This window comes from Marmota flaviventris, chromosome 5 (assembly GCF_047511675.1).
Source record: "Marmota flaviventris isolate mMarFla1 chromosome 5, mMarFla1.hap1, whole genome shotgun sequence".
NCBI classification, from domain to species: domain Eukaryota; kingdom Metazoa; phylum Chordata; class Mammalia; order Rodentia; family Sciuridae; genus Marmota; species Marmota flaviventris.
Window position 1 is genome coordinate 5,313,340 of NC_092502.1, and position 72,089 is coordinate 5,385,428.

The 72,089-nt window shown below is 39.7% G+C and overlaps 2 protein-coding genes and 2 pseudogenes across 2 annotated transcripts; 3 read left to right on the forward strand and 1 right to left on the reverse strand.

Annotated features, from left to right (window-relative positions):
* The first annotated feature begins 16,169 nt into the window (after positions 1–16,169).
* On the forward strand, positions 16,170–17,105 carry LOC139705850 (olfactory receptor 2T33-like). Its single transcript, XM_071612753.1, has one exon. The coding sequence runs from the start codon at positions 16,170–16,172 to the stop codon at positions 17,103–17,105; it is 936 nt and encodes a 311-aa protein (XP_071468854.1).
* Positions 17,106–19,463: 2,358 nt separating this feature from the next.
* Positions 19,464–20,106, forward strand: LOC114078757 (olfactory receptor 2T33-like; annotated as a pseudogene).
* An 18,522-nt stretch (positions 20,107–38,628) lies between these two features.
* LOC114078760 (olfactory receptor 2T27-like) lies at positions 38,629–39,573 on the forward strand. Its single transcript, XM_027919824.2, has one exon. It carries the CDS (start codon positions 38,629–38,631, stop codon positions 39,571–39,573), a length of 945 nt encoding a protein of 314 aa, XP_027775625.1.
* Positions 39,574–62,970: 23,397 nt separating this feature from the next.
* Positions 62,971–63,904, reverse strand: LOC139705851 (olfactory receptor 2T33-like; annotated as a pseudogene).
* Between the last annotated feature and the right edge of the window lie 8,185 nt (positions 63,905–72,089).

Below are 72,089 nucleotides of genomic sequence, written 5' to 3' on the forward strand. Positions count from 1 at the left end.
GTTCAACACAATAGTGGACAGAAAGCAGAGCCCTGCAGGACAGCCATCTCGTGGAGCCCGCAGCTGCCCTGCTGCCCCAGGAGAACTTAAATCAACTGTGTCTCCCACCTTGGGAAAGTAATATAGAGCCCTGTAGCTGGACTATCAGTGATTCAACTATGAGGAACTTGTTGCTGCATCCCCCTCCCCACGATAACAAGAGGAGCTGGAAGGAGCATCCCCGCTCAGGAAGTGCTGACCTAACCTGCCCTGCCCGCAGAGTCCCAGAGCTGGGCAGAGAGGAGTGGAGACAGTGATTCACAGTGGGGGGAAGGGAACTCAGATCCAGGAAGGCAGCCTTGGTCCTGGGCAGTTATGGTTGGGGGCGGGGACTGAAGCATGCACCCTTGACCTTGACCACAACCAAGGCTGTTTGGATCCTGACAGGTGCTGCTTCAGTCTCAGGGAGCAGTGCTCATGGTTCAGGACCTTGGGCAGTGGAAGCTAGAGCCCAAGTAAACCAGCTGAATCTGTATCTGGTAGCATGGACGGTCCCTAAGGCCATCTGTGTTGGTTGGAGGACCTGTTTCTGCACGACAGTCCACCAACGGAGAATTCACCACCACAGGCCCAGGACTTGCAGACATTCACCAGACACTCTGAAAAGACTCCATGGAGGTGAGCAGGTTCACAGTGACCCTCCCTACTCCCAGCAACAGCCAGGAGCCCTGCAACCTGAGCTCCCACACACCACAGAAATAGCAACACACACCATCTGCACCTTCTGAGCAGCCAGCCTCAGGTCTGAGTGACAAATGACAAGCAGCTGGTGGGAAGTTCCTGGCAACCAGGGGAGTGGCTCCTGTGTTCCAACACTTTCAGGGGTGGGGAGGGGAACCCAAAGCCAAAAAATGATGGACATCTCCTGAAGGTCCCGAATTCTGAAGAAAGCCCAAACAAAGCTCAAGAATTTTCTTCATTTTGGCATAGTTTACTATAAATAGCTCTAATGTTTATTGTGAAGAGCTCAACTTTGATTATGTATATATCACTTTCCATCCTGACTTGGTTGTTGTTACCCTAATAGCCAAGTTGATTTGGTAGTTGTTACCCTAATAGCCAAGACTGTGTCCCAAATCCTTTTCATTTTGTTTCTTCTATTTTTTTTTTTTTTTAAAATTGGTGTTAGGGTTTGAATCTTGGGGTGCTTAACCACTGAGCCACATCCTCACATCCCCAGCAATACTAATACTAATACTAATTATTATTATTATTATTTTGAGACAATGTTTTTCTAAGTTGCACAGGCTTCACTAATTTGCTGAGGCTGGCTTTGAACTTGCAGTTCTCCTGCTTCAGCCTCCCAAGCCACTGGGATTAGAGTTATACACCACTACACCTGGCTCTCTTCTAATGTTTTAATGTATTAATTGGTATCATCCTCTCTCTCTCTCTCTGTTTTTCTAGATCAGGTTCACATAGGTTCCTCTTACTTCTCTTTTCCCTCTTACTTTACCTGCTACTGTCAAAAATCTCCTTAATTATCTTTTCCTTCTTTTTGCCTTGAAATATTATTCTTAAATATCTTTTGTTTTCTTTTTTAACTAGTTTTTTCCTCCACCCATTTTCAGTCCCTAGATAAAGTTATATCAATTTCACTATGCCTAACAACTAATTTTTCAACATATTCCATAACTACATAATTATACATTCCATAACTATATATAATTACATATTCCATAACTATGTATAATTACAAGTTCCACATGAATTGGAGAAACTATGAATAACTGTAAAACTTTTTCATTTTTCATACATTTGAATAGTATGTGGCTATGCTCTGAAGGGATTGTAGTAAATAGCATTTTGTGGCTTCTGTCAAACAGATGCTGATACAGAGAAGATTTGAAATATGAATACTTAGATATTTACCCAGCCCAGGGCATTTGAGAGAAAGAAGCTCATGAAATAGTCCCATGCATAAAAAGATGTGATAATCATTCCAACAGATGGGTAGATGCACAACCCATTTGAAAAAGCAAGGGGTAAACCATGCCCTAACAGCCCACAAAACTTCACCAACAGACTACCTTGATACCTTGATACCATAGTGGATGAAATATTTGAGAAAGAATTTAGAAAATTCACAGTTAAAATGTGCAATGTGCTTAAATAAGATATAAGAAATAAAATTAGAGAGAAAACACTGGAAATGAAGACCATTTCAATAAAGTGATAGAGATTCTGAAAAAGAGCCAAAGGAAAATCATGGAAATAAGACATAATCAAATTAAAATTTTATAATGGGAAGCATCACCAGTACATTATAATATTAATGGATGATTTTCAAACTTTAAAGACAAAATTTAAAATCTAAAAGTAAAGTCAAAAATAAAGAGCAGATATTAAGTGATCATGAACAAAACCTGGGATTACATCAAGAGACTAAATATAAGAATAATTGGAGTGGATCAGGCTCTGAAATAAACTAAAGGAATAAACAACCTTTTCAATAAAATTCCATTAGAAAAACTTCCAAATCTAAGGCTAGGTTTGTAGCTTAGTGGCAGAGTGCTTGCCTCGCATGTGTGAGGCCCTGGGTTTGATCCCCAGCACCACATAAAAATAAACAAATAAAACTAAAGCTATTGTGTCCATCTACAACTAAAACAATCAAGCAAACAATAAAAAAACACACAAAAACAACAACAACAACAACAAAAAATAAAAAACAAACTTCCAAATCTTAGGAATGAGATGGAAATCCAAATACCAAATCACATAGAATTCCAAATAGGTAAGATCAAAATCAATCCTCTCAAATACATATCATGATAAAAAATACCCAAGATGCAGAGCAAGAACAAAATTTTAAAAGCTGAAAGAAAAACAGCAGGTCACATATTAACTGATCTCTCAACTCAAATAGCCAGGAGGGGTTGGAAATATATAAAAAGCCCTAAAAAAATCAGTGCCAACAAAGATTACTACATTCAGCTAAATTATCCTTCAGAATATGAGACAAAACAAAAACCCTCCATGACAAGAAGAAACTGAGTTATAAGCACTAAGCTTGTATGACAAAAAATGTTCAAAGAAATATTTCATAAAGAAGATTATAAAAAGTGGAAAATTAAAACCAGCATGGGGATAAATTGTAGAAGATGAATAGACAATTAAAGAAGAATAAAGTTTGAATTATGCATTAGGATATAAATGGTCTAAAATATTCAATGAAAAGACAGACACAGATTGGATTAAAAAAAAGATCTGACCATATGCTTTTTGCAAGAGACAGTTACAAAGACATCAACAAATTCAGGTGAAAAAATGAGAAAACATGTAACATGGAAACGGTAGCTGAAAACAAGTAGAGGTACCTACTGTCATCTCAGACAAAGTAGACCTCAGGTCGAATTAATTAGAAGACACAACGAAGTTACTTTATACTGGTTATAGGAATCATTCAAAAAGATATTGTGATTGTACACATTTATGACACAAACAATGGTGCATCTACTTACACAAAACAAATGCTTCTCAACATAAAGAAACAAGTAGACTGTGATAAAGCAATATTTAGTGATTTGAAAACACCCCTCACCACTACATAGTTTATCCAGACATTAACTAAGCAAGGATTCTTTAGAACTTAAAAAAAGCTATTAATCAAATGAACCTAACAGACATCTATACAATATTTCATCCATTGATAAGTAAATTCACCTACTTCTCAGCAGTCCTTGGAACATTCTCTCAAACAAATCGTATTTTAAGGCACAAAGCAAATCTTAGCAAATGCAATAAAAAAGAGAGAAGTCCTAGCATCCTATCAGATCAAAATGGAATATAATTAAAAGTGATAGGAAAAAAACCAAACCATTGTAACACATGACATTTATATAATACACTTTAGCTTAAGGAATAGGTCACAGAAGAAATCAGGATAGACATTTAGAAAAAATAGAAAAAAAATAAAAATAGAAACATAACAGATAAAAAGATCTGGGATCTTATAAAGGCAATTCTAAGAGGAAAGTTTACAGTACTGAATTCCTACATTAAAAACAAATAGAAAGATACCAAATAAATAATCTAATATTACACATCAAGGCTCTAGAAAAAGTAGAACAAAGTAACATCACAATTAGTAGAAGACAGGAAATAATTAAAATCATAGACAAACTCAAATAAATTGAGACTAAGAAAAACAATACAAAGAGTCAATGAGACACGGAGTTGTTCTTTTTTCTTTTTTATTTTATTTATTTTTATGTGATGCTAAGGATCAAACCCAGTGCCTCACACATGCAAGGCAAGTGCTGTACCATTGAGCCCCAGCCCCAGCCCTAGGGTTGTTTTTTTAAAAAAATAAAGAAGATTGGTAAATGTTCAGTCAAATGAACCCAAAGAAAGGAATAAAAAAAAACAGATTAACATTAGAGGTACAAAAATAAATATCACCACAGATACTACTGAAATCTAGACTATCATGAGAAACTATTTGGAGTTTTATGCTCTAATTAGCTAGAAAATCTCAAAGATTTTGAGAAATTTTTAAAGATACATGACCTACCCAAATTGAGCCATGAAGATGTAGAAAATTTAACAAGAGCAATATAAAGAAATGGAATAGAAGCAATTTTTAAAAGGTTTCTAACAAAAACCTAGATCCAAGCTCTACCAGGCCTTTAAAAAAAAAGCTAACACCAATCCTCCTGAAATTATTCCATGAAATAGAAAGGGAGCAAAGACAGCAAAATTTATTCCATAAAGTCAGTGTCACCCAGATACCAAACAAAGTCAACAACAAGGGAAACAAAAATCAGGCCAATATCCTTGATGGATACAGATATAAAATTTCTTAATGGAATATTCACAAACTCTATTCAAATACACTATAACAAGATAGTATGCCATGAACAAGTGGGTTTTATTCCAAGGATGAAACATTAGTTTAACATCCACAAATCAAAAATGTAATTTAGCACATAAATAAAGTTAAGGACAAGAATCACTTGACTACCCCATTAGAAGCGAGAAAGCCTGTGACAACGTCCAGCAGCCATTCATGTTTAAACCCCTGGAGAACGTAAGGATACAAGGCACTTGCTTCAGCATTGTGAAGGTTATCTATGTCAAACCCAAGAGCAATTCCACACTGAATGGAGAACACTGAGAGCATTTCCCCTAAAAACAGGAACAAGGCAAGAGAGTTCACACTCACCACTCCTATTCAACATAGTTCTTGAAACTGTAACCAGAGCCATCAGGTAAGAGGAGGAAATGAAAGGGAAATAGGAAAAGAAGAAGTCTAGTTAACTCTGTTGGCAACAACATGGTCCTATAATTAGAATATTAAAAAGAAATCCAGCAGAAGACTGCTAGAGCTGATAATCAATTTTAGTAAAGTGCAGGATACAAGATTAATATCCATAAATCAATCACTTTCTTGTACTCCATTAATAACTCCACTGAAAAAGGAAATTGGTAAAATGATTCCATTCACAATAAACCTCAAAACACAATTGAAAGTTTGTCAAATGAAGGATATGAAAGACATCTACAATAAAAATAAAGACCACTAAATAAAGAAATTGAAGTCTTTAGCATATAAAAATAACTCTCATGCTTTTGGATAGGCAGAATTAATATTGTCAATTGGCCATACTACCAAAAGTCTCATACAAAGTCAATGCAATCCCCATGAAAATACCAATAACATTCTTCACAGGACTGGAATAAGAGTTGTAAAATTCATTTGAAAGAAAAAGAGATTCAGAACAGACAAAGCAATCCTGAGCAAGAAGAGCTCTAATGGAGGTATCACAACACCAGACCTCAAGTTATATGATAAAATTCTACTAACCAAACTTCCATGGTATTGGCATTGAAGCAGACATGAAGACCAACTGAATAGAATAGAAGTCACAGAGACCAACCCACATGATTACAGTCATCTGATACTCAACAAAGGTGTCAAAACAACTATTAGAGAAAAGATAACCTTTTTTTTTTAAAAAAGTATAAACCCCCAGAATATCCATATAGAGAAGAATGAAAATTGAACCCCATATCTCACTCTGCACAAAAGTCAACTCAAAGTGGATCCAGGACTAAGGAATTAGACCAGAAACCCTGCTACTGGTAGAAAATTGTTTAGGCTCAGGTCTCCAACACACGGCCACAGGCATTAACTTCCTTAACAAAACTCATAAGCATTAGAGTCTGTAAACAAGTCTGGATGGAGACTGGAAAAAATGCCAGAGGGAGTGGTTTGTGAATAACACCAGCGAGCCATTAAGTGTGGAGATTTCTTATTGGTTGACTGATGTATCTAGTTTATGCTAATTAGATAAGCTGTGTGGAATGTATAAATACTGCTCCTGTCCTGCAATAAAGAGCTCCCACTCCTGCTGTATCAATGTACACACGTTGTTCATCATCCCCCCGGTTATTTTGCTGCAGCCATACTGCGGCAGATGGTGGCCCGTACGGGGAGTCCCGGGACACTTGGGGGTAAGTGACGAAAAAAAAGCTGCCCTTCCATAGATAGGACGGGAGCAAATCTGCTCTTCCCTAGGCAGATAGGGCGAGAAGAAAAATGGCCACTTTGAGAAAATGGAGAAGATTGATACAGTAGGTTTGTGTCTTGTTTTGTCTCAGTGTATTGTATTGTCTTTGTGATGAAAATATGGAAGGGGTGAGAAGTAAATTACTAAGGGAAGGAGGCACCCCAGTGGAACCAAGAGCAGTTAGGGCATGTGTTGATGGAAGCCCAGGAACTCTAGTCAGAAAGAAAAAGAAAGTTCAGAAGAAAAAGGATTATCAGGAAAAAAGTTGCAGCAAAAGGTTTTTACTGAATACTTTTCGTTACCAGAGGGTGCGTAAAGCTGCGAGCCGCTCATGGCACAGCAAGGATTTTTCAAGCAGCAGCAACCGGCTCTTCCTCGCCACTGCGAGAGCCCAAATCCAAACCTGACCTGGAGGCACAGTCTCGCAGGCTCTTGACCCTGTGCCCGGAAGCAGTTTGAGTCCAAGACACTCCCCAGGGCCATCTGGGGCTGCCTGGGACACTACAGCCGGCAGAAGACGGCCTGTGTCCCTGATGTTTGGTCATTTTCAATGCCAATAACTAAGCTACAATGGTTCTCCCACACCTGGAAGCTGATGAGTAATGAGCACTATTAATGCTTATTTCAAATGCAAAAAAACCTTGAGATAATGTACTAAATTGTTCAGAAGGTTGTTTTCTTAGTAGAATGCTACAGGATTTTCTTTAGCCATCCGGAGTTCCTGCCTTCGTCCCAGTGCCGGTGAAGATGAAGGTGGAAGAATTTCCAGTGTTGCTGAAAACCAGACGAGACTTCAGCTGAAAAATGGACGAGACTTCGGATCAAGCTAGTTGCCTGCAGAACTTACCTGGACTGTGATTTAAGCTAGCTGCCTGCAGAACTTACCTGGACTGTGATTTACCTGGACTGTGAGTTAATCTATTGAGACACTGCTTTACCTGGACTGAGACAACAAACTGTAATCTACAACAAATTGTAACTCGGTATCTTTGTTAAAGCTGTCATTGCTGGTATAATTTTTCCAAGGGCTTCTTGCATGGAGCAATCAATTGGCTTGGTATTGTGACATTTTGTACCCTCCCCTTCTGCTCATAGCAGATTATTTGTGGTGTTTATGTAAAAACCACTATGGTCATTATTTAAATTAAACAAAAGGGGGAAATGTTAGAGTCTGTAAACAAGTCTGGATGGCGCCTGGCAAAATGCCAGAGGGAGTGGTTTGTGAAGTAACACCAGCGAGCCACTAAGTGTGGAGATTTCTTATTGGTTGACTGATGTATCTAGTTTATGCTAATTAGATAAGTTGTGTGGAATGTATAAATACTGCTCCTGTCCTGCAATAAAGGGCTCCCACTCCTGCTGTATCAATGTACACAAGTTGTTCGCCACCCCCCAGTTATTTTGCTGCAGCCGTACTGCGGCACATAAGCACAAGAAATAAAACCAACAATCAGTAAGTACTTCTGCTGTGTGTTGATGCTCCTGGTGCCTGTCTGAATCATCCTGACCTCCTACAGTCTCATCCTGGCTGCTGTCCTCCACATGCGCTCCCCAGAAGCCTGCAAGAAGGCCTTTGCCACCTGCTCCTCACACGTGGCTGTGGTGGGGCTCTTTTATGGAGCAGCCATTTTTATCTACATGAGACCCAAATCCTACAGGTCAGCTCACTACGATAAGGTGGTGTCAGACTTCTATAGCATCCTCACTCCTATGCTGAACCCCTTCATCTACAGCCTGAGGAACAGCAAGGTCAAGGGGACCCTGAGAAAGTGTGTGGCCAGTGTGTGGCCTTGACACTTTATTAATAATACACTAAGTTGTCCCAGCTTTTTGTTATTGGGCAGAGTGACTGGTGGGATTTTTAGAGTGGTAGTTACAGGGACCCCTCCTTATGAATGGGAGACAGCATCCACATTGCCCAGGAGAAACCTGGAACCACTGATGCTCTCTCTGAAAACATTGTTGACCTTAGCTGAACACTGAGTGCTGTGGCCATAACTTTTGCAACTTGAGGTTCAAGAGCAAAAGTAGCACGCTTTTCTTTTTCCTTCTTTGCAGTTTCACATGTATATTTACTCTTAGCAAAGATCTCTGCAACCTCTGCCTACAATTCTTTTCTTTTCTCATTAAGTGGAGAGGTTCATCTTTTCAGGTCAGACTGGAGCATTGCTGTGCCAGATTCTATACTTATGGAATATGTATTTCTGGATTTTTTAATTTTAAGTTTTCAGTTTGTAGTTGATTGCAGGTAACTGAGTCTCTGGTGCACAAAACCAGAGATAAGGGAGAACTACTGGATTCCCTTGGATCTGTATATCTGTCCCCCACATTTTATTTTATCATTAAACCTGCATGTTTTAATGAGCTTTTACTCAAAAAGTGAATTCACTATTCCAGCAATTTTGGGATTATTATCTATGTTTCAACTGAGGTATACTTTTTAAGAAGTGCGATGCTCACAACCCAGCCTTTTCTTTCAAGCAATTTCAATAAACGCTAGCCTAATAGTCTACACTGTAATCAACAAAAGTTACTTGCACCAGCCTCCCAAGTCCCTCCACCACCAGTGAAGCACCCTCAAGAACAACCATGGATCTGCTGTTTATCCCATTGTTTAGTTTGGCCTGTTCTATTCTTGTCCTTGGAACCCCACGATGAACAGTCCTACATCCTGTGTTTTTCTCTCAGTTCAAAGACTCCCCTGCAACTCTGCTCTCACCAGTTCTTCACCCTGTTTAATTCCTACAGGTCTTCTATTGTCTAAAATGCCACAATGTGTTACCCCATGTGTTTTGGAGGATGTCTGGACTATGTTCAGTTTGGATCTGTAGTAATTAAAGCTCCTTTGTGGGATCAAAAGTTGTTGTTGTTGTTTTAATTACTATTATTTTGGTAGATGGATGGTGAACTTTTTCCTGACTTGTTCTCTGAAAGAGGCTATTAATTTTACATTTCCACCACCACAGTGCTCAAGATTCTCTTGCTTCCATTGTTATCACACATTAAAAAAAATTTTTAGAACATCTAGTGAGTGTGTTTATAACTTTTTTTGTTTTTAGCTTGGCTTTCCCTGATGGCTGCTAGAGTTCTATATTTTTTTTTATTAGTTTACTGTCTGATTTTGTTTTTTTATTTTGTTAACTGGATGTTATTTTCTTGGAAAGAAATAATAAAACATGTAGTCTGCCCAACGAACCCAACGTGGTAGTTCATTCATATACCATATATGACATTTTAAATGCTATATAAAATTTAGTATAAAAGAAAAAACTGAAATTACATATTCAGTTGTTTGTTATATATTTTCAAATACTCACTTTAATTCAATGGCTGAAGATGAACTGTTTTTACTATTTGTGTATTTGTGTAATATATCTTCAGCCTCTTTCATTTTATTTGAAACAATAAAATTTACATGTTGGTTATACTATGCATTTTGTTTTGTTTAATATTTTTATATTGTGCTAGGGATAGAAGCCAGTGCCTCATGAATCTTAGGCAATCACTCTACAACTGATCCACAACCTGAGTCCTAGAGTATGCCCTTTAACACAGTCTTCCAATTTCATTAGAAGAATGATGACATTGAGAATCTGAATTTTTTATAGAAAGAGTTTTTATGCTAAAATATAAAATATTAGATGAAAAATGATAAATAGATTATCAAAAATGAGGTTTCAGGTGATCAGATGATATGTTTTATCTTTAACTGGTGAATTTTTATAAACCTATAATAATTTTCAGACAAGACATGTGGCAAGCTTGCAAAGCTATAATTTTACAAATAAAATAATTGTACCTAAAATATTTATGTATTGTAAAACTGTCTAGATATTATTTGTATAAAAGCCAAGGAAAAATCTAATTAAGTACAAATTCAATTCCAAGATAATGGTTCAAAATAAAATATTTAGAGATTAATTATTTTGGTTTTTACTTTGACTTATTTTGTTATCAGAAGAATTACTTCTTTCACAACTTTTTATTTTCTTGAGCAGAATTTAGTCCAAATTTTCCACTTTAAAATAATATCGTTAAATATATTAAATATTAATATATTTAAATATTAATACATTTAAATAATAATTAAATATTAATATATTTAAAAGAATATATTTTAGAGAAAGGTATCTCTAAAACACTCTATCCTCTGTAACTTTCAGATCACATGGGTATTGCTAAAGTACCAGCCAACAGAGTGGATTGCATTCCCAGGAAAGAGAGAATTCATTTACAAGTACCATCTCATTTACTGTTGAAAATCTGCCTCCTTTCAATGAATCATATCCTGGTAATAACAGTGCACTAGCCCTGCAGGAAGTTTGCTTCAGGGATCCAATATCCTGGGATTTGAGAATCATCTGCATTGAGCTAATAAGAAGAGAAAATGTCTTGTCACCCTATCCTACTGAACATGCTCCTGTTGAGACTTCCCAAGCCTGATGGTAAGGTGCTCTAGGATTTAGATGGGTACCTCTCATTTTACACAAGCAGCAGAGCCTTTTATACAAGCACACAGTTGTCCAGGGCCAGAGCCTGGGAGCTCCGGGCCCTGCACAGTGGCTGCTCAGGAGGCAGGTCAGTGCCAAGACTTAGCCTGAGTGCTGGAAAGAGGTAGTGTTCTCTAAAGCTGCCGTCTCTGTCACTTTTTTTTTTTTTTTATATTTTTAAGGCCTGTATCATAATTTTAAAATCAAGAATTAAAATATCTTGATCTCATCCAATAACCTCTTATCTTTCCTTTACTCTCTGCCAACACATTTTGTAAAATTTGCAATGGGTTAGGTCAGCATTCCTATACTCAAAGAGTTTTCATATGTGGTAAATTAATAAAGTATTTCTCACCTACTTCCTTTGTGCAATAAGGGTGTTTGGGGCACTGCATCTGCTGAGAATGACTATCACAGTGGTGTGCCCTACTTGAATTAACTTGTCAGTTACCAAAAAGCTTATCCTTGGATGCAGCCTAAGCCTTGGAAAGTCCATTATTTATTTTATGTTATTTGATTGATTCAGTACATGAGTCTTGACACTGTTGTAATTGCAGGTGCAATGAAACCTGGGAATAGGGAAACCTAAGAGGACTCTCTCAGGCCTGCATTCTGGAGTCATGTTCTCTAATAATGTGTTGTGAAAATGTCTAGATATTATTTGTATAAAAGCCAAAGGAAAAAGTAATTAGTTCTGTTTGAGAAAAGACATTTCCCTTTGATTTTCCAGGAATAAAAAAAAATCCATTCATCTAAGCACTCTGTTTCTACATCTACCATTCTAAAATGTAAGCACAATCGGCCTCATTTATCTGTTGTGACATTAGATAAGACGATCCTTGATGAAGTGGGGCTTAGGGTGATATTTCCACAGCTGTTATCATCTGTGTTGGAACGGAGCTACCACTCTGTCCCTGGGAGACATAGTGAAGGGTGCTTTATGGTAAATTCTGTGATTGATTCAAGAAAACTACCCTATTCAGGACAAATCTAAGTATTGGTCAGCAAGATATGTGACATGCACCTTCAGTGGAAAGATTGCAGCTTTTCTCATTCTGGGGAGCCACACTGAAGTGGGTGGACATACTCTGTAGATGGAAGAAGTGAGCTCTCCATAATCAAAAAGCTTATGTAATTGGGAAATAAGCAACAGCAGGATGTTATTGTTTTCAATATAGAGAGGAAAAGGGCAGCAAACTGATAATTCTTTGTCCCCACAAATGTTGCTTGAGATTAATTGTATGGAGGCACACATAATTGTATTCATTTGGCCACAATATTTTTTTGTCATGAACACATTATAGGATTTTATCATTTGATTTATTGCTTCCAAATTTGAAAAAAAATGTGATAATTATTGTGTACATGAAAATATCCATGATATATTAATTCAAAATAATCCTTTAAGCATATTAATTTTACTAATTCAATTCTTTAAGTATATTAACTTTACTAATTAAAGTTAATTTGGTAATTTATGAAGAATTTCAAGACTAATAAAGGGCATTAAATTAGTGGTGCTCCTGTGGGACTGTTGTATATTCAAAGAATTTATGAAAGACACACAAAGTTCAGAGTCCAAAGTGGTGTTGAAAGTATTGTCTTTTAAACTTATATATGTGTGTGTGTGTGTGTGTGTGTGTGTGTGTGTGTATACACATATATACTCACACAATATTATAATCCTAAAGTATTCATTTATTTTCCCAAAATATTTGGGTAGGCAGTATCTATTCATGACCAATTGTAATAATATTCTAAACCTAATAATTATGGGTAATATTTGTGGAACAGAAGGGTCATGCATGCTACAATGTTTTTGCATGAATTTTCTTTTGTAATCATCAAACAATGAAAGAAGTGCATACTATCCTAATACATATTGTTAGGCCATCCAGTCTGTGCAGAATAAAGTTGAGGTTTACATTGATTTAAGTTGCCTAATTTTATCCAACTACTGGTAAGATATATAGATTTTTAAGGTTAAGTCCCCAGACCACAAAACTGTATTTCTGTATGCACATAATTAAAGAAATGATTCTATTGAGATAAGGAAAGGAAGACAAATACATATTAGTGCTTTAATTTTTAGAATTTCTCTTAACAATTCACATAAATTTCTGGATTTTTGGTGTCTACTTTTTAATATGCAGACATTCCACAGGATACTTCATGTGGAAATTTAAATAGAAAGGCATGTTCAGTGAGTGAAAAGTTGATCAGATCACAAAAATGTTTTGAAATACTTTTAGTGTCAAATGATTTTCTTCTTCACATATGAATAGAGAGTGCAAATTACATTGAAATGTTTTATGCTCTGCAGATTTCGCGGGAAGCTGGTGTCGGCACAGCTGTTGCTGTTTTCATAAAACATGGGTCAGAGAGAGAACCCACAGCAGCAGGAAGCCAGGGCTGGAAGCTTCCAGGGCAGTGTGAGGTTCTCCCAAGTCTGGGACCTGCCAGGGTATGTCTCAGGGGGCTGGTGATCTGCCCCACATCTCACACAGCTTTTCTGAGTAGATTTGTGCAGGACTTGGATGCTTTCCTTCCACTCTCAGGCTAACTCAGACACCCATAATCACATCTCTGTCCATGGTGCACTGTGCTGCCTGGCTTAGCCACAGCAAGCCCTCCTTCATCTGTGGTTGAGCCAGTCACAGAGCACAGCCTTTCCATCCACACCAAGCAGTGGGAAGACAAGCTTGGACCAGTGCATTTGTAAGACTGAGATATATGAGAGCAGTATTTGCTAACAGTGAAAATCAATACCAAACTCACAGTGATTATTAATATAGTTTACATAGCAATCAGTGGCATCTTTATCCCAAAATTATGCAGAGCATTCAGATTTGAAAAGCTACTCACATAATGCATCCCATCCACATATGAGTAACAGCATGTAAGTGCACCAATATGGGGGGTATATAATGCAAATTTTGATCCTAAATAGTGTAATAAAAGTTTGGATTCTATAAAATAGTTCAGGGAAGATATCTGCAATGTATATAAATGATAAAATAAAGCAATTGTGTATAAATAACAAGATGTGTAAGAGTGGCTGGGGATGTGGCTCAAGCGGTAGAGTGCTCGCCTGGCATGCGTGCGGCCCGGGTTCGATCCTCAGCACCACATACAGAAAAAGATGTTGTGTCTGCCGAGAACTAAAAACATAAATATTAAAAAAAATTCTCTCTCTCTCTCTCTCTCTCTCTCTCTCTCTCTCTCTCACACACACACACTCTCTCTTTAAAAAAAGATGTGTAAGAAACATTTTCAACAGAAAGAAGTGGAAAATACTTCACAATGGGTTTGCAGATGAATCCAGGGGTCAAGGAGTATAACAGTTTCTGCCTTGGTATCATAGGAAATGTGACTCAAAACTTATTTTCACAGTATTATGACTGGCAATTATTACTGCTCCTGAAAATATTTAACAACATCACAGATGCAGGAAATGAAACAGATTGACAGCTGAATATAGTGAGAAAGTAAGGGATTCATATATCTTCAAGAATAAAGACAACAATTTAAGATTGATTACTATAGAAATTCTTACCACATGTAAAGGACATAGATCACAATATGAGTATTACAGAGGAACCAGGCATTTATAAGTATAATATGCTATATGCATAATGTCCAACTGATGCAGCAGTGATTAAGAATTGGTAAACTGGATGTACATATACATACATATGCAATAAAGAGGGCATGACAGTAATATGTTCAATATTATAACAATAATGTTAAATATTATGATAATTATGATATTATGACACTGGCTATTTTGATAACAATAAAATCTAAGTACTTAAATTTAAAGAGCATTGTTGGCATACTACATTAGTCAGTATAGCTGCAGTGTTTATTAGAGGTGTGCTGCCCACTTACAAAATTTATCTTGGTTTTCAATTAAATTGAAAAAATAAATCAGAAATGGCCTGCTACACATAGATTATGAGTAAACCCCCACATTGTTTTATTGGTAGTCATTAATCTATTGCTCTCTATGAAAACTTGAATTTGTAAGGAGAAGATAAATTCACTGAGGTGTGAGAAGAAAGCCTTTCATCCACGGAGGACATCATGGCAGAGAAACGCCATCTGGAGGTTTCAGTTACAAGAGAGCCATCCTGTGATTAAGGGAGAGGCTCTGGGTCCTGTTCATAATCCACGCTGAGTATTCAACACTAACTTCAAGTGAAGAAGCTTGTTTGGACCAGTCTTAATTAACAGACTGGCGCTTGTCTCCTGCCTGTAAGAACCTAGGATTACTTAAATGTGAGAACCTGCAAGTAGCATAGTTTGTTTCTTTATGTTATTTATGAAATTATCAACTTTTTAAATAGGAATTTTCAGTCTAACATAGCAGCTCTTTGAGTACCTACTAGATGTGGAAGACAGTTGCCTGGAGGGTGTTGTACTGACTAATGGCTCCTGATCAGGAGGAGAAGTGGTGACCAGGTGAGGAGGTGGGCATGGTGGGGCACACCCCTGCCTTTGTGGAATAGAGAAATTTAGTCATGTTTTCTTTCCTAAACAGCAAAGTCTGATTTCAGTGGTTATACATTTTTGTTTAGATTGCTTACTTAAATTTTAAATTTCAATTCATCCTAGTATTGATGGAAATCTCCAGAAACTCCCTTAAATACAAGTGTGAGAAAACTGAAAAGTTACAATCACAAGAGAGAGTGCAACATCCACTAATCTACATGAATTCAAAAGTCCTCCAACAGGGAGATATTCCAATGTAGAAACCTGGGATTACACAACATGGCTTCTTTGGGCCAGGATGACATGAAAGGCATCACACTGGCAATCACAGGCCACGCATCAGCCTTCTCAGACTAGCACTCTGCTGCAGCCTGAGAGAGAGCCTTGTATAAGGCCGTGTATACATTTTTTCTAATTTAGCTGGAATTGAGAACATACTAAACTCCTGGCAGCTATGAACCATGGAATGCTAAGGAAAATGTTTTGCTGGAAAGAAGAAAATTAAATTACTAGGCCTTCAGGATAAGGCTTTCTGTCAGGTGACCAAGCCATTTTAAGGAAGTTCCAGATCCTCATTTTAACCAGGCTCTTTTCCTCAGCCATCCTCCTGCCTTCCAGGTTGCCCACAGCCATGGAGAACTCCACTCACTCCACAGGGATTAACTTCATTCTTCTGGGGCTCTTTGACTACACACAGACCCATCGAGTCCTGTTTTCTCTGGTGTTCATGACCTTCATTGCCTCCCTGGTGGGCAACGCCCTGATGATCCTGCTCATCCACACAGACCCCAGACTTCACACCCCCATGTACTTCCTGCTCAGCCAGCTCTCCCTCATGGACTTGATGCTGGTCTCCACCATCATCCCCAAAATGGCAGCCAACTACCTGCTGAACTCCAGGTCCATTTCTCCTGCTGGCTGTGGTTCCCAGATCTTCTTGTTCCTCACTCTGGGAGGGGGAGAGTGCTTCCTCCTGTCAGCCATGTCCTATGACCGCTATGTGGCTGTATGCCACCCATTGCGCTACCATGTTCTCATGAGCCACAAGCTGTGTTCCCAACTGGTAGCAGGCTCCTGGCTTATGGGAGGGATTGATGGGCTGATGCAAGCCAGTGCCACTATGAGCTTCCCCTACTGCCACTCCAGGGAGATAGACCACTTCTTCTGTGAGGTACCTTTGTTGGTGAGCCTAGCTTGTGCAGACACCACTGTTTTTGAGCTTTTCAGGTATGTTTGCTGCACCCTGATGCTCTTGATCCCTCTGTCTCTCATTGTGGCCTCATACAGTCTCATCCTGGCTGCTGTGTTAAGAATGCATTCTGCTGCAGCCAGAAAGAAAGCCTTCACCACCTGCTCCTCTCACCTGGCTGTGGTGGGGCTGTTCTATGGCACCCTCATGGTCATTTACATGAGACCCAAGTCCTACCACTCAGTGGGCCATAGCAAAGTAGTCTCTGCATTTTACACCATCTTTACTCCTGTGCTGAACCCCCTCATCTACAGCGTGAGGAATAAAGACGTCAAGGGGGCCTTCAGAAATTGGCTGGGCAAGACACATGCTATGTGATTCCAACACAAGGATTTACCAAAATTGTACCTCCAAAAATGGATTCATGTTGCCTTTACAAATTATTAGTTTATTTGCTCTATTGATCTGCTGATTTTGTGTTCTATCAATTTATTTTGTTTTCACTTTGCCATTTTACCTTTTAAGGTATTTCTGTGCAGTGTTTGGTGAATCAAAAATTTCATTGTACCAAGTGATAGATCCAGTCTGATTCCCTCTTAAAATTGGGAGCCATCTCACTAAAAGACATGAAAATCTAATTTTGGCTTTACTATAAATTACTGCAAATTCTGATCTTGCTTGGAATGCCTGCCCGTTCGTGCCTTGAATTCACCCATGCCTGGCTCTCTCTGACCAGATAGCAGCCCTCTCTAAACTTTAATGATGCTTCATAAATCTTGGCCTTCCCTGGCCAAGATAAGTACCCTCACTGAGGCTCTAATGACCTTCATAAATTCTGATGTCGGGGCCAGCAATAATGTAAACTAGCCTTTGTGTTATGCTCCTCAGAGTTTTGTTATCTGTAACCCCCTTTGTGTAACTTTCTGGACTATAAAGCTGAGCTGCAAGAAAGCTGCAGGACTATGTTGTTGCTGTGGTTTTTGTTGGGAGAGGTAGCCCAGCTGGTTGAAACAATAAGCTTGCTTTAATTTTATTTTAATTGGAGTCAGTGGTCTTTTCTTTGCCTCCTGGTCTAACACCAAGGTTCCTCTTGGTACTGTTGAGATTTCTTTGTTCCCTAATATGGAATCTAGCCCAAGAGATGCCAGAGTCTGTGGATAAAAACATGTTGGGTGCCATGTTCTTGCCTGCCCACTGCATCATCCAGTTGGTTCCAGTCGCAGTTAAACCCAGGGCTGAAGGCAAGTGTTGAAGGTGCCTGTCATTATGACACTGCTGTCTCTGTCCTCACAGTGAACAGCCTTGCTTTATACATTGGGTATGTTTTATTCTCCTGCTGAATCATCTCCTGTATAAAGATGGTGACTTCAACTCTTGTTTCTTTCAGCATCAGTCATTTTATTTGAATTCAAGCCTAGGTGGCTGCTCTCTTTGGCTTCCATTCATGGAATATTCTCTTCTTTCCTGCAATTTCCTCTGTGTGTTCTCATATGTGAGGGGTCTCTTGGAAGCTCATGGGGTTGCTCTTTGGTGTTTTTAACCATTCAGCTGCTTAACATTTTAGAATCAAAGAATTTATTCATTGTATGTTCAATTTATTCATTTTATGTTCAAATGATGTAATTATTAATAGGTAAGAACTTATTACTTTCCCTTGTTTTTTTCTATTTTTGCTGTATGTTAATTCTTTTTTTCTTACTGAATTCCATGTAGTTAAGCAATTTCATCTATTGTTATGTTTTGAATCTTTGCTTTTGATTTTCATTGCATCAGGTTTTTTGCTTAGTGATTACCACAAACTCTGTAGAGACTATTTTACAGTAATATCAGGTTATATTAATCAAACGGTTACTTAATTTTGATTACCTTCAAAAAAAAGAAAAAAGTAATTAAAGCAAGACAGTTGTGTCTCAGTTGTACAGCACTTGCCTAGGATGCATAAGGACCTGTGCTCTGTCACCAGCCCCACAAATATACATACATAAATGTGAATACTCCATTTTAACTCCACTCCTCCCTCATATTTACAAGGCAAGTTGACATGATCTATAACCTTGTATCTTGCATAATTTTGAACAAATAATGGTTATTTTTAATAGATTTGCCTTTCAAACTTTGAACTAAGGAGAACCAGGGTACAGGCCCATTTGTGTTGCTGGTGTTTTGATTGTGAATTCAGACTTCTCTGTTCACTGGGCTTTGTTCCTCTTATTGTCTTTCTGATGCTCAGCAAGGCCCTGTCTTTCCCTGACCCTTGACTTGGTGCCTGTTTTTACTGGTGAATGCCGTGTGGGTGAGGTAGGAGCTCTGCTGTTCCCAGCCTACTGTGAGCAGTGTTCTGCTTGATGTGGACCCTGAATCAGGAAGTCACGTGCTCTGAGCAGCAACTCCCCCTTCACTACCCTGAGGGGATTCATTTACAACCCAGGGAATCAACTTGAGTTTATGACCAGCTAACTGTGCAGTTGTGGGAGAGAAGTGAGTCAGAATTCTGACATTAAGATGTTCTGTTTGTCTTTTCACATTGTATCAAATGTGCACTTGTACTGAAACACAGAATGGAAGGTACAGATCTATCCACATGTGCTATCTTCCTATATGACTGAGGAGGTGTTATCACTGTCTCTGGAGACAAGGGGAATATTTCCCTCGATGCGCCATGAGCAGTAAACCTTTTTTTTCCTCTTTGATGTCAGCATCACTTCAGGACTTGTGCTTGGAAAAGAAAAGTGAGTGATGGAAGGAAGGGTTCTCGTGGAAGCAGAAGCTTTGGGAGCCTTCCTCTTGCTCCTCTTCCTTCTCACTCTGGGTGGTGGAGAGTGCTTCCTCTTAGCAGACATGTCCTATGACCACTAGTGGCCGTATGCCACCCTCTGCGCTATCCCATGCTCATGAGCTGGCCACTGTATCTGAGGATGACCGTGGGGTCCTGGTTCCTGGGATCAGCTGATGGGCTGATGCAGGCAGTTGTTGCCCTGAGCTTCCTGTTTTGCAGCAGGTGAAATAACTGCCATATAATTTCTTCTGTGAGACCCCTACACTGGTGTGCTTGGCTTGTGCTGACACATCTGTCTGTGAGAATGTCATGTACATCTGCTGTGTGTTGATGCTCCTGGTGCCCTTCTGCCTCATCCTGACCTCCTACAGTCTCATCCTGGCTGCTGTCCTCCACATGTGCTCCCCAGAAGCCCGCAAGAAGGCCTTTGCCACCTGCTCCTCACACATGGCTGTGGTGGGGTTCTTTTATGGAGCTGTGATTTTTAACTACAAGAGACCTAAATCCTACAGGTCAGCTCACCACGATAAGGTGGTGTCAGCTTTCTATAGCATCCTCACCCCTATGCTGAACCCCCTCATCTACAGCCTGAGGAACAGTTAGGTCAAGGGGGCCCAGAGAAAATGTGTGGCCAGTGTCTGGCCTTGGATAATTGTGGGGACAAGTGCATGGAGTACTGCATACATGGCATACATTAAGGGCGTCTAAGTGGCAGGCTGCTCCCCTGTGCTAGGCATGTGAGCAGCAGACCACTTACCTCATAGGCACAGCCCTGGGCATGAGGCCATGTGTTGCAGTCCCTGCACTTGCTCCATGGCTCACTCCTTCATTGGTCACTGCAAAGACAGCAGAATTTGCATTAGTGATTGCCTGTAATCTACTTAGCTACTGCCTGAGTATATATACATGGTAACTGCACAATAAAATCAAACCTGTTTCCTGTTTAGTCTCTGGAAGTCTTGATTAGCGACTCCGAAGTCACATTCTCCTCTACACTGTTCCATGGACCTCCTTGCTGGACGAGAGAGAGCTCACACACCTGGCACCTGAGCAGGCATCTGAAGTAAGCCTATAAGACAGGGTGTGGAAGGGGAAATGGGGAACCTATTGACTTGCAGCTGTAAGCGCTTCACACTCTCTTGGATACTCGAACCCTAAATAAGAGAGAAGTCCAGAAGTTCTGGAATATAAACACTAACCCATGGGTCAATACTGCTGATGTTTCTGATCCTAGGATATGGGACAAGATAATGGCAAATGCACGGCAAGCTGAAGTGAGACAGGGGTATATTTTGCCACTACATTTTTTTTTATTGTGACAACAATTGAGCAAAGTTTACGGGGCCCTGCAACAGACCCTTGCCATACAATGATGGCCCTGGGGGAAGATGAGGCTGTGAGAGACAGACAGGGGGAAAAAGGCAAGGGCAATGGCAACTGCCCCCTTATGAGGCAATGCCCAAGCCAGCAAGGAACTATGACAGCTTAGAATTGACCAGGCCACCCACTGGACAGGCCCAAACCATGGTCTCCCAGAAACCTATTCCAGGAGCCAGAGATCCTTTTGAACATCTATGTAAGATAAGAGATGAGAAGTGGGGTGTGGGAGTACAACCCTTCCCAGTCAACACGGTCCCCACCCCAGAGCACCTTGCAGAGCAAACGCTTGAATCCCTCAGTCTTGAACTAAATTGCCCTCAGGACTGGAGAGACCTAGCCAGAGCAGCTCTTGAGCCTGCAACATTTTTGAAGTGGAAGGCATTCTCCTGTGATGAATGTGAACAGCGGGGGGATCCTAACCACACCACAAATGTTAGCCTCCCAGCTGAGTGCTTGCAGGAGAGGAAATCTACAGTTCCACTGCGGTACAAGCCACAGGCCCACCAAATTATTTCCATCAGGGGTGGCTCTGTACTCTGAGAGCCTGGAGGAAGTTGGCAGCTGGGGAGGGACAGTTTCCATACAGGGCTTAAGGCAGAAGGCCACAGAGGACTTGCCACAGTTTACCGACAGGGTAAGCAAAGTAGAAGAAGGAAAGGTGTCTCATGAAGTAGCCAGGGTGGCCTTAGCCAAGAAGTCGATCTGGGATGGACTAAATAAGGAACTCAGAGCAGCAGTGGCAACATTTTGAAATGGCACACTGGATGACTAGAATTTGGCCCCCCAGGATATAGGGACACAAGCAGCTCAAGCCTCTCTGCTGCCCTCAGACATGACAGTTGCATAAAAGCAGGACTAAGGAGGCTTGCAGACAGCTAGTCAGAGACTGCAAAAAATGTGCACCTTTTCCCCCCAAATCTAATGCTCTATGGCAAATGGATGTCATTTACTTTGCAACTTTTAGAAATTTAAAATATATTCATGTAATAATTGATGTCTATTCAGGCTGTGTAATGGCCACAGCCTCCACAGGAGAAACCACAAGAAAGGTCATCTCCCATCTACTTAAAATGTTTTGGAATTATGGATGTTCCCATGTCTATTAAAACTGACAATGGGCCAATCTATACTAGCAAGACATTTGAAGCAGTTTGCAATGATTGGCATATACAGCACGTAACTGGGATCCCCTACAACCCTTAGAATCAAAGCAACATAGAAAGAACATACAAGGAATTAAAGATCATGCTACAAAACAGAGGGTGAAAGTAGTCCCCTCTTGATGCCTCTTATTTGCTTTAATTTTCTTCCAATGTCAAAATCTTCTATGGAAACAGCAGCCCGTAAGCATTGCCCCCCCTCTTGTGTCCCCTCCCATCTATCTATGGTCTCATGGAAGGATCCCATAACAAATACATGGGATGGCTTGGGGCCCCTCTTAACCATGGGTTGGGGTTTTGGATATGCTAAGAGGAGCCTCACCACATCTGGGTGCCTGCCAGAAAGTCAAGCCCTGGACCCCCAGAACCACCAACCAATAAGATGAAAACACTAACTCTGGAGGAAAAATCTCACAAGCAAAGGACTCAACAACACAAATGGACCTCATGTAGAGAAACCTGGGGTGATAAAGGTCTTGTTGAACAAGCCTCCAGATTGGCCCCTTTGCCTGGTGACAACCCCATCCCAGGCCTATTCTGATGGTCCTAGTGTGTACAATGCTCACTGCTAACAGTGAAGCCTCTCATGAGGTAAATTCAGCTTTGGTCACTAGGCCACCACCTTTAGCATTGGCCAATTGGGAAGGAGCCCTACTCAAACTCTTTTCCAATAAGTCCGACCTTATTGATCCTGAGTTACCCATCCAGGAGGTAACCGTAACCTGGAATACCAGCATTTCCATACCTACTCTGCCCATTTGTTTCTCTGAATTAGATAATGTCCCCTCTGTTTTGCTCTTGCTAATGAAACTATTGTAGATAACTATAATAAGTCACATGTTGGGCTGTCTCTCACAGACCTTAGAGTTTTAGTTAATGCTACCTGTAGCCAGAGACTCCCCCATGGCAAATGCAAGAAACCCTTGCTGCCAACATGCTCAACAATGCTTTTGGAAAGCTCCCTTCAGATAATGATAGCATCCCATGGAATCAGTTTGTCACTGCCATAGCTTATCTCCTTGATAAGAGGAATTTCTCTTGGGAAGAACAACATCTATGCACCTGGGCAGGCGAAGCTCCCTGGAATGTAACTGATGTGCCCCCAAACCATATGGACCACTGCAGTAACTGCTACACGGGACAAGCCATTACCAATCAGTATGCAGGAAATCAGTATGGCATGATGGACATCACGCCAATATTGCTAGCTGCTACACCCATCAAATAGGTGGCAGATGGCTGGATGAATGGGTCTATATTGAGTCCAGACCCTGACCATGGACTTGCCTTTGTGCCAAATTATACCCATACCCACTATGCACAAGCTTGTGTGACACCACCCTTTGCCATGCCAATAATCAACAATACTGATGGCATAAACATCACTCATACAGAGATCCCTTGTGACTCAATACATCCTGCTGGCTCACAAATTGTCTAATCCCTGCTGTGAAAACTAAAGGTATATTTATCCTCAGAGTGCCCCCAGCAATCTGGCTTCCAGTGACCCTGTACAGACAGTGGAGGAGTCCATAGGGCATAGAGATGAAGAACCTTCTGAATGAGATCCTGCACCAGACAAGGCATGCAATTAGCCTTATCATCACTGGGATTATTGCCCTGGTGACCGCCATCGCAGCCACAGCCACTGCCACTGCTTCCCTCACTCAGAATATCCAGACTGCTCAGACTGTGAACAATGTGTCCACTGCTGTGGCAGAAGCCTTTGCCATCCAAAATGACTTAAATAAACTGACCTGAGCCACTATTTTAGTCATTCATCAAGAACTAGACCTCACCAGGAACAACTAGATATTCTGTTTTGTTGCAGAGGCTCACTTGTGACTCTGAGTTTCATTGTATTTGTGTCACCCAATATGCTGTGTCTGAAAACGTAACCTTACACTTCTCCAGTTTTTCTCTGCATATTAAGGGCACTTGGGATACTAACTATATTATGACTATGCATAACCTTACTAAGGCAATTGTCAAAAACAGTGAGACTAAGATGTCTATCTTGATAACCTCCTCTTTCTTCCAGGGACTGACTGAACACTGGAAAAACCTGATAGGCAAAGTAATCTTTATAATGCTATTACCCTGGCCCTACTGTTTATTATAGTGATAATTTTTTCCTGTGTTGTGAGGCTTATGTAACCATGTAAAGGCCACCAAACAAAAAACAACAATGCTGGCTGAGGTCCTTGCAGCATAGTCAGAGGGTGGAGATGTGGGGACAAGTGCCTAGAGTACTGCATACATGGCATACTTTAAGGGCATCTGGGTGGCAGGCCACTCCCCTGTGCTGGGTGTGTGACCGGCAAACCACTTACCCCATAAGCACAGCCCTTGGGGAGAGGCCATGTGTTGCAGTCCCTGTGCTTGCTTCACCGCCCATTCCCCAATTGGTCCCTGCAAGTACAGTTAGCAGAAATTGCATTGGTGGCTGCCTGTAATCTGCTTAGCTACTGCCTGAGTATATATACATGGCAACTGCTCAATAAAATCAGATCTGCTTCCTGCTTGGTCTCTGGAGGAGGTCTTGATTAATTACTCTGCAGCCATACTCTCCTCTACCTTATTTTGAGAATCTTTTCGCTGGATGAGAATGAGCCCACGCAAATAATGACTAAAAGGTTATCTACTTGCCCAAACAGGAAGGCCTATACAAAGACCTTAGTATTTCTTAGGGAGAAGGTATTTAACTTTCATATATAAATAGATATAGATATAAATATATTTTTTCTGCTTTACTTTGTATCATTCATGAAGGTCCACACTTTGAATCTGTTTACTGGTCTGTCTTCAGCAGGTCAAACTGTGGATTGTTAAAACTCTGTCAATTAAAATGTAAATAACATTTCTATGTCATCCACCACAGTGGTTTCTTTTTTAAATAATGAACTAGTGTCTAATGACTTTGTGGTTTGAGGTTCTTTGCTGCCCGTCAGTGTATGATTTCCACAGTTGGGTGTTTAGACTGCAGGCATCCTCTTCAGAAGTTTCCACAAGTCTCTGCACTCGCAGCTCACACCCACCTCAAGCAACATGGCCCACTGAGGCAGGAAGGCAGAGCACCCCTTGGGACAGGACCTGGGCCTCAGCAAGGGAACCAGGCAGGGGGTATGTGCAGTCCTGGAGGAGACAGGGACCTGGATAGCACCCTTCACTGCCCCAACAGCGTCAGCTGAGGTGGCTCTTCCTTAGTGTCCCTTCCCCTCCCCCAGCCACGGCCAACCTTGGAACTTGTAAAGCGCTTCCTCGTGGACAGCAGAGCCTCGCCCCAACCCTCGTGCTAATGGAGGCTTGGAAATTAAAGGAAGCTTGGAGTTTGAGCTCCTGAGACAGGAGCCCCCAGCCAGCGCGTCTGGAGCTGCAGCGCTGCAGGACGGCGCCCCCTGCCGGTCCCACGAGGCTGCGCAGCTGCGTGGTTAACTCGGCCCTGGGCGCGGCCGCTCTACCACTGTGTCTAGAGGCCAAGTGGCCGCAGGTGCTGTCTGTGCCTGGGTGTTTCCCTCCAAGGTCAGGACGCTGGTCAGACCCCCCATCCGCACTGTCGGTGTGTCTGCTGTTTTCCTGCCAGTGGTCCTCCCTGGCTGGCGCCTTCGCGTTCCTCGGCCCATCGCTTAGCAGAGAGACATCTGCGCAGTGTGCAGTGCGAACCACCATGACTGAACTGTCTCCACCTCTCTATGTGTCACGTGCCTCTGTTCCTCTTGGGATGGCGGTAACTTACTCAGCTGCTTTTCAGAGCGTCTGCGGACTTCAGCCAGCAATGAACACCAATCCCAACTGTTCCCAGTATTATGGAAACTTTTCCATTTTGGCCAATTCTTGTGAGCACTTGGCTTTTCATTTGAATTTTCCTGATGACGAATGGGCCTTGAGGACTTGCCATTAGCAGATTGTCTATGTGCTTATGTTCCTTTTTGTCTTTTGAACTATTTCAGTTTTGGAAAAGGAGTCTGTGGATACTTCAAAACCAAACACAGCCATTGATTCCATAACAGAAAGTATAGGGCATTCAGAACACTATTGGGAGTTTTAGAAATAAGACTCATGTGTTATGAATTTTCAAACATATCTTGTAATTCATTGCCCAATTTAATTGGTGTGTGTGTGTGTGTGTGTGAGAGAGAGAGAGAGAGAGAGAGAGAGAGAGAGAGAGAGAGATTTCTTTTCCACCTCCTCTCTTTTGCTAGAAACTGCAACTTTATTTCTTTTAATTATGATTTCTTACAAACTACTGGTCTTCCATTGGAGGGCAGATTCCACTGAAAATCTAAGACCTTTTTAAAATTGGGACTCAGGTGTTTTGGAACAATCTTTGTTCAACAAATGATTACATACTCAGAATAATTAATAAGGGATAAATTTGACACCTTTAAACAAATTGTTGAATTTGTCAGGAAAATAATTATGGCTATACATTCTTAATAGACCTATCTTTCACACATATTTGTGTGATCTTCAAAGACAAAGCTAGAGAATTCAAAAACCATCCCAAGGCTGTGGTTTAAAATAGCACCTACAGTGTTACTGTTGTGATTCTTTTCTCCTCTTCTACTAATCTTGTCTTGATCTGGTTCCCGTCTTCACCACCTTTTCTTCTCTTGAATGAGGCTCAGTAGTTGTCCATGTCAGGTGATGGAAGCTGCAGAGGACTCTAAGCAGAGCAGGAATAAAATATGCTGAGAAAACAGAGCAGGGTGGAGAGGCTCAGGAAAACTTTATTTATTTTTCCTTTGAAAAACTGTTTTTTTCTTGATCTTTTTTCTTGTTGTTATCATCATTACCATAAATTTAATTCTACATGATTAATTGATGGCAAAACAGTCCATCCCTTCTTCCCTGAGAGCCAGCCTCGCCATTGCTCCCGCAGGAGTGCCAGGGCTGCCCTAGGTGTCCACCACTGTCACCATGATACTTATGCCTGCTCCCGCCCCCTCCTTCCCAGGCCATGCCCTGGGGAATGGCTCCTTCTGCTGCCCTATGAAAAGACCACTGTTTTCTCCCTGAGGCCGCTTGCCACAGGGCTCCCAGTGAGGACCTGCCTCCTGTGCTTCTGTTTGCTGGTTCCAAATGACTTATGCAGTGTGCTTGCCAAATCCATCCCATCTGAAGGAGTGCCAAGTCCAGGCAGCTCTGGTGCCCTCAGCCACTCCCTTGGACATGTCTCTTTGCAGAAGCCAGGGCTCAGGGCCATTGGGGTGAGGGTGACTGATGCCCCAGTGAGTAGAGGAGGCTAAGTGAGAAATGCTGCCTGTGGTGTTTACCTGGTGAGGTCCAGGGAGGTGCATGTGGCCCTGTGAGTGCACGTTTGGGACTCATGGCTCCAGGCTGAGCCTACAGCAGAGTGCACACCCATCTCAATGCCTCACCAGTGCACCGAGCATCCATCCTGTTAGGCCTGCCTGGTTCTGGGGGACTGATCTGTTTGCTGAGAGCATGAAGTCCAGTGGAGGGGGACTTTACCACTGAAAATGGAGAACTGAAGACTCTGAAGCCTCTGAGAGTGCTGGGTGGAGGGTGTGTGCTGCAGAAAGCAGCCAGGCATGGAAGGGAGGCAGGTAGATAATATCCACCACCCAAACTCTCAGACGCAGTGGAAGGCCTGCAGACCAGGACTTAGGAGGAGTGAGGGAATGTGATGGAGCAGAGTGTGTGTGTACTTAAAAGTGAATTCCAGAAGAAATGTCTGCATTAGGACGAAACTGTATGTATATGTGGCAAAACTAGAGGCCGATAATTAATTCAGTTTTCTTTATAACATACTATTTTAAATTTTTATCTCATGAAATGGTGAGTGCTAAGCATTTTGAGTAAAAGGTACTAGAATTATCCTTGGTTTTGGTTGAAGATTCCCCAAATTACAATTTAATAGAAACTTTAAGAGCACCCAACTGTCATGGGAGGCAGTAGATTTTCCTTTCCCAGATCTCAGTTGCCCAAGTTAGTGAATTTTGTTTTCATTAATATGTTCCTGGAATAAATTTTTATTTCAAAATGTATAATATTCTACAATGATTATATGTATATATATATATATATATATATATATATATATATATATATTACATATGTATTGTATATATCCATCCATATGTAAAATTCATGAAAAAATTAAATTCTGAAACTCATGTGGAGAACATATTTTGGGGCCAGCTTCCAAGGTTACAGAGGAGAGGTGGGTAGGAACTCTGTGTTGCGTGTCTCTCCAACATTAACAAGGATTTGTGGAGTGAGGTGGGGAAACAGACTTCACCCTGGGAAAGAGTTGCATGTCCAGGGGAGAAGCTGCCGGGTGAGTATCAGGTTTTTTCTCCATCCTTACACATTAACTAGCTTGCTGCTAGAGCACTCATCTTTGGATTCAGGTGTGGCTCTTCCAGTCAATCCAGATGCCAGTGAATGTCACAGAAGGTATAGTTTCATTAATAATCCTGGCATCTTAGGAGTGTGCTCCAGACCTGGGGTGATGGATGGGCAGAGTCATAAAATGTGCCTGTGGAAATTCTAGGTGCCTCATAGAAATTGCACCTGGAGGTAGAAGCAGGACACTGAGGGAGACAGGAGTGAGCGGTGTTGGCTTCCCAGGGCTGCAGAGAAAATGTGGCTGTGGCTGTGTAGACTCAGTGAACACCACAGGAACACAGTCAAGTCAGAAATGCACAGGAGGAAGAACTTAGGAGCAATTGAAAATATTTCATGTTGTAGTCCATTTAAAAATTCTGTCTGTGGTAAGTCTTTAATGGCACCAGCAATGGGCACAGAGTCTGTTAAACACAGGGATCTCAGTAAAAAATGGTCAGGGGTGACTTCAATAAAACGGATAATTGGAAAAGCAAAACCAGAGGGATCATAGCTTCCAGAGACACAGTATTGCTCAGTTTGAGTTGTAGTGATTTTCACTGATTTGGGAAATGTTTGTGACCAACCAGCTCACAGAAGGCACATTGCCTGAAGTCTCCACCTGAGTGTGTCATCAAGGCTTCTGAGTTGTGGGTCAGAGCCTTTGGAACAGCCAGGACAGGGGCACAGGCAGGGTCCCAAACCTCACTCAGTGCTGGTCTTCTTGACTCACTTCTAGGTCATTTCATTAAAAAAAGGACCACAGCAAAATGCTGCTAGCAGTCCAGGGAATTAGAAATAAGGTTAAGAATTGATCTATGCATGATACAGAAATAGCATTTATAAAAAACATATGCAAGGCTAAATCATTTATGCACTGTTAGTGACTTAATTTTCACCTGTGCAAAGATCAAAATTTATTATATTTAAACTCAATAGCAATAGTCAATGAGCTGATCAATATTTTTGTTGTTCCTAATTTTGACAACTAGGCTATGTGTTGAAAGATAGAAACCTAGATTAGTGTACCCATACATTTCTATATTTATAAACATGCGTATGCACGTTTTTTATATATATAATCTCCATATTGAGGGAGAGAGCATATATACAGAATATTACAAATAAGTATGAAGTAAGGATACAAGTAACCATCTTCCAAGTATAAATAAATAACATGAACACCTACGATTTCCCATATGTAGAAAAAAAATGTTATGATTCAAATTCTACATGTTAAGAAAACAGGGAAAAGTAAAATATATTTGTCAAAATACATTGTTGATTTTGACTACATATAGCCTTCATTTCTTACATATCAACAAGGACAACATTTAAAATCATCCTATATTTCATCCACTATAAGTTTTATCCACTTAAAAATTCATTTAAAATGAAGTTTCATTGTCATAATATTTATGTGTCTATTTGTATATTTACTCATTTGTTCATGGGCTGCTGTGGCGCATGCCCTTGAGGGAGGACTCTCACATCCTGGGCTCATGGCAGAATGGTCTCACTAGCATGGCCCATGTATGGTAGTCATGAACTCAACACCCATGATTGAGCAACTGCTGAAGGCCAGGTCTGTCCTGGGCAATGTCTATCATGAGGTTAACCTTGGTGGAGCAATGACAATGAGTGATGAGTAGAATTGACCTGTTCATTTAATAAACAGAAGGTGAAGGTGGACTGCAAACCCTACACAGCAGAACATTAAGGAGACCAGAGGAGTTCGGGTCCAGCGGGAGCATTGGGATTTTAACAAGCCTATGCAGGGTAGGCCTCCTTGAGAAGGAGAGAGCTGACCAAAGACTGGACTTCAGTTCATTACGTGAAATTAATTGACACTTTGAGACCCAACATAGACTCAAAGGCCAATTGAGAAAGCTAAGCATGACCCAGGAGCGGATCAAGTGCAGGCCCGCTCTGTGAAACTAGTCTGCACCAAATAATTATAACATATATCAAAAATTTGAGATAGGGGACTTTGCAGGTTAGTGACCAGCTGGTTGAAAATAGGTAGTTGTTATTCATAACCCATCAAATGACACTGAACTTTCATGGGAGAGGCAGAAGTCAGATGCTGAATCAATATAAAGGTGGACGGATGTGATCCCTGTTGTATTACCAGAAGTCTTGTGAAGAATGGCTACAGAAAGACATGATCCCCCACCTCATCTAGGGAGAAGCACACCCTTGGCCCAAGTAATTATGGAAAAATGGTAATGGACAAAATCTATTTCCTGTGAAAAGAAATAAAGAAGAAACCTTAATTATATATAGTTTCAGCAAAGATTCCATTTGGCGGGCCTTTTTTTGTGCACAATTGCCTATGAAATTACATCTGCAATAAATTTCTAATAAATGCAGTGAGTCACAATTTTGCTTTGAAGGTTAAATAAGGCATGTTAAATAATGGGAGAGTTGGGTAAGGAGCACAGTCTGCCACAGGATGTGCTCAGGGTTTGTGCTCACCATCGCTGTCTCTATGATTACTGTGTCCTTGTTAATGCCACTACCCTGTCACCATGGCTTCCATCTGTTTCAAAGAGACCCTTAGAGAGTCATGACTGAGCCAACCAACATGCAGCAGAATTGCATTTTGTGCTCACTGATGGGTCAAAGTGGTCCCTGATCTCTGAGGAGCAGGGGCACCTGGGTCAGAATGCTTGCTGTGGCTTCCCATGTGTGCAGGATGGGTGGTGAGAGGGTAAGGCCATGCTCCTCCTGAGAAACCAACCACCTGAACCCATAGGCCCACTTTATACCAACCACTGCCCCTCTGAATTTTCAGATCACTGCCTGGTGACCATCTGTCACCTGCTAGTTGTTGTCACTGCACTTGATGGGAATCTGTGATCAGGTGTCACAGAGACATCATCTCCACCAGGTCTGACATGGACGTGCCCAATTGAGTTCTCTGACAGTGAAGGTTTCCACCAGGTGCAGTAGGTCAAGCCAGAAACCATCCCACCAGCCTCGACCGCTCATTGCTGCCCATTCCTCATAAAGTACCATCAGCTATACAGTCTTCCAACACAAATGTCTCTGATAAGCTACTGTCTCTCCTCTATTCTGTCCCTGTGTTGTTGTGGTGGCTGCAAGGCATGCCTTCTCGACCTCTCTTTCAATTCCATAGAACCTGGGTGGACTCAGCACCACCCATGTGGGACAGGACCACTCTGCACAATTGAAGCCAATTGTGTGGGATTGGCTGTGGTCTGGATGATTTCAGCCCAGGAGCCGTGAGGACTGGGAAACACAGCCTCCATCCCCCCTTTATCCTGGGTTCCTCACATGCTGTGATGGTCTATGTTCCTGCAGGGCTTCTGCAAACTTCACAGGAACATCCCTGGGGATTCAGAGGGAGACAGAGCTGGCACCTCCACGTACTGCTGCTGATGAGGCACCAGCCCAGTTTCCATCCACCAGAATCTGCCCCGTCCCTCAGGGACAAGCAAAGAATGACCCTTCTCTGAGTTCTCTACAATAACTACAGTTGTGTGTATTTGAGGTTTATAACATGATAATATGGGGTGCATTTCGACAGTGAAGTGGCTACAGCAGTGGGGCAGATTGATTCCCATCATCACCTATGGTTACAAATATCTGTCATCACATTGCTATTTTTGTGAAATAAAGAGTTAAAATCTAGTCATTAAACAACCTTCCTTTATACAACATCATCTTATTCAATTTAATCTTTAAGCACATTTGCTTATTCTTCTTTTTTAAAAATTTCTATGTCATTCATACTAATGGCAAAACCTAATTCTCTAATGATACACTATAAATTACAAACAATAGAGTTTAAAAACTATTTCCATGCTTTGGTGGAGTAAACTAATAGCAAAGACTCAAGGAAGTCTGAGAACCTAGGGAGGTGTGTAATGTGGTGATTATCAGGGTATTAGATTACTCTGCTGCCTGTTTTAGCCTTAGAAGGCAAAGGATGTAGCACATGAGATATAAAATCCCAGAAAAGTTTGCTCTTTCACTTGCTATTTTCAGCAAAGAACCATGAGTGAGATGAGTGAGGAGTGATGGTCTAGTGACTTGAGTGGACACAGGCAGGTGGAGGGGAAGGGAGAGGAAGGAGGAAGCAGAGCCCTTGGGGACTGTTCTGTTCCTGGATCTCCCCCATCCCCCACCCCCTCTCTCTTTCTCTCTCTCTTTCTCTCTCTCTCTCTCTCTCTCTCTCTCTCTCTCTCTCTCTCTCTCTCTGCTTCCTGGCTGCCATGAGTTGAGCAGCTTTCCTCCACTGTGCCCTTCTGCTACAGAACTTCGGGCCTTGGAGCCAGCGGACCATGGACTAAATCCTTTGAAACTATGAGCCACAATAATTTTTTCCTCATCTAAGTAGTTTTTGTTAGGTGTTTTGGTCACAGTGATGAAAGGCTAACACAGTTTCCTGCAGTTCTCTGGAATTTACATTTAGTTAAATTTAGTTTTAACTGATACATAAAACCACACACACTGTGCATACTAATGGGGTTCCATGCCGTGTTTCAACATATGACTACATTGTATAATCTTTAAATCAGACAGAACATGTCTATCTCCTCAAGCATTTTTCACGTCTTTATGATGAATACTTTCTAAATCCTTTCTTCTAGTTTTCTGAAATGTGCAATGCATCTTGTCATCTGTTGTCACCCTACTGTGCAATAGCACACCAGAATTCCTTCTCCTGTAACTATAACTTAGTTACCAGTGATCTGCTTTCCCCATCTCTCCTTACCTGCCTACGCCCCACCTCCTGGTGACCACTCTCCCACTCGTCTATGAGATAATTATTTTTCCACATCTGAGTGAGAGCATGGACCCATATTTTTCTGTCCCCATCTTATTTCATGTGACAGAATGATCTTCAGTTCCATCTGTGTTGTCACGAATAACAGAATCACATGTGTCCATGTCTGATGGTGTGTCTTTTGTGTGTCTGAACACATTTCCTGTCTCCATTCTTCAACTGATGGACACTGAGGTTGCTTCTATTTCTTGGTTATTGGGAACCGTGCTGGGATGGACACAGCAGTGTCAATGTTGCTTGATGTGCTAATGTCATTTGCAAATTGAAACTACATCACTAGAAAGCCTAATCAGTGTTCCAGCATGCTTTGGCCACAGAGGAGGGATGTCACATCTTCAGGTATTCACTAAAGCATTTGGCAATGTGATAGTATTTTATTGTCATTTTAAATTTAATAATTTGGTGAGATTAAATGAATTTCCCTCAATTAATCAGTACACATTGTGCCTCTTTTGGGATTTCTTGCAATTGTGCAGATTCATTAATTTATACTTTTTGAGTACTGTCATATCTATTTTGAACACATATTTTTGCCATATTCGTTTTTGAATTTCTTTTAATTTATATTATTCATTATTATTTCAATTGCACATACTATGGACACAGTGGGTGATTCAATGTATGTGCATAATATAGAATGATTAAACAAAGATGGTTAGCATTTTCATCTTACATTTTTAAGAATATTTAATTAGTATATAACTGTGTGTTTATTCTCAAATGTTTCAAGAAGATTATTTCTCTATTTGTTTTAGAAAGCATATCATTTCATAAATCATCTATATATCTTAGCTGGAATATGAATTTAAATAATTTAGCTGTTTCCTCTTGGTGTACTGTTAAGAAAGGTAGCATTTCTCCTTATGGAAAATAAGAATATAAAACAAAAAATCGATTTTTTTTCTAGTTTTTGTTTAATTTCACTAAGTAAGCTATTGTACTTAGTATAAATGGGATTTATTATTATTTGTGAGTTGGAGCATATGATTTTCTTCTTCTCTTATCCCATTTGGCTCTCCAGTGGACATGGTGTGCCTGTTAACAACATGCTGTGTAACTTCTAGTACTTCATCTTTCTAAATTTACACACACCAAATCCAGGTCCTGCATTCTGCTCCTTGGGCCTCCTTGTGTTTCTCTTATCTGAGAAACACACTCTCAGGCAGGGCAGTACTTTACTGTATGTGGCCATGAGCACGTGTGTGCATTTCCTTCTCCTTCTGTTTGGGTAATTCCTAGGCAGCATGGGTTGAGTGCCCCTTGCTGGGGAGCACATGGAGGTGGGATCAGCAGAATCCAGAATGCGGGCTACTCCACAGCACAAACAAGTTGCTCCCTTCATAAGCAAATGCCATTTAAAAAAGTATATAGGATAATGCAGATCAAAGCCGACTTTTCAAATTCTATAGTGGGCTTCTTTCATATTCCAGTTGTTAAATACAATGTTTATGACAATCAAAATGGTACCAGAGGTGATGTTGTATCATTGTGAGAGTTGTTTTAGATTTGCTGATGGCACAGTAACTGTGCATATGTCCCCTGTTGTCAGCTACTTGCACTAGTGGGAGTGGCTGTGAGTTCCATGAAAACACACCACATGGGATTGTGTGGATGTCTGTAACACATTGTACTTGTTTGCTTCACACAAAGTGGTTAGATCCTGAGACTCCCTCTCCTGGGATATCAGGCTGGCGAGGCAATTAGAGGTGTTCCACAGTTGTCTCCGTTCATGCACACAGCATTCCCTGGGGTAAAATTCCCACTTGAGATCATTCAAGATGATGCAGTCATCAAGGGAGAACAAAATGCTCATGTACACACCCTTGGATGGCTTTATTTGGCTCCACATGTTTGTTCCTGGAGTCAGTGGGGACAGCTGCACAAGGAAGACACTCCATGCTCAGAGGCCATCTCTTCACTTGGACACCCACTCCTTCCCAGGCCAGCTGGAAGGTCATATTCAGTTCATTTCCTAGTCGTTTTGAATCAACCACTCACCAGCAGAAAAGTGAGTACCTATAAAATGGACCTTTCTAAGTGAGCAATGTGAAACTCATCACTGTGCAATAGCTCGGTGCTTAGGATCTTCTGTTTGTAAAATCTCACAATGAGGATGGTTGTGTTTCATCGAGAAAACATCTTCCTAATTGACTTCATCTGTAAGGGCTACAAAAATTATTTAAATTGCATTAACACAGTGTCAAATTGTTGAGTAATCACATGTGCATTCCTCTATTTACACACCTGGGGAAAACAACCAATCTTAGGTGTCTTCCATTAACACACTTACATTTTGCTTAATTGTTTTCTTTCTATGTCCTATTTTTATTTATATATTTTTTGGGGGTACTAGGGATTGAACTCAGGGACACTTGACCACTGAGCCATATTCCCAGCCCTATTTTATATTTCATTAAAAGAAAGGCTCTCACTGAGTTCTTATCACCTCACTTTTGCTAAGGCTGGCTTTGAACTTGTGATCCTCCTGCCTCAGCCTCTCAAGATGCTGGGATTACAAGCATGTGCCATCATGTCCAGCCTGTCCCATACTTTTTGAAATTAAATCTTTTGAAATTCTTCCTTTGATTTTACTGGGTCTCTATGATACTTTCCTACATGCTCACCTATACCCATAATTCATCATTCATCATACAAGTTAAGTTATGTGGCTCAGGTATTATTCAGATCAATTAATATATCTTCAAGCTTTCTCATTATCATAAGGAATTTTCTCATACCATGTGAGCAGGCAACTTAAAGATCATTTCCTTTTAAGGTAATAAAGATTAATTTGCTAACTGAAAAAAATTCTATATGAATTTTGAAATTAAATCAGGCACTTTTGTAAACAGAAAGGGGAAGAAAGCAGAGAGTGAAAGAGGAGGGCAGACATGAGAGTGAAATTGAAGAAGAAATAAATAAACGAGTTCCAAGAATTGGTCCAAACAATAGGAAAGGGCGATGACGGTGGATACAAAGAGCATCTTGTCTGTTGGAACTTTGTCCCAGCTACTGCCCTCAAAACTTCATGTGTAAATTTCTTTTTCTTTCCAGCTAGAGATAATAATCTCATATTGTTGCTAAGTGCAGTTCTAGAACACAAATTCACTGCAAACCAGAGGCCACAACTGACAGTGCGATCCCAGGTGTGAGTCGCGTTCAGCAGAAAACCCAGCTTTGTAATGACCATATGTGTTGTATGGCCTGCCCCTCAGTGACCATGCAGACATCCCTGGACAGTGCAGAGCGGAGATTTCCTCAGAGTCCCCATGAGGCACAGAGAGGACAGTGGTGGTGGTGGGAAATCTAAAATAAGGGACAGCGGCACATGGCTCTGATAATTAATCACAACAGAAGAACAGACTTGGATCTCAGGAAAAAAGAAAAGTGTTATGAAGATAATTCAATAACATCAATCCAACTATTATTTAACAATTTAAGAGTGTATATATTTTCTAACATACTTTATGTGTGGAAAATTTTGAGCTACATTAAAAACAATCTCAATTTTTTGATGGTTAAAACTGAGACTTAGATTGTATTAAATATTTCATTCCAAGACATACAACTAGTCATATAGACATATAAATAGTCATTCCAAGATATATAACTAGCAGAAAAAACTTACAAGTAAAGCTGACTCAAGTTCTGTACTTGACCAAAGTACAATTTAAAATGTATTTAATCCTGTCTGATCTGTATGAGTGAATAGAATGTAAAGAATGTAAAGGTTCTCTGTTTAGTGAGCATATGCTGTTGTAGAAAGCACATGTGGCATGCATCAGAATGTGAAGTATAATAATGCAGCAAAACTCAGGAAGAGCTTGATAGTGACTGCAACCTCATCAGCAGTCAGGCAGCGGTGGGCAGGTGGGGGATGAGGTTGCCTTCAGCTGGGAGGATTCAGAGGCCTCTGGGTGCAATGAGAGACAAGGACAGCCCATGGGCAGATGGGAAGATGTCTGAGAAGTACACTTATGCCAAGAGTCAGGCATATATCCTATGCAGGAGGCTCCTGACTGGTACTTGCTTCACATTAACACTTTTCTTTTTAATCTGATTAATTGGAAACTGTAATATCCACTAAGAAAAAAGCATTTGGATGGATGGCAACAGAACATCCCAGCATTTTATTAATGTCCAGATATTTGGCTGTTTTTCTTACCATTTGTAAATCCTGATGCCATTCTTTTTTATTTTCCTGCTTTATGTATATGAGCCCTATCATTAAAATAAGTACCCATTGATTGCCCTACTGTTGAAGGGTGTGTCTGTTCTGATCATCTGCTGTTCATTAAATATTTTAAAACAAATGCACTTGGGTTATGGAACCCACTGGTAAAATTCTTCATGAGAATATATTCGCCACTTAGTCCTCACTAGTATTTCCCACACTTCCCACGATATAAACAACAAGAAGATAAGTTTATGAAATTTAGATGCACAGATTATTGGAAGACAGATTTATTACTTCACAAAGTAATGTAAACGGTATCCAATGGTATTTAAAGGTGGACTGACCTAATGAAAACTTCACCAGTTTGATAAAGCCTTTTGGTTTACTGTAAAGAGAAGGTCTGATTTATCTGCAAGGGAAGGATGCAGGCCCCTCTTGAAGGGGTGTGCTCCCAAGGCTGAGGAGCTTGGGCTTCTGCAGTGAGCAGTTCTGCCAGTCCGAGCACAGCCTTCCCTTTGAGGCAGAAGTGCACATTGCTATGTGAGACCACAGCAGACAGGTGTCCAAGGTGAACACACATATGGAGACAGCCCTGTCTTCAACACCAAGAGCAAACACCTGTCAAAACATTCTCCATGTCCTTCTTTGTTCTTAAAGGTGGGTGAACAGTCCCTCAGGTGAGTGAGACTGTGTAAATGCTGTACATTACCAGCAGTGAGGAAAATGTCTGCAAAACAATCAGTCTAGGAGCATTAGAATGGTCCATGAACCAACAGGGAATCCACCTGTACTCAGGTCTACAGTGCTGTCTTCATGCCCAGAACACTTACAGAACTTTGCTTCCTTCCAGACAACACAGTCATGATGCAAAGGGGATCCTGCAGTGGGGGAGCTCAGGGAGTCAATAGGAGCAGCTCTGACTCATTGGCCAGTCTGCACCCAAGGTGCAGGTGAGACACAGACAGACTCCCCCCATTCAGCTACCCTGGACGAGAAGCCCTTGCTCAAAATACAGAAAAGATGGAAAAATCAACTGAAGCCTTCACCTGATAGAGCATTTAGTAAACTAGACAAATACAATTGGATGAACCTACACCTGCAGGAGTCACCATTTTTTCTGAAACTGTCACATATAATATGAATAATGTTTTGATGGGCCAATTTCCAAATAGTTCAACTTTACCATAAAATAGGGTTTATACTTAGGTGCATTTTCTATGACCTTGGTGGAGCTTCCAAGCATGACAAGTTTGGAGAACCACACTGTGGCCGAGTTTCTTCTTCTGGGACTGCTGCAGCACACACCAGCTCACTTCTGTGTCTTCGTGCTCATCTCCATGATGTTCTTCGTCACGCTGATGGGAAACAGCCTCCTGATCCTGCTGATTCTGGTGGACCCCCTTCTGCACACTCCTATGTACTTTTTCCTGTGGCAGCTCTCTCTCATTGACATCCTGTTCACAATTGCCATTGTCCCCAAGATGATGTCTGACTTCCTTCTGCACAAGACTGCCATCTCTGTGTCTGGCTGTGGGACACAAATCTTCCTGGGATTGGCCTTGGGTGGAACTGAGTGCATCCTTTTGGGACTCATGTCCTATGACCGATATGTGGCCATCTGTAAGCCTCTCCACTACTTGCTGCACATGAACTGGCCCCTCTGCAGGCAGATGGCACTGAGCTCCTGGGTGAGTGGTGCTTTCAATGCCTTGGTACACACTGTCTACACCATGAACTTCCCTTTCTGTGGACCCAGAGAAATCCATCATTTTTACTGTGAACTCCCTGGTGTCCTGAAGCTCTCTTGTGAGGACACCTTGGCATATGAGACGGGGGTGTTGATCAGTACCACTATTCTGCTTCTCATTCCATTCTCCGTCATCCTTGCCTCCTACATATTCATCCTGGTCACCATCATCCACATGGCTTCTGCTGAGGGGAGGAAGAAAGCTTTCTCCACCTGCTCCTCTCACTTGGTGGTGGTCAGCCTATACTATGGAGCCATCATTTTCATGTACATGAGGCCAATCTCTTCCCATACTCCAGGCCAAGATAAAGTTGTGTCTGTTTTCTACACCATTGTGACACCAATGCTGAACCCCTTGATCTATAGTCTTCGAAATAAGGATGTGGTGGGAGCCCTGAGAAAAACCCTATGGAAGTGTTCAGCATGTGGGAAAACGTGACTATGAGGACGGGGCTTCATGAGTATTGACCAAACGTGAGCACTGACCAAACGTTAGACTGCCTCCAGTAGAGATGCTCAGAGTCAGGGCTGCAGGTGAGGGGCCACTGAATATTCTGAAGTGTCAGGTGTGGCAGCAAAGGGATGCTGGGCTTCTCTGCAGGAACCCCTCTACAGCTTGGCCAGTGTGATGAGGGTGGCACTACCCAGCCATCATGAAGACAGGGAGGCTCTGGTTCCAACCATGTTGTCACAGAGAAGCATGTGACTGCATTAGCAGAACTGTGATTACAGCTTATGAAAAGTCACCCTCTGTAAGGTACTGGGATAGAAGACCTGCAATTTACAGGTCTCATTAGTAAGTCAACTTCAAAATGGATATTTTATTTTAATTGAATGCATATAAGTGTCATATACAGTCCTTTGAAAACAAGTGAGTTGCTAGATGGCCATGTGTGCGTGTTTGACATAAAGATTCCTTTGTTCATTAAACATACCCGTCTCCAATTCTAGGGAGAACTTTTGTAATCACAGATTGTGTGTGGAGTGGTTTATGTTAACCTTGAAATTCTTACCTGAAGAGTGAGGAATAAGGCACAGCCCTGCCCTCAATGCTTGCCACATTCAGGAGTCAGATGGTTGGTGGGTGATAGATTTAAATCTGTATAATGCTTTTGGAAGTATGGCCATTTTGACAATATTAATTCTGCCTATCTAGGAGCATGGGAGATCTTTCCGTCTTCTTAAGTTTTCTTCAATTTCTTTCTTTAGTGTTCTGAAGTTTTCATTGTAGAGATATTTCACCTCTTTTGTTAGATTGATTCCCAGGTATTTTCATATTTTTTTAGTCTATTTTGAATGGAGTAGTTTTCCTAATTTCTCTTTCAGTGGATTCTTTGCTAATGTATAAGAAGGCATTTGATTTATGGGTGTTGATTTTATATGGTGTTAGTTTGCTGAATTCATTTATTAGTTCTAGAAGTTTTCTGGTGGAATTTTTTTGATCTTCTAGATATAGAATCATGTCATCAGCAAAGAGTGACAGTTTGAGTGCTTCTTTACCTGTTTGTATTCTTTTAATTTCTTTCTTCTCTCTAATTACTCTAGCTAGAGTTTCAAGGATGAAGCTGAATAGAAGTGGTGAAAGAGGACATCCTTTCCTTTTTCCAATTTTTAGCAGGAATGCTTTCAATTTTCCTCCATTTAGAATGATGCTGGCCTTGAGTTTAGTATATATAGCCTTATGTTGACATATGTTCCTACTATCCCTAGTTTTTCTAGTGTTTTGAACATTAAAGTGTGCTGTATTTTATCAAATGCTTATTCTGTATAGATTGAGATGATCATGTGATTCTGGTTTTTAAGGCTGCTAATATGATGTATTACGTATATTAATTTCTGTATGTTAACTAACCTTGCAGCTCTGGGATGAATCCAACTTGATGGTGATACACTGTTTTTTAAATATATTTTTGTATGTGATTTGCCAGAATTTTATTGAGCATTTCTACATCTATGTTCATCATGGATATTGGTCTGAAGTTTTCTTTCCTTGGTGTATTTTTTACTGTTTTTTGTATCAGGGTGATATTAGCGTCATAGAATAAATTTGGAAGGGTTCCCTCCTTGTCAATTTTTAGGAGTATTGATGTTAATTCTTCTTTGAAAGTCTTGTAGAACTTGGCTGAGAATTCATCTGATCCTGGGCTTTTCTTAGTTGATAGGCTTTTGATAGCATTTTCTATTTCATTACTTGAAATTGATGTATTTAAATTATATGACCTTCTCATTTAGAGTGTTTAGGTCATATTTCTCTAGAAATTTGTTGATGTCTTCTATTTTATTAGAGTATAAATTTGCAAAATAGTTTCTAATTATCTTCTTCATTTCAGACATGTCCATTGTGATATTTCCTTCTTCATCTTGTATTTCAGTAATTTGAGTTTTCTCTTTTTGTTAGAATGGCCATTGTTTTATCTATTTTAATAATTTTTTTCAAAAAACCAACATTTTGTTTTGTAATTTTTTTCAATTGTTTCTTTTGTTGAGATTTCAGCTCCGATTTTAATTGTTTCCTGTCTTCTATTGCTTTTGGTTGATTTGTTCCTCTGTTTTTAGGGCTTTGAGATGTAGTGTTAGGTCATTCGTTTGTTAACTTTTTTATTCTTTTGGACAATAAACTCAATGCAATGAACTTTCCTCTTAGTACTGCCTTCATAGTGTCCCAGAGATTTTGATATGTTGTATCAGTGTTCTCATTTAACTCTAAGATTTTTAAAATTTCAGCCTTGATTTCTTCTACTACCCATTCATCATTCAATTGTGTATTATTTAGTATCCATTGGTGACAGTAGCTTCTATTTTAAATTTTATCATTAATATCTGTTTTCATTCCATTGTGGTCTGATAGAATGCTTTTTTGTATTTGCTAATAGTTTCATTGTGGCATAAGATATAATCTATTTTAGAGAAGGAGTCACGTGCTGCTGAGAAGAAACTGTATTTGTTTGTAGATGTATGAAATAATCTATATGTGTCTATTAAGTCTAATTCTTGATTGCATTATTTAGTTTTATAGTTTCCCTATTTAGTTTTTGTTGGAAAAATCTGTCTAGTAGTGAAAGAGGTGTGTTAAAATCACCCAGTATTGTACTGTAGTCCATTTGACTCTTGAAATTGAGAAGGGTTTGTTTGATGTTAATAGATGTTAATTGTTTGGCTCATAAGTGTAAGTGTTATATCTTGCTGATATACACTTCCCTTAAGAAGTATAAAATATCCTTCTTTGTCTCTTCTGAATAACTTTGGTTTGAACTCTTCTTTATCTGAAACAAAAATGGAAACCCCTGCTTGTTTCAGCAATCCATTTGAGTGATAAGTTTTTCCCCAACCTTTCACTTTCAGACTGTGGATGTCTTTGCCTATGAGACAGCATATTGTTGGATCTTGCTTTTTAATACAATCTTCCAGTCTCCGTCTTAGGATTGATGAGTTTACGCAGTTAATATTCAAGGTTATTATTGAGATATGGTTTGTATTCCCTGTCATCTTGATTTATTTCTGGTTTTTGATTTGTCCTAGTTTCTCCTTTGGTTGAATGTCCCTTTAGTGCAGACCCTCCCTTTGCTGGTTTTCACTTTTTTTTTTCACTTTATCCTCATAGAATATTTTGTTGAGAATGCTCTGTAGTGTAGACTTTTTTTTTTTTAATATTTATTTATTTATTTTTTAGTTTTTGGCAGACACAACATATTTGTTTGTATGTGGTGCTGAGGATCGAACCCGGGCCGCACACATGCCAGGCGAGCGCACTACCGCTTGAGCCACATCCCCAGCCCCAAGTAGTGTAGACTTTATAGTTGTGCATTCTTTTAATTTTTGTTTATTGTGGAATGATTTAATTTTATTTTCAAATCTGTATCTTAATTTTGCTGGATATAAAATTCTTAGTTGGCATCTATTTTTCTTTCAGTGATTGAAATATATTATTTAGGACTTCCTAGTTTTGAGGGTCTGGGCTGAGAAATCAGTTGAGATCCAAATTGATTTTTCCATATATGTAATTTAATTTTTTTCTCACAGCCTTTGAGATTTTATCTTTATTCTCTGTGTTAGTCATTCTCATTAAAATGTGTCTTGGTGTGGGTCTGCTGTTATGAGAGAGAGAGAGGTTTTCTGGCACCGGTGAGGCCCTGGGTTTTAACCTCACCATGGAAACAAAAAACAATAACAACAAAAATTACTTGGGGAGACAGAGGCAGGAGGAGCCCAATGTTCAGTTCAGCATCTGCAAACTGTGAAACCCTAGCTCAAAAAACAAAAAAATAAAAACAAATGTCATGGATTCAGCTCAAAGTTTGAGCCCCACTGGGATTATTCCACAGCACCTCAATGAAAAACATTTCTCTATACACATATAGTATCAGCTGCTGCAACTTCAAGCAACTTAGCAAATTATGCTTGTTAGGTGCAGGGCAGGCTGAACTAACTAAGTTGTCTGCAGGGCAGCCTGAACAAACATTAGCTGCAGGATAGCCCACACACTCAAATCCCCCTCTGTCTGGTCCTTTATCACCTGTTTGCGTCATGTCTGAACACTCAACCCCATTCAAGGCTGAGCCCTCGACCCCCACCCATCTGGTGCAACCAAAACCCACATCTGACCCCTGCCCCATCTGCCTGAAGGCAGAAGATGACACCCTTAGCAACCACTGTATGATCCAATCACTGTACGCCAACAAGGCAGCTTGCAGACCCAGAGACCCCATTAGATTTTGGCTATAAAAACTCCCTCCTGCTGGGCCCCCCTCTCTTACTCTCTCTCACTTTCACTCTCTCTCACTCTCCCTCTCACCCTCTCTCTTGCTTTCGCTCTCCTCCTCCCTCTCTCCTCTGTCTCTCTGCTCTCCATGTCTTTCTTTTCTCTTTCCCCACTCTTTCTTTCTCTCTCTCTTTTCTCCTCTTTTGCACTGCTGCAATAAAGATCTCTTGGTCGCTCTGAGTGTTGTGGTCACTTTCCTTTCAATGCTGCCCAGCACAGTGGCACATCCCTGCAATCCCAGTGGTATGGGAGGCTGAGGCAGGAGAATTGTGATTCAAAGCCAGCCTCAGCAACTTAGCAAGGCCCTAAGCAAATGAGCAAGACTCTGTCTCAAAATAAAATATAAATAAATGAATAAAATAAAAAGAGCTGGAATTTTTGGCTCAACAATTTTGCCTTAGTTGTGTCAGGTGTAGGGCAGGCTGGAACTTGGTGAAGATGGTGACCTCTGAGAGAGAGAGCATGAAGCGCAGGATAACCTGGACACTCAAACCTCCATCTGTTTGTTCTTTATCGCTTATTTGTCTCAAGTCCAAATGCTCAAACTCTGCACTCAAGGCTGAACACTTCACCCCCCCTGCTCAAGGCTGAACACTCAACACCACCTCTCCCCCACGCCCCCCCCAAGGCTGAACACTGAACCCCCCTTATGCCAACAAGGCAGCTTGCAAACCCAGAGACCCTATTAGATTTAGGCAGCACAGCAGAAGGTCTACAAATCCCTTCTGCTGGGCTCCCTCTCTCTCAAACATACATTGGAGAAAGGATAGTTTTTTTCAAAAAATGGTGCTGAAAAGTAGGAGTTTAGATGTAGCAAAATGGAATTAAATCTCTACTTCTCACCACATACAAAACTCAAATTAAAGTGGATCAAGCACAGAAAAATTAGACTGGAGACTCTGCACTTAATAGAAGAAAAAGTAGGCCCACTGAGTCAGGGACACCTGGTGCAGCAGATCTCTCTTCTTATTTGTAGATAAACAACTTAGCAGGGTGGGAATGTGCCTAGGAGTGCTCTGTGGGTCTTTCCAAGGACAAAGGTCATGTCCCTTCCTTGGACAGGCTTTGCTCTGAGGTAGAGGCTGGTTTTTCATTCTGAGAAGTTTAGTAGTTTTAAGAATTTTCATCTGACACAGTAATTAAGGTAATTAGCTATTACAGGGCTTAAGATAGCCCAAGATAATGCTTGCTCTCCACACAGAACCTGTCTTCTCACCCTCATGGTGGTCTAGTTAGCCAAAGTCAAGTGGTCTGGAGGTTCTTTGATGTAAATGAAAGTGATGCTGCCAGTTATCAGTGAGGACTCCTGCCTCCCCACATGTTGAAGTCTGAACATTAGAGAAGCACACTGAGGCAAACATAAAGTAGGGTTTATCTAAAAAGGGGTAACCTAGACTTCTCCCAGGAGGGAGAATGGGCCACAGCTGGTATCCTGGTATCCCAAGAAGCAAGGTGTTCCACCTTTTCATGTATCCTAGGCTTCCTCTGTTCTCTGCCCTCTTCGCCTTATCTTTCTCCTTCCTGCACAGTGACTAGGCCCAGGAATGCTCCATGGGATGGCCCAAAGGTGGGACACAGGTGGGTTGAAGAGGGAAGGGCAGGATGGAGCAGCCCAGGACACATTAACAACCTTATAGCTCCCTGTAGGGAGGGGCAATTCCTGGGGCAGATTACCTTGGCAACAAGTTGGAGCAGGGGCAGGTTCTTGGTAAATGTTGAGGAAGGGCTCTGAAGGAATTAACATTTTAATCCCTCAGTGGGCAGTCTCCAACTTCCCAGACTCACTCAAAATTGGCCTCCTTGATCCGACCTGACTCGGTTTACCTATCTATACCGACTGCCTGTCTGGTCTGAAGGTTCTTTGATGTAGATCCAAGTTCATAGAGAACTTCAGTTCACACCTGTAAAAATCCTGTGCTTCTCCTTTTATCTTTCTTAGACAACATATCACAATTTCTTTTTTTATTAGTATTATTCTATTTTTAATTGCTTTTATTTTTTAAATATATGACAGTGCAATGCACACAATTCTTATTGCAAATATAGAACACAATTTTTTCATATCTTTGTTTTTATATAAAGTATGTTCACACCAATTCATGTCTTTACATGTACTTTGGATAATGATGTCCATCACATTCCACCATTATTGCTAATCCCCTGCCCCCTCTCTACTCCTCCCTCCTCTCTGCCCTATCTAGAGTTGTCTATTCCTCCCATTCTCCCCCTCCCTACCCCACTATGAGTCAGTCACCTTATATAAGAGAAAACATTCACCATTTGCTTTTTTGGGATTGGCTAACTTTACTTAGCCTTATCTTCTCCAACTCCATCCATTTACCTGCAAATGCCATGATTTTATTCTCTTTTATTGCTGAGTAAAATTCCATTGTGTATATATGCCACATTTTTTTATCTGTTCATCTACTGAAGGGCATCTAGTTTCATTCCACAGTTTAGCTATTGAGAATTGTGGTGCTATAAACATTGATGTGGCTGTGTCCCTGTAGTATGCTGTTTTTAAGTCCTTTGGGTATAAACTGAGGAGTGGGATAGCTGGATCAAATGGTGGTTCCATTCCAAGTTTTCCAAGGAAACTCCATACTGCTTTCCATATTGGCTGCACCAGTTTGTAGTCCCACAGCAATAAATGAGTGCGCCTTTTTCCCCATCCTCACCAACACTTATTGTTGTTTGTCTTCATAATAGCTGCCATTCTGACTAGTATCTTAGAGTAGTTTTGCATTTCTCTAATTGCAAGAGATGATGAACATTGTTTCATATATTTGTTGATTGATTGTATATCCTCTTCTGAGAAGTGTCTATTAAGGTCCTTGCTCCATTTGTTGATTGGGTTATTTTATTTTATTTTTTTTGGTGTTTAGCTTTTGAGTTCTTTATATATCCTAGAGATTAGTGGTCTATCTGATGTGTGAGGGGTAAAAATTTGCTCCCAAGATGTAGGCTCTCTATTCACCTCATAGATTGTTTCTTTTGCTCTAGAAACTTTTTAGTTTGAGTCCATCCCATTTATTGATTCTTGGTTTTAATTCTTGTGCTATAGGAGTCTTATTAAGGAAGTTGGGGCCTAATCCCACATGATAAAGATTTGGGCCTACTTTTCCTTCTTTTAGATGCAGGGTCTCTGGTTTAATTCCTGGGTCCTTGATCCACTTTGGGTTGAGTTTTGTGCATGGTGAGAGATATGGGTTTAATTTTATTTTGTTGCATATGGACTTTCAGTTTTCCCAGCACCATTTGTTGAAGAGGCTATCTTTTCTCCAATGCATGTTTTTGGTGCCTTTGTCTAATATAAGATAATTGTAGTTTTGTGGGTTAGTCTCTGTGTCCTCTATTCTGTACCTTTGGCCTACCAGTCTGTTTTGGTGCCAATACCATGCTGTTTTTGTTACTATTGCTCTGTAGTATAGTTTAAGGCCTGGTATAGTGATGCCACCTCCTTCACTCTTCCTGCTAAGGATTACGTTAGCTATTCTGGGTCTCTTATTTTTCCAGATGAATTTCATGATTGTTTTTTCTATTTGTATGAGGAATGCCATTGGGGTTTTGATCAGAATTGCATTAAATCTGTATAGTGTTTTTGGTAGTATGGTCATTTTGATAATATTAATTCTGCCTATCCAAGAGCAAGGTAGATATTTCTTAGGTCTTCTTTGATTTCTTTCTTTAGGGTTCTGTAGTTTTCATTGTACAGATCTTTCATCTCTTTTGTTAAGTTGCTTCCCAAGTATTTTATTTTATTTTATTTTTTATTTCTCGTATTGTAAATGGGGTAGTTTTCCTCATTTCCCTCTCAGAGTATTTGCAACTGATTTACAGAAATGTCTTTGATTTATTGGTGCTGATTTTATAACCTGCTACTTTGCTGAATTCATTTACTAGTTCTAGAAGTTTTCTGGTGGAGCTTTTTGGGTCTTCTAGATATAGAATCATATCATAAGCAAATTGTGCTAATTTAAGTTCTTCTTTTTCTATATGTATCCCTTTAATTTCTTTCATCTGTCTAATTGCTCTGGCCAGTGTTTCAAGAACTATGTTAAACAGAAGTGGTGCAAGAGGGCATACCTGTCTTGTTCCAGTTTTTAGAGGGAATGCCTTCAATTTTTCTCTATTTAGAATGATGTTGGCCTGGTACTTAGCGTAGATAGCCTTTACAATGTTGAGCTATGTTCTGTTACCTCTAGTTTTTCTAGTGTTTTGAACATGAAGGGGTGCTGGATTTTGTCAAATGCTTTTTCTGCATCTATTGAGATGATCGTGTGATTCTTATCTTTGAGTCTATTGATGTGAGTAATTACGTTTATTAATTTCTTTAAGGCTCAGATTTATTTATTCAGAACCAAATAAGATGAGATATTATTAAAAAGGGAAGAAAGAAGTGGATTTAAAAAAAGTCTTCTTACATTTTCATTTGTAATTTACAGTCAGGTGCAATGGTGCACATCTGTAATCCTAATGCTTCAGAGGCTGAGGCAGGAGGATTGCAAGTTTGAGTCTGGCTTTCGGAACTTAGTGAGACCCTATGCAACTTGCTGAGACTCTGTCTTAAAATACAAAAGGTTGGGGATGTGGCTCAGTGATAAAGTGCCTCTGAGTTCAATCCCAGGTCTCAACCCCCCCCCAAAAAAAAAAAAAAATCCTAACTTACCTTTCTACACCTGAGTATGTATTGAAAGTTTGTGAAATTTCATCTTGTATTTTTAGTGATTTCAAATTGACATCCATGTCCTGAAATCCAGAATACCACATAAGAAACAGAGAAACTGTATCTTGCATTATTGTTGAAGAATATGAATTCATTTCTTCAAAAAAAAATGTGGTGGATAAATGTATAAATAAGGATTTACAAAAACATCAGTTTCTGTCCTTCACAAGGTGGAGAATTTGACAGGGGATAATTGTTTGTTGTTGTTTTCTGGATGTGGCGGGTTCAGGTTAACTGTATGGTTTTTGGTATCAGCAATGAAACCCACAGGTGCTTAACCACTGAGCCACATCCCCTGCTGCTGCTGCTTTTTTTTTTTTTTTTGGTGTGTGTGTGTCTGTGTGTGTGTTGAGACAGGGTCTTGCTAAGTTGCTAAGGGCCTCAGACCCATGAGTCACTGGGTTTACAGATGTGTTCCATGGCTCCTGGCTTCCTACTAAATTTTAAGGACAATTATAGCAGTACCTGAAATACTGAAATGTGATGATTTAATCACTAAATAATTTACCATTGAATTAGTAAATGACACCTATTTTCTGGGAAGGATATATACATGTTTCTGAAAAAGAGAGCTGATTCCCTTCACAAGCACTCTCACCATGTCACCTAATTCCTGTTCCCTCCCAAGTGCCTCCTCCTTGGGCCACCCCTTTGGGAACTGGACTTTTAGCTTATGAAGTTTGGGAGTTACATAAATACTCTGTCTACACTCACTGTGATTTGTCCAACATTTTGGCTGGTCTTAGATATCGTCTACAATTTCTATTTTTTGAAGTAGTATTTCATAAGTTCACCAACAAGCACAGCATACTGGTCCTGGATTCCACAGAATTTTCTAAAATACTCATTGTTTCTTTCTGAGAGTGTAGATCATGGGGGAAGTTCAGTCTCCTTGGTAAGAAACTGTATTGTCTCTATGCCTCTAATTTTGTGCATTTTCTATTATAATAATTTTTTATCATTCATTAGATGTATTTTAGTTTTTGTGTTCTGTTAGAGTCTGTAAACAAGTCAAAATAACACCTGGCATTTTGCCAGGGGAATGTTAGAGTTCATAAACAAGTCTGGATGGTGCCTGGCAAAATGCCAGAGGGAGTGGTTTGAGAAGTAACAAAACCGAGCCATTAAGTGGGGAGATTCCTTATTGGTTGACTGATGTATCTAGTTTATGCTAATTAGATAAGCTGTGTGGAATGTATAAATACCGCTCCTGTCCTGCAATAAATGGCTCCCACTCCTGCTGTATCAATCTACACAAGTTGCTCGTCACCCCCCAGTTATTTTGCTGCAGCCGGACTGCGGCAGTTTTCCTTTTCTTTTTTTTTTTTTGTGTGTGTGTATATGTGGACTGCTGGGGATTGAACTCAGGGCCTCATGCATGCTTGGAAAATGCTCTACTATCAAGCTAGCCCAAGAAAACTAGTGTATAGACTGCTATTTATTTACTCATGTATTGAGTGTTGGGGATTCAAGCCTGGGATAAGAGAGTTATCCTTCAAAAAATACTTTCCACTTTATGAAAGGGTTTTCCAGGTGGGTGGGTATTTTACTCAGGATTAAAAATAGAGGCAATTGAGCACTGAGCACATCCAGCACATTTTTAAAAATTTACTTTAAATTTTTGTTTTTGTTGTAGATGGACAGAATACCTTTAATTTGTTGATCTTTATTCGGTGCCTCACACATGCTAGGCAAGTGCCCTGCCACTGAGCAACAGCCCCAGTATGCCCATTTTTATTTTTGATAAAGACCAATTCTAACTAAATTTCTGACAGTCTCCACTGGGAGCTGGCTTTGAGACATTTGTGAAGTGAGTATGTTTCATTTCTTTGAATGTTAATGTCCAGGTGCTTTGGAAACATTTTCCAAAAGAGTATGTCTTCCACTGATTTTCCTTTGCTTCTTTGTCAAAGATCAGTGGAATGTATTTATATAGTGTCAAATACTACACCATCTTGATGATTGTAGTTTTTTTGTACTTCTTAACCTCAGGTAGTGTCCATCCTGTGAATTTAGTATTCATTACTGTGTTGGTTGTTCTGAGTCTTTCATGACCGAAAATCTAACTAAAAGATATTTTATTGGGATTTTATTGAATGCATCACTAAAATTGGTATGACTTGATGATAAAACTATTTCCATCTATGAACATGAAATATCTCCACATATTTGCATTGTCTTTTATACTCTCCCTAGAAGCTTGCAGTTTTTGTCATAGAGATTTTTTCAGATTGATATTGAGTATTTCTCTATTTTTTTTTCCTTTGTGCTATATAAGTGGTGTGTGTTGTTGTTAATGTTTTTTTTTTTTTTTTTTCTGTTGCTAGGTGTTGGACTCAGCGGTGCTCTACCATTGAGCTACATCCCCAGTTTTTTTTTTTTTTTTTTTTTTTTTTTTTGAGACAGTCTTACTGAATAGCCCAGGCTGGCCTCAAAGCTGTGATACACCTGTCTTTGGCCCCTGAGTCCATGAATCTTAGGCATGGCTTTTGTGCCCAGATTGCTGCTGCCATCAGTATAATGATAGTGAAGGACTTCAAGACCCCAGGCACAACATTAGGTGACCTAATCCCTAAGCCTAAAAACTGCAAGATGCTCCCTCCCCCAAACCCCATGTCAGAACCCCTCCAGCAGCGCATAACACCTCAGGTGTTGCACAAAGTTACCACAAGATGTTCCATGTAGATAACCCTAACAGGCCCCCTACCACAAAATGTTCCTTTCAGACAGCCCTACTGGTTAAACTTGAGAACTAGGTTTGAAAACAGGAACTAGAAGGACCAAGCTTGAGCAAACAGGGAGAAAACAGGAACCAAAAAGAGCAGGGTGTGATTTTAGGGCTTTTCCGAGAACAAAAAGTCGAAAAACAAGTTTACCCCCTAGGTGACCCACCTGCTGGATTCAGAGGAACCAATAGAAAAGCTGTTGCTGTGCTAAGCTAAGAACTAACCCACTTGTACCCTATAAAAGATCTGTACCCCAAAGCCCGGTGTGCCAGTTCACCGAAGCTCCGGCTGAGGTTTCGCTGAGCACCCGCAGGCGCCTGTGTATCAATAAATCGCCTCTTGCTTTTGCAGCCAGTGTCTCGTGTGCTTTTCCTTGGACAGGGAGTTGGAGGGTCTTTCAATAGTCCTACTTATTAACCTTGTGTTGTACAACCCTAATGTCATCTTGTTTATTTTCATAATTCTTTGGTTTATTTCACATAATGTAGAGAATCATACTGTCTCTTTTTAAGTTTTTTTTTAGAGAGAGGGGAGAGAGAGAGAGAGAGAGAGAGAGAGAGAGAGAGAGAATTTTTAATATTTATTTTTTAGTTTTTGGTGGACACAACATCTTTGTATGTGGTGCTGAGGATCGAACCCGGGCCGCACGCATGCCAGGCAAGTGCGCTACCACTTGAGCCACATCCCCAGCCCTCATGCTGCCTCTTGATGAAGAAATTTGTGGGTTTTTTTCTGATCTTGAGTGCATTATTTCATTATTCTTGACTTTAACTGTTGATAAACTCATGATGTTTATTATTTAGCTTTTTGTGGTAGTGGATGCTGTTAACTGGGTTTTAAATTTTGAATCAGCCTTGCAGAGGTGTCCTGACTCCCTCTTGGGGAGGGATTATTTATAATTTTTTTTTTTATATTTTTGGATTCAGTTAAGTAACGTTTATGGAGGAATTTTGCATTTATGATCTTGAGTAATTCATGGTTTTCTTATTTTATCTGTTTAATTTTGATAATATCATAACATATGCCTCAGAAGAAATTAGAATGTGCTTACTCTGCTTCTGTGTTCCAGAAAAAGAAAGTACAAAATTAGTGGCAGTTCTTCAGTGTCTTGTGGAAGCCTGTATGACTCTCAGAGCCTTGTGTTTTCTTTTTTGTGTAGTACTTAGGTATTGAGTCAGTTCGTTCAGTAGGCATGGGCTCGTCTGTTTTGTGTATTTCTCTTTCTGCAGAAGCTGTAGAAGATTGTCTTTCTTAAAGAATCGGCTCAGTTCCTCTAAGTTATCTGATTGTGTCAAGCACATGTTCACAATGTTCTTGAATTGCCCATGAATGGTAAGGATGGCTCGTTTAAACCTAATGGGTTTCTCTGTCTTGTTTTTTAAATTTTTCAATGTTATTGTATTTTTTATACCTTTATTGTATTTAGTTCTTATATGTGATGGTGAGGATTGAACCCAGTGAATCATAGATGCCAGGCAAGTGCTCTACCACTGAGCCATAATCCCAGCCCCTCTTCTCCATTTTCCTAGCCTCATATCAGTTCATCAGGGATGCTGATGTTCATGAAGAACTTGGTTTTGCAGACATCTGATTTCCTGATTGTGGTTTCATCACCACCCTCTCTTTTACTTTCCTGTGCTTAACTTTCATTTACCTTGCTCTTTTTTCTCTGGTTTCCTGAAGTAGAAGGTTCCATGATTGCTTTTAGGTCTTCTTTTCTGAAATGTGCTTTGGATGCCTTCGATACCACAGAAGCACCATCTGTGAATTTTTTCCACATTGACTTTTCCATTTTATTTTCCTCAAAATGGTCAACTTTTCCCTTGAGTGAACTCTTCCTCCTGTTTACAGACCTGTTTCACCTCCCGTTTCCTGGAGGCTTTCCAGCTGCTCTGATCTAGTTTCTGATTTAACTCCTGTGTTTTCTGAGCATGATCTAGATTTCACTGGTGTTTTTTTTTTTTTTTTTTTTTTTTTTTAAGAGAGAGAGATGAAGGGAGAGAGAGAGAATTTTTAATATTTATTTATTTTGTTTTTTAGTTTTCGGCGGACACAACATCTTTGTATATGGTGCTGAGGATCGAACCCCGGCTGCATGTATGCCAGGCAAGCACGCTACCACTTGAGCCACATCCCCAGCCCCAGATTTCACTGGTGTTGCATGCTTGTTGAGGTGGGGTTTATGGCTTGGAGTGTGGCTGTTCTGGGTAGCATTGCTATGACCCTGAGAAGGCTTTGTGCTTTGCTGTTGGCTGATGGCCAGAGAAGCCCTGCTGTCTGCAGATCTGCTGCGTGGTCTCAGACCCGACTGAGTTGTGCTGATGTCTCCCAGTGTAACTGTGGATTCCTCATCGTCCTGGGCAGTTCTGTGTGTTTCCACCTGATATATTCTGACTCTGTTTCAGGGGCATGCATATTAAAAATTCTAGAAAGTTTATTGAAATTTGAGCCTAGTGCCACCACAGTGGCATATGCCTGTAACCCCAGCATCACAGGAGGCTTAGGCCAGAGGGAAGTAAGTTCAAAGCCTGTCTCAGTAACATAGGCCCTGAACTGCCTAGAGATTTTTCTGTCTCAAGATAAAAATAAAATTAAAAGAGCTGGGGATGTGGCTCAGTGTTTAAGCACCCCTGGGTTCAATCCCTCATCCAATAAACAAACAAACAATGAAATAAATGAAAAGAAAAAAAATTAGCTTAGGCATCCTAGAGCCTGATCTTTCTCAGGGATGGTCAATCTCAATTGGTTTATTTTCCATTCATGAGCCATGATTTCCTGTCTCTCAGTATTCTTTTTAAACTTTTGTTGTTGTTGAAAAGTGAATGAAATGTGTTTCTCCCCTTTCTCCTATGGTGCTATTCCTGTTTGTTGAAGGCTTTCTGTGTTTTTCTAGAGATATATGTTATATGTGCTCTGTGTAATGAGTTAGTGTTTGTTCACTCATTTGACAGATTTTTCTGAATGGCAGTGTGGTAGGGCAGAATGGAAACTGCAGCAGTTTCAGAGCTGACAGGCTGTTTTTCACCTGACACACAGCAGCTCTGCTTACTGACACTTCACGTGGAGGCTTAAGAAGCTACAGGTGCCTGTAACAAGATAACCTCGGCAGCAGAAGGAGCCAACAAAGTAGCCAGGAGTGAACAATCCCTTTTAGTCTTACAAGTCCCTAATCTGAATGAGCTGAGTCCTTAGGCTTTTGACAAGCTTGTGCCCACATAAGGAATATAAAATTGACCCTCCAATATATCACCCAACTCCCTTGCCTTGATGTCCTCAAAACTTGCTTATGTATAAAAGTAAAAGCCTGCTGTGCTCAGGCCTCAGGCTTGGGGAATTATTCCTCTGAGCTGTGGTGCCACTAATAAACTGTTGATTCCAGATCTCGGGATCGTGGCCCTCATTTGCCCCTACAACAGAAGCTAGGAAAGAGCCATAGAAATAGCAAAAGCTCAGTTGTCATGTTTTCTGTTGTTGTTGTTGGATTTTTTTTTTTTTTGGTAGTTATTCTGGGGCCTCTGCTTGAACACACAGTGGAGCTGTTTAAAACTCTGCTGTGCCTTTACTCTGCAGAACCATCCTGGGGAGCAGCCAGTGCTGAGCATGTGGGTCTTGGTCCTCTCTGAAGGGATTTCTCTTGGCCTCTGTGTGCTTGCTTCCTTCCTTAGAACACCTTGGTTGTTTTATTTTGGAGAAGGATACTATGGTGTGGACCCTTGGGTGCTTAATCAATGAGCCACAGCCACAGCCCTCACCTTTTATATATATGCATTTATTTATTTATTATTTATTTATTTTTTTACCCTATATACATTTTGCAGATTCACATCCATTACACATCCACTTTTTTACCTATTGCCATACTAGTGTATGTTGTATTCTGCAGCCTTTCCTTTCCACTACTATCTCCCCTCCCCTCCCCTTCCCTTCCCTCCCCTCCCCTCCCCTCCCCTCCCCTTCCCTCCCCTCCCATCTTCTCTCCCTACCCCATCTACTATAATTCATTTCTCTCTCTTGTTTTTTTCCCCTTTCCCCTCACTTCCTCTTATATATAATTTTGTATAACAATGAGGGTCTCCTTCCTTTACCATGTAATTTCCCTTCTCTCTCTCTTTCCCTCCCCCCTCTCCTCCCTGTTTAGTGGTGATCTTCTTCTCATGCTCTTCCTCTCTATTCTGTTCTTAGTTGCTCTCCTTATATCAAAGAAGACATTTGGCATTCATTTTCTTGGGATTGGCTAGCTTCACTTAGCAGAATCTGCTCTAGTGCCATCCATTTCCCTGCAAATTCCATGATTTTGTCAATTTCAGTGCAGAATAATACTCCATTGTGTATAAATGCCACATTTTTTTATCCATTCATTTACTGAAGGCATCTAGGTTGGTTCCACAATCTAGCTATTGTGAATTGTGCTGCTATGAACATCGATATAGCAGTATCCCTATAGTACACTCTTTTAAGGTATTCAGGGAATAGTCTAAGAAGGGCAATAGCTGGGTCAAATGGTGGTTCCATTCCCAGCTTTCCCAGGAATCTCCATACTGCTTTCCAAATTGGCTGCACCAATTTGCAGTCCCATCAGCAATGTACAAGTGTACCCTTTTCCCCACACCCTTTCCAGCACTTGTTGTTATTTGATTTCATAAAAGCTGCCAATCTTACAGGAGTGAGATGGTATCTTAGGGTGGTTTTGATTTGCATTTCTCTGACTGCTAGAGATGGTGAGCATTTTTTCATGTACTTGTTGATTGATTGTATGTCCTCCTCTGAGAAGTGTCTGTTCAGGTCCTTGGCCCATTTGTTGATTGGGTTATTTGTTATCTTATTGTATAATTTTTTGAGTTCTTTGTATACTCTGGATATTAGGGCTCTATCTGAAGTGTGAGGAGTAAAATTTTTTTCCCATGATGTAGGCTCCCTATTTACCTTTCTTATTGTTTGTCTTGCTGAGAAAAAACTTTTTAGTTTAAGCAAGTCCCATTTGTTGATTCTTGTTGTTAACTCTTGTGCTATGGGTGTCCTATTAAGGAATTTGGAGCCAGACCCCACAATATGTAGATCAGAGCCAGCTTTTTCTTCTATCAGATGCAGAGTCTCTGATTTGATATCAAGCTCCTTGATCCATTTTGAGTTAACTTTTTTGCATGTCGAGAGAAGGGGATTCAGTTTCGTTTTGTTGCATATGGATTTCCAGTTTTCCTACACCACTTGTTAAAGATGCTATCCTTCCTCCATTGCATGCTTTTAGACCCTTTATCAAATATAAGATAGTTGTAACTTTGTGGATTAGTCTCTGTGTCCTCTATTCTGTACCATTGGTCCACCCACCTGTTTTGGTACCAGTATCATGCTGTTTTTGTTACTATTGCTCTGTAATATAGTTTGAAATCTGGTATCGCTATACCGCCTGATTCACACTTCCTGCTTAGAGTTGCTTTTGCTATTCTAGGTCTTTTATTTTTCCATATGAATTTCATGATTGCTTTATCTATTTCTACAAGAAATGTCATTGGGATTTTGATTGGCATTGCATTGAACCTATAGAGAACTTTTGGTAATATCGCCATTTTGATGATGTTAGTTCTGCCTATCCATGAACAGGGTATATTTTTCCATCTTCTAAGATCTTCTTCTATTTCTCTCATTAGGGTTCTGTAGTTTTCATTGTATAAATCTTTCACCTCTTTTGTTAGGTTGATTCCCAAGCATTTTATTTTTTTTGAGGATATTATGAATGGGGTGTTTTTCCTCATTTCCATTTCAGAAGTTTTGTCGCTGATATACAGGAATGCCTTGGATTTATGCGTGTTGATTTTATATCCTGCCACTTTGCTGAATTCATTTATTAGTTCTAGTAGTTTCTTTGTAGACCCCTTTTGGTCTTCTAGGTATAGAACCATGTTATCTGCAAATAGTGATAATTTAAGTTCCTCTTTTCCTATTTTTATGCCTTTAATTTCTTTCATCTGTCTAATTGCTCTGGCCAGTGTTTCAAGGACTATATAGAATAGAAGTGGTGATAGAGGGAATCCCTATCTTGTTCCAGATTTTAGAGGGAATGCCTTCAATTTTTCTCCATTCAGAATGATGGTAGTCTGAGGCTTAGCATAGATAGCTCTTACACTGTTGAGTTAAGTTCCTGTTATCCCTAGTTTTTCTAGTGTTTTGAAAATAAAGGGATGCTGTATTTTGTCAAATGCTTTTTCTGTGTCTATCGAGATGATCATATGGTTCTTATCTTTAAGTCTATTGATATGGTGAATAACATTTACTGATTTCAGTATATTGAACCATCCTTGCATCCGAGGGATGAATCCTACTTGATCATGGTGCACAATTTTTTTGATGTGTTTTTGTATCCGATTTGCCAGAATTTTATTGAGGATTTTTGCATCTAGGTTCATTAGAGATATTGGTCTGTAGTTTTCTTTCTTTGAGGTGTCTTTGTCTGGTTTCGGAATCAGGGTGATGTTGGCCTCATAGAATGAATTTGGAAGGGCTCCCTCTTTTTCTATTTCCTGAAATAACTTGAAAAGTATTGGTTTTAATTCTTCTTTAAAGGTTTTGTAAAACTCCACTGTATACCCATCCAGTCCTGGGCTTTTCTTGGTTGATAGTCCTTTGATTGCTTCTTCTATTTCATCCATTGATATTGGTCTGTTCAAATTGTTTGTATCCTCCTGATTCAGTCTGGGCAAATCATATGACTTAAGAAATTTATTGATGTCTTCACTGTCTTCTATTTTATTGGAATATAGGGTTTCAAAATAATTTCTAATTGTCTTCTGTATTTCTGTAGCATCTGTTGTGATATTTCCTTTTTCATCCCGTATATTAGTAATCTGAGTTCTCTCTCTTCTTCTCTTCATTAGCATGGCTAAGGGTCTGTCGATCTTATTTGTTTTTTCAAAGAACCAACTTTTAGTTTTGTCAATTTTTTCAATAGTTTCTTTTGTTTCAATTTCATTGATTTCCGCTCTGATTTTAATTATTTCTTGCCTTCTGCTATATTTGCTGTTGTTTTGTTCTTCCTTTTCTAGGGCTTTGAGATGAAGTGTGAGCTCATTTATTTGTTGATTTTTTCTTTTTTTGAGGAATGACCTCCAGGCAATGAATTTCCCTCTTAAACTGTTTCCCTCTTAAAACTGTTCTTAAAACTGTTTTCAATTTTTCCCATAGATTACAATATGTTGTGTCTGTATTTTCATTTGTCTCTAAGAATTTTTTGATTTCCTCCTTTATGTCTTCTGTAACCCATTGATCATTCAGTAACATATTGTTCATTTTCCATGAGATGGATGATTTTTCCTTCCTTCTTTTATCGTTGATTTCCAGTTTCATTCCATTATGATCAGATAAAATGCATGGTATTATCTCCACCCCTTTACATTTACTGATGGTTGCCCTATGTTAAGCATCTCTTTATGTTATCACTGATACTGTACAGTTCTAACAATATGTGCTAAAGATGTTTCATCACTTAAAGGAAATAACTCTCTGGTAGAGCTGATTACAGGGGTCCATTTAAACAAGGATGGAATGAAAAGAGCTCTTAAACACCTAATGGGCCTGTCAATAGGCCCACTGTTCCTGGATATGGTCCCTCCTCTCCCTGCTGGAGGCCATGCCTTCAAGAGCAAATCTACATTCCAAGCCAGTCACCATCACCATTGATTATGTGGCATAAACGGGTGGGAGTGGAGCTACATCAACATGCTCCGCAGTCCCAGAGGAGCAGCACTGCTTTAATTCAGTAAAGTTGAATTTGTATAGAAATTTTCCTCTTCAAAAAACCTGGAAACTCAAACACCTAATAATTTCAGGTGAAGGTTTTCTACTCACTGTGAGTCACATTTTATTTAGTAGATTTGTCAGAGTCCAGCTCCGGCAAGGGGTCTCAGGAGATGAATGGATGGTGAGGCAGCAGCGATAGGCAGCCGAAAAACAACACGGACACAAAGTGAAGGTGCTGAATCCCAATCTTTACTTGTGAAGTTAATCATATATACTTTTCATTTTGGCAGACTCCCAGTATTTTGTGGTTATAAATCAGGAATCATTATTCAAAGAAACAAAGTATTACTTAGCTACAATTAGATAAATAGAATATATCGTGGCTTATGCATAAGCAAGCATTTTTACTTTCAGTTCACATTTTGCTTTGAGCTGTTTCTGCTTAGTTAGCTTTTAATAATAGTTAGAAATGTCCCAGACTATTGGCCTATACCTTGACTATTCTTTCTTGACTTACTGACTAGAACTGGCACTGCGGTTATGGCATGTGGTTAACTTGAAAAGAGAGGCTACTAATTTTAATCAAACAAGAGTAAGAACACCAAACCATTGTGCACAGGAACAAGAACAAGTTGCCCAGTACCAAGCACTAATCTGTCTTCTTGATATTAATTTTTCTTCTCTAGATTTTAATTTAATTTCTGAAAAACTTCCTTGACTGTTTTCCTATAGGGGATTTCTCATTAAACATTAATAATTTACATTCCACAGATGAATCATTGCATTTAGAGCAAACATATTCATTCTTTGGAAGTGGTTGCATTAATTGGGAAAGTCATGTTTTTTCCTTCATACTTAATGGTCATATGAGAAGTTGCAACTATACTTATTAACAGGAATTAAAAAACAAACCAGCCCATTCCCAGAAACATACTGCACTCCTCCAGAGGTTGGATACCTTGCACCATCCACCTCAGTAGGGCCTTTCCTTTGCCTGAGTCAGGGGAGGGGCGCAGCATAGATTGATAATATAATAATTCCACTTCTACACCTTTTTCTACTTAATAGAGTTACAATTTCTTTTTGAATGTGAGTGTTTTCTTTTAAAAACTGAGAGCCACATTCCTAATTCTATATATACAATTCATAGTATTTATAAGATTCTAATCAAGAAACTGTCAAAATAATATTGAAAATTGTCTTCACAGATGTACATCTGGTCTAACTGGAATGCATGCTGAACTCTTTTCTGTAAACATCGTCATCATCGAGAGGAATGGGATCACTGCTAGTGGCCAGACATTATCTAAAGAGGGCCTGGAGCTGGGAGGTGGGTGCCCAGATCTCCATGGTGCCCAGTGCAGGACATGCCCCATCCATGTCCTGGTGAGTGTGAGTGTGCCTCACCTCTGCTCCACAGGAACTTTCCTTCCACTTAAACTGCTGCAAACTCACTGGCCCCTAGAAAGGCTGTGCCCCAAATATAGCAGACAAGCAAATGAGGAGCAAGTGGAAGGCTCCTAAAGCTTCTGCTTCCACAAGAACCCTACGTACTGTCACTTTTATTTTGCAAGCATGAGTCCTGAAGTGACGCTGACATCAAAGAGGAAGAAAAAGGTTTACTGCTCATGGTGCAGCAAGGGAAATCTTCCCCTTGTCTTCAGATAGTGATCACACCTCCTCAGTCATATAGGAAGACACCACATGTGGATAAATCTGTACTTTCCATTCTGTGTTTTGGTACAAGTGCACATTTGACACAATGTGAAAAGACAAACACAATGTCTTACTGTCAGAATTCTGACTCACTTCTCTCCCACAACTGTAGACATAGCTGGTCATACACTCAAGTTGATTCCCTGTGTTGTACATCATTCCCCTTGGAGTAGTGAAGGGGGATTTGCTGTTCATAGCATGTAACTTCCTGATTTAGGGTCCACATCAAGCAGAACACTGCTCACAGAGTAGGCTGGGAACAGCAGAGCTCCGACATCACCACACAGCATTCACCAGTAAACACAGGTGCCAAGTCAAGGGTCAGGGAAAGACAAGGCCTTGCTGAGCATCAGAAAGACAATTAGAGGAACAAAGCCCAGTGAACAGAGAAGTCCGAAGTCACAATCAAAGCACCAGCAACACAACTGGGTGTGTACCCTGGTTCTCCTTAGTTCAAAGTTTGAAAGGTGAATCTATTAAAAATAACCATTATTTGTTCAAAAGTATGCAAAATACAAGGTTATAGATCATGACATCTTACCTTGAATATATGAGGAGGGAATGGAGTTAAAATGGAGTATTCACATTTATGTATTTATATTTGTGGTTCTGGTGACAGAGCACAGGTCCTTATGCATCCTAGACAAGTGCTGTACAACAGAGAGACACCTGTCTTGTTTTAGTTTTTTTTTTTTCTTTTTTTTGAAGGTAATCAAAGTTAAGTAACCGTTTGATTAATATAACCTGATATTACTATAAAATAGTCTCTACAGAGTTTGTGGTAATCACTAAGCAAAAAACCTGATGCAATGAAAATCAAAAGCAAAGATTCAAAACATAACAATAGATGAAATTGCTTAACTACATGGAATTCAGTAAGAAAAAAAAAAGAATTAACATACAGCAAAAATAGAAAAAAAACAAGGGAAAGTAATAAGTTCTTACCTATTAATAATTACATCATTTGAACATAAAATGAATAAATTGAACATACAATGTATAAATACTTTGATTCTAAAATGTTAAGCAGCTGAATGGTTAAAAACACCAAAGAGCAACCCAATGTGCTTCTAAGAGACCCCTCACATGTGAGAAAACACAGAGGAAAGTGCAGGAAAGAAGAGGATATTCCATGAATGGAAGCCAAAGAGAGCAGCCACCTAGGCTTGAATTCAAATAAAATGACTGAAGCTGAAAGAAACAAGAGTAGAAGTCACCATATTTATACAGGAGATGATTCAGCAGGAGAATAAAACATACCCAATATATAAAGCAACACTCTTTGCTGTGAGGACAGAGACAGCAGTGTAATAACGACAGGCACCTTCAACACTTGCCTTCAGCAATGGGAACCTCAACCAGACAGAAATCCAACATGGCAGCCCTGGATTTAACTGCACCTGAAACCAAGTGGATGCAGTGGGCAGGCAAGAACATGGCCCCCAACGTGTTCTTATCCAAAGACTCTGGCATCTACCCAAGGAGATGGTGTTAGACCAGGACACAAAGAAAAGACCACTGACTCCAACTAAAATCAAATTAAAACAAGCTTATTATTTCAACCAGCCGGGCTGCCTCTCCCATCAAAAAACGCAGGAACAAGACAGAACTGCAGATTTCTTGTAGTCCAGCTTTATAGTGCAGAAAGTTACACAAAGGGGTGTCACAGATAACAAAATTCTGAGGAGCATAACACTAATGCTAGTTTACATTTTTGCTGGCCCTGACATCAAAATTTATGAAGGTCATTAGAGCCTCAGTGAGGGTCCTTATCTTGGCCAGGGAAGGCCAAGATTTATGAAGCATCATTAAAGTTTAGAGAAGGCTGCTATCTGGTCAGAGAGAGCCAGGCATGGGTGAGTTCAAGGCATGGGCAGGCATTCCAAGCAAGATCAGAATTTGCAGTAATTTATAGTAAAGCTAAAATTACATTTTAGTGTCGCGAGATGGCTCCCAATTTTAAGAGGGAATCAGACTGGGCCTATCACAATAAAATTTTTAACTGGTTCACCAAACACTGCACAGAAATACCTTAAAAGGTAAAATGGCAAAGGGAAAACAAAATAAATTGAAAGAACACAAAATCAGCAGTTCAATAGAGCAAATAAACTAGTAACTTGTAACGAGAGCATGAGTACATTTTGGGAGGTGCCATTTCAGTAAATCCTCGTGTTGGAATCACATAGCATGTGTCTTGCCCAGCCAATTTCTGAAGGCCCCCTTGACATCTTTATTCCTCACGCTGTAGATGAGGGGGTTCAGCACAGGAGTAAAGATGGTGTAAAATGCAGAGACTACTTTGCTGTGGCCCACTGAGTGGTAGGACCTGGGTCTCATGTAAATGACCATGAGGGTGCCATAGAACATCCCTACCACAACCAGGTGAGAGGAGCAGGTGGTTAAGGATTTCTTTCTGGCTACAGCAGAATGCATTCTTAACACAGCAGCCAGGATGAGACTGTATGAGGCCACAATGAGAGACAGAGGTATCAAGAGCATCAGGATGCAACAGATGTACATGAAAAACTCAAAAACAGTGGTGTCCGCACAGACAAGGCGCATCAACGAAGGTGCCTCACAGAAAAGTGGTCTATCTCCCTGGAGTGGCAGTAGGGGAAGCTCAGAGCAGCACTGGCTTGCAACAGCCCATGAATCCCTCCCAAAAGCCAGGAGCCTGCTACTAGTTGGGAACACAGCTTGTGGCTCATGAGAACATGGTAGCACAATGGGTGGCATATGGCCACATAGCGGTCATAGGACATGGCTGCCAGGAGGAAGCACTCTCGCCCTCCCAGAGTGAGGAACAAGAAGATCTGGGAAACACAGCCAGCAGGAGAGATGGATCTGGAGTTCAGCAGGTAGTTGGCTGCCATTTTGGGGATGATGGTGGAGACCAGCATCAAGTCCATGAGGGAGAGCTGGCTGAGCAGGAAGTACATGGGGGTGTGAAGTCTGGGGTCTGTGTGGATGAGCAGGATCATCAGGATTTTGCCCACCACGGAGGCGATGAAGGTCATGAACACCAGAGAAACAGGACTTGATGGGTCTTTGTGTAGTCAAAGAGCCCCAGGAGAATGAACTTCATCGCTGTGGGGTCAGTGGAGTTCTCCATGGCTATGGGCAACCTGGAAGTCAGGAGAATGTCTGAGGAATTTGGCCTGGTTAAAATGAGGATCTGGAACTTCCTTAAAATGGCTTGGTCACCTGACAGAAAGCCTTATCCTGAAGGCCTAGTTATTTAATTTTCTTCTTTCCAGCAAAACATTTTCCTTAGCATTCCATGGTTCATAGCTGCCAGGAGTTTAGTATGTTCTCAATTCCAGCTAAATTAGAAAAAATGTATACACGGCTTTTATACAAGGCTCTCTCTCAGGCTGCAGCAGAGTGCTAGTCTGAGAAGGCTGATGCATGGCCTGTGATTGCCAGTGTGATGCCTTTAATGTCATCCTGGCCCAAAGAAGCCATGTTGTGTAATCCCAGGTTTCTACATTGGAATATCTCCCTGTTGGAGGACTTTTGAATTCATGTAGATTAGTGGATGTTGCATTTTCTCTTGTGATTGTAACTTTTCAGTTTTCTCACACTTGTATTTAAGGGAGTTTCTGGAGATTTCCTTCAATACTAGGATGAATTGAAATTTAAAATTTAAATAAGCATTCTAAACAAAAATGTATAACCACTGAAATCAGACTTTGCTGTTTAGGAAAGAAAACATGACTAAATTTCTCTATTCCACAAAGGCAGGGGTGTGCCCCACCACTCCCACCTCCTCACCTGGTCACCACTTCTCCTCCTGATCAGGAGCCATTAGTCAGTACAACACCCTCCGGGCAACTGTCTTCTACATCTAGTAGGTACTCAAAGAGCTACTATGTTAGACTGAAAATTCCTATTTAAAAAGTTGATAATTTCTTAGGGGAACTTAAATAACATGAAGAAACAAACTGTGCTACTTGCAGGCTCTCACACTTAAGTAATCCTAGGTTCTTACAGGCAGGAGACAAGCGCCAGTCTGTTAATTAAGACTGGTAAAAACAAGCTTCTTCACATGAAGTTAGTGTGGATTACGAACAGGACACATAGCCTCTCTGTTAATCATAGAGATGGCTCTCTTGTAATGAAACCTCCAGATTGTGTTTCTCTGCCATGATATCCTTCATGGGTGAAAGGCTCTCTTCTCACACCTCAGTGAGATTTATCTTCTCCTTATAAATTTAAGTTTGTACAGAGAATAATAGATTAATGACTACCAATAAAACAATGTGGGGGTTCAGTCATAATCTATGTGTAGCAGGCCATTTCTGATTTATTTTTTCAATTTAATTAAAACCCAAGATAAAATTTGTAAGTGGGCAGCACACCTCTAATAAACACTGCAGCTATAGTGACTAATGTAGTATGCCAACAATGTTCTTTAAATTTAAATACTTAGATGTTCTTGTTATCAAGACAGCCATTGTTCTAATTATCATAATATTTAACATTATTGTTATAATATTGAACATATTACTATCATGCTCTCTTAATTGCATATGTATGTATATATATATGTATATATATATATATATATATATATATATATATATATATATATCCTGTTTACCAATTCTTAATCACTGCTGCATCAGTGAGCCATTATGCATATAGCATATTATACTTAAAAGTGCCTGATAACTCTCTAATACTCATATTGTGATCTAAGTCCTTTATATGTGGTAAGACTTTCTGTAGTAATCAATCTTAAATTGTTGCCTTTATTCTTTGAGGATAAATGAATCCCTTACTTTCTCACTATATTCAGCTGTCAATCTTTTTCAATTCCTGCAGCTGTGATGTTGTTAGGTATTTTCAAGAGCAGTAATAATTTGCCAGTCATAAAACCATGAAAATAAATTTTGAGTCACATTTCCCAAGGTACCAAGTCAGAAACTGTTCTACTCCTTGACGCCTGGATTAATCTGCAAACTCATTGTAAAATATTTCCCTCTTCTTTCTATTGAAAATATTTCTTACACATCTTGTTATTTATACACAATTGCTTTATTTTATCATTTGTATATATTGTAGATATCTTCCCTGAACTATTTTATAGAATCCAAAATTTTATAACACTATTAAGGACCAAACTTTGCATTATATACACCCATATTGGTGGACTTACATGCTGTTACTCATATGTGGATGGGGTGCATTATGTGAGTAGCTTTTCAAATCTGAATGCTCTGCATAATTTTGGGATAAAGGTGCCACTGATTGCTATGTAAACTATATTTATAATCACTGCGAGTTTGGTATTGATTTTCACTGTTAGCAAATAGTGCTCTCATATATCTCAGTCTTACAAATGCACTGGTCCAAGCTTGTCTTCCCACTGCTTGGTGTGGATGGAAAGGCTGTGCTCTGTGACTGGCTCAACCACAGATGAAGGAGGGCTTGCTGTGGCTAAGCCAGGCAGCACAGTGTACTGTGGACAGAGATGTGATTTTTGGGTAGGTAAATTAGACTGAGAGTGGAAGGAAAGCATCCAAGTCCTGCATAAATCTACTCAGAAAAGGTGTGTGAGATGTGGGCAGTTCACCAGCCCCCTGAGACATGCCCTAGCAGGTCCCAGACTCCGGAGAACCTCACACTGCCCTGTAGGCTACAGAACCGGCTTCCAGCTGCTGTGGGTTCACTCTCTAACCAGTGTTTTATAAAAACAGCAACAGCTGTGCCGACATCAGCTTCCTATGAAATGTGCAAGCATAAAATACTTCAATGTAATTTACACTCTCTATTCATATGTGAAGAAGAAAATCATTTGACACTAAAAGTATTTTAAAACATTTTTGTGATCTGATTTGAAATTTTCACTCACTGAACACTCCTTTCTATTTAATTTTCCACATGAAGTATCCTGTGGAATGTCTGCATATTAACAAGTGGACACCTAAAATCCAGAAATTTATGTGAGTTGTTAAGACAAATTCTAAAAATTAAAGAACTAATATGTATTTGTCTTCCTTTCCTTATCTCAATAGAATTATTTCTTTAATTATATGTATACAGAAATATAGATTTGTGGTCTGGGGACTTAACTTTGAAAAATCTATATATCGCACCAGTAATTGGATAAAATTAGGCAACTTAAATCAATATTAACCTCAACTTTATTCTGTACAGACTGGACAGCCTAACAATATGTATTAGGATAGTATGCACTTCTTCCATTGTTTGGTGGTTACAAAAGAAAATTCATGCAAAAACATTGTAGCATGCATCACCCTTCAGTTCCACAAATATCACCCATAATTATTAGGTTTAGAATATTATTAAAATTGGTCATGAATAGATACTGCCTACCCAAATATTTTGGAAAAATAAATAAATACTTTAGGATTAAAATAGTGTGTGTGTGTGTGTGTATGTATGTATGTATGTGTATATATATATATATATATATATATATATATATATATATATATATACACACATACACTAAAAAGACAATACTTTCAAAATCACTTTGGACTCTGAACTTTGTCCATGTCTCATAAATTCTTTGAATACACAACAGTCCCACAAGAGCACCGGTAATTTAATCATTGTAAGGCTATTGTGCCCTTTGATTATTAGTCTTGAAATTCTTCATAAATTACCAAATTAATTTTAATTAGTAAAATTAATATACTTAAACAATTGAACTAGTAAAATTAAAATTAATATGCTAAACAATTATATTGAGTTAATATATCATGGATAATTTCATGTACACTATAATTTTCACAATTTTTTTTTTCAAATTTGGAAGCAATTAGTCAAATTATAAAATCCTAGAATGTGTTCATGACAAAAAAAAAAAAAAAAAAAAAAGATGTTGTGACCAAATGAATACAATTATGTGTGTCTCCATACATTTAATTTCAAGAAACATTTGTGGGGACAAAGAATTGTCAGTTCACTGCCCTTTTCCTCTCCAAATTGAAAACAATAACATCCTGATGTTGCTTATGTCCCAATTACATAAGCTTTGTGATTATGGAGAGCTCACTTCTTACATCTACAGAGTATGTCCACCCACTTTATTGTGGCTCCCCAGAATGAGAAAAGCTGCAATCTTTCCACCGAAGGCGCAAGTCACATATCTTGATGAGCAATACTTAGATTTGTCCTGAATAGGGTAGTTTTCTTCAATCAGTCACAGAATTTACCATAAAGCACCCTTCACTAGGTCATCCAGGGACAGAATAGTAGCTTGCTTCCAACATGGAAGATGACAGCTGTAGCAAATATCGCCCTAAGCCCCACTTGGTCAAGGATCATCTTATCTAATGTGATACCAGATAAATACAGCAGACTGTGCTTACATTTTAGAATTGCAGATGTAGAAAGAGAGTATTTAGAAAATGTTTTTTTTTTGTTTGTTTGTTTCCTGAAAAATCAAAGGGAAATGTTTGTTCTTAAACTAGAGAACATGACTCCAGAATGCAGGCCTGAGAGAGTCCTCCTAGGTTTCCCCATTCCCAGGTTTCATTGCAATTACAACAGTGTCAAGGTGCATGTACTGAATAAATCAAATAACATGAAATAAATAATGTACTTTCCAAGGTTTATGCTGCTCCAAGGATAAGCTTTCTGGCAACTGACAAGTTAATTCAAGTAGGGCACACCACTGTGATAGTCATTATCAGCAGATGCAGTGCCCCAAACAACCTTATTGCACATAGAAGTAGGTGAGAAATACTTTATTAATTTACCACAAGTGAAAACTCTTTGACTATAGGAATGCTGACCTAACCCATGGGAAGCAGTGGCTCTGTCCCCCTTGTAGTTTTAATCACTAGCCAACCCGTCAGTGTGTTCCAGTGAACCCCCATTCCACAGGAGTGGGTTGAGGGCAATCAGGTGGGCTTGTGCATGACATTATTACTGGTTTCTACTATGGCAGTGACAGGTCCTGAGGGATAGGCACACCTGTCTGCAGTCAGTGTTTTAAAATGTGGATAGAAACTGTACCCCAAAGTCATAAGGAAAACACAGGAGTGAAGACAGAGTGATTAATCTGTTACTGTTTCCTAGTCAGCTCTCACTTCATCATAGAAACCATTGCTCTCATCTACTCAAAAACTCCCAGAGTTAGGTGCACAGGTTTAAGTGAGAGGATTCACTGCATTCATCTAACCCAGAGCTGAACCTGAGCATCTCTCACTGTTTCTGAATTCCCCATCAATATTTTTTGCCTAATTTCAACCTGATAAAATGAAATCAATATTTAATTTAAGCATAGAAAATATGTAGTCTCTGTAGAAATTGACAGGTTTAATACAATTACTGTGTATATGCACAAACATTCAGACTTCAGTTTCTCCTGGTACTATGCACTGCCTGTTGGAATAGCTTATTATCAACTACACTGAGATAATTTTAAAAATATAATTTATTCATTAACATGGGGTGAAAATGTAGAGCTAACGTTGTACCTGGAAATAACCTAAAGGAAGGAAAAACACCTTGAGTACACTGAAGTTGTCAATTCTTTAAGTTCCTTTTCAATAGAAAATGAGAACTGTTATAGAACTATGAAATTGTTACCAGGGAACCCATAGTGACAGTTACAATGGTCATGTTATTTGACAGAAGTAACAGCTATGTTTTGCAAATTTTAAAAAATGTGTTTGCAAAGAGTAAAAGGAAAGTTAAGAGATTATTGGATGAGATCAAGATACTTTAATTCTTGATTTTAAAATTATGCACAGGCCTTAAAAATATGAAAAAAAAATTGACAGCAATGTAAGCTTTAGGGAACACTACCTCTTTCCAGCACTCAGGCTAACCTGACCTGCCTCCTGAGCAGCCACTGTGCAGGACCTGGAGCTCCCAGGCTCTCACCCTGGACTACTCTGTACTTGTATAAAAGGCACTGTTGCTTGTGTAAAATGAGAGGCACCCATCCAAAGTCCTAGAGCACCTTACCATCAGGCTTAGGAAGTCTCGACAGCAGCATGTTCAGTAGGATGGGGTGACAAGACATTTTCTCTTCTTATTAGCTCAATGCAGATGATTCTCAAATCCCAGGATATTGGATCCCTGAAGCAAACTTCCTGCAGGGCTAGTGCACTGTTATTACCAGGATATGATTCATTGAAAGGAGGCAGATTTCCAACAATAAATGAGATGGTACTTGTAAATGAATTCTCTCTTTCCTGGGAATGCAATCCAGTCTTTTGGCCTGTATTTTAGCAATATCCATGTGTCAAGAAAGATCTGAAAGTTACAGAGGATAGAGTGTCTTAGAAATACCTTGCTCTAAAATATGTTATTTTAAAGTGGAAAACAAAATTTGGACTAAATGTTACTCAAGAAAATAAAAAGTTGTGAAAGAAGTAATTCAGATGAGAACAAAATAAGTCAAAGTAAAAAACAAAATAGTTCATCTCAATATTTTATTTTGATTGTCTTGGAGTTGAATTTGTACTAATTATTTTTTTCCTTTGACTTTTATACAAATAATATCTAGACATTTTCACAACACATAAATATGTTTCATTATTTTATTTTAAAATTAAGACCTTTGCAAGCTTGCCACATGTCTTGGTGAAAATTATTATTGATTTATAAAAATTCACCAGTTAAAGATAAAACATATAGTCTGACCACCTGAAACATCATTTTTGAAATCCTATTTTTATCATTTTTATCTAATATTTTATAATTTAGCATAAAATGTTTCTATGAAACTTCAGATTCTCAATGTCATCATTCTTCCAATGGAAATGGAAGACTCTGTTAAAGGGTTTACTCTATTGCTGGGGTTGTGGTACAGTGGTAGAGTGCTTGCCTAAGATGCATGAGGCATTGGGTTTTAATCCTAGCACAACATAAAAATACTGAACAAAACAAAATGCATAGTATAACCAAACATGTAAGTTTTATTGTTTAAAGTAAAATGAAAGAGGATGAAGATATATTACACAAATACACAATTAGTAAAAACAGTTCATCTTCAGCCATTGAATTAAAGTGAGTGTTTGAAAATACACAACAAACAACTGAATATATAATTTCATTTTTTTTCTTTTATACTAAATTTAATATAGCATTTTAAATGTCATATATGGTCCATGAATGAACTACCAAGTTGGGCTCATTGGGGAGACTACATGCTTTATTATTTCTTTCCAAGAATAAAAACATCCATTTTACAAAATTAAAAAAAAATCAGACAGTAAAATAATACAAAAATATAGAAGTTTCACAGCAATCAGGGGAAGCCAAGCTAAAAACAAAATAAGTTACCAAGACACTCACTAGAAGTTCTAAAAAATAAAGTCTGATAACAATGGATGCAAAAGAATATTGAGCACTGTGGTGGTGGAAATGTCATATTAACATTCTGTTTCAGCAAACAAGTCAAGAAAAAGTTCACCATCCATCTACCTAAATAATAGTTATTAAAAACAACAACAACAAATTTTGATCCCACAAATAACTTTAATTTCCATAGATCCAAACTGAACATAGTCCAGACATCCTCCAAAACGCATGGGGTAACATACTGTGACATTTTAGACAATAGAAGACCTGAAGGAATTAAATGGGGTGAAGAACTGGTGAGAGCAGAGTTGCAGAGGAGTCTTTGAACTGAGAGAAAAACACAGGATGTAGGACTATTCATCATGGGGTTCCAAGGACAAGAATAGAACAGGCCAAACTAAACAATGGGATAAACAGCAGACCCATGGTCGTTCTTGAGGGTGCTTCACTGGTGGTGGAGGGACTTGGGAGGCTGGAGCATGTAGCCTTTCTTGATAACAGTGTGGAGTCTTAGGCTAGTATTTTTTGAAATTTCTTGAAAGAAAAGGCTGGGTTGTGAGCCTCCTCCTTCTTAAAAAGTATATCTCAGTTGAAACATAGATAATAATCCCAAAATTGCTGGAATAGTGAATTCACTTTTTGAGTAACATTTCATTAAAACATGCAGGTTTATTGATAAGTAAAATGTGGGGGGCAGATCCAAGGGAATCCAATTGTTCTCCCTTATCTCTGGTTTTGTGCACCATAGACTTGGTTACCTGCAATCAATAACAAACTGAAAACTTAAACTTAAAAAATCCAGAAATACATATTCCATAAGTATAGAATCTGGCACAGCAATGCTCCAGTCTGACCTGAAAAGATGAACCTCTCCACTTAATGAGAAAAGAATTATAGGCAGAGGTTGCAGAGATCTTTGCTAAGAGTAAATATACATGTGAAACTGCAAAGAAGGAAAAAGAAAAGCATGCTACTTTTGCTCTTGAACCTCAAGTTGCAAAAGT

Excerpts from the sequence above, each read along its gene's own strand:
- LOC139705850 (XM_071612753.1), top strand. The coding sequence starts at position 16,170 with ATGGAGAACTCCACTCACTCCACAGGGATTAACTTCATTCTTCTGGGG.
- LOC114078760 (XM_027919824.2), top strand. The coding sequence starts at position 38,629 with ATGACAAGTTTGGAGAACCACACTGTGGCCGAGTTTCTTCTTCTGGGA.